The sequence below is a fragment of the Ceratotherium simum genome, chromosome 34, assembly GCF_057802395.1.
Source record: "Ceratotherium simum simum isolate JZ-2026a chromosome 34, ASM5780239v1, whole genome shotgun sequence".
In the NCBI taxonomy this organism is placed as follows: Eukaryota; Metazoa; Chordata; class Mammalia; order Perissodactyla; family Rhinocerotidae; genus Ceratotherium; species Ceratotherium simum.
In genome coordinates this window covers 10,165,238-10,235,699 of record NC_141933.1, presented here as the reverse complement: position 1 = coordinate 10,235,699, position 70,462 = coordinate 10,165,238, and the positions used below count along the sequence as shown (strand labels likewise).

General features: G+C 49.7%; 2 protein-coding genes and 1 pseudogene across 2 annotated transcripts; all 3 read right to left on the bottom strand.

Annotated features, from left to right (window-relative positions):
* The window catches only part of LOC101405005 (solute carrier family 22 member 6-like), a 19,929-nt pseudogene extending 9,499 nt beyond the window's left edge, over nt 1-10,430 (bottom strand).
* A 10,540-nt stretch (nt 10,431-20,970) lies between these two features.
* On the bottom strand, nt 20,971-27,899 carry SLC22A6 (solute carrier family 22 member 6). The gene is given in 10 exon segments (XM_087423229.1): nt 20,971-21,053; nt 21,304-21,563; nt 22,881-22,989; nt 23,117-23,331; nt 24,396-24,511; nt 24,642-24,765; nt 25,244-25,412; nt 26,657-26,811; nt 27,067-27,170; nt 27,531-27,899. Coding segments are annotated over 10 exon segments (1,704 nt in total).
* A 6,386-nt stretch (nt 27,900-34,285) lies between these two features.
* On the bottom strand, nt 34,286-52,053 carry SLC22A8 (solute carrier family 22 member 8). Its single transcript, XM_014792938.2, has 10 exons — nt 51,681-52,053; nt 40,927-41,030; nt 40,233-40,387; nt 39,516-39,684; nt 37,216-37,339; nt 36,881-36,996; nt 35,715-35,929; nt 34,887-34,995; nt 34,535-34,738; nt 34,286-34,446 (listed from the first exon to the last, which is right to left on the bottom strand). Exons 1-10 carry the CDS (start codon nt 52,011-52,013, stop codon nt 34,347-34,349), a joined length of 1,629 nt encoding a protein of 542 aa, XP_014648424.1. The 5' UTR covers nt 52,014-52,053; the 3' UTR covers nt 34,286-34,346.
* Nucleotides 52,054-70,462: the final 18,409 nt, after the last annotated feature.

Here is a 70,462-nt window from a genome sequence, read left to right as displayed (position 1 = left end):
ATTTAAAAGATTTTAAAATGCAAAAAATATTGATCATATGGGGTAACAGGTTAGTATCTTTAACGAAAAGAGAATTCTTACAAGTCAATAAAAAGGAAAAAATGGGCAAGGGGTAGGAGTAAGAAATTTTTTTAAAAGAAATTATAAATAGATAAAAATCATTTGAAAAAAATGTTCAACTTCCTCCAGCATCAAATAAATGTGAATTAAAACAACAAGATACTATTTTCTGCTTCTCAGAGCAATAGTACTCAGTGTTAATAAAGGTATCTTCTACACTTTAGTAAAATATTACTCTGCTAGAGAATAGATTGGCAATATCTGTGGAAAAATCTTACATATTTTCATAATTTTGGCCCAGTAATTGCACTTCTATGGTTTATCCCAAGGGATATCAGACAGATGCACGGGGATGCATGCATATAGATACTTATGATAGCCTTGTTTATAATTGGGAAGAGCTGGAAAGAAACTATATGTCCACAACTGGTACTGGTGAAATAAATTATGAAATTATGGAATACTGTGTAGACTTTAAAAGTGGAGTTCTGATAGGGGGTTGGGGGAAAATTTATTATAATAACATATGGAGAAACTACCAGGAAAGATAATATATACAGTAAATATTCATAAGAGATTCTTGCATGTTTGGCAATATTTTGTGTGTGATGTTTTGTTGTTGGAAAGGGAAGACATTCAGTCAGTACAATTGGATAAACATAATGATCTCTGTCAATAACAGTCATAAAAACCTGGTGAGCAGATGCTTGGAGACGTAAATAATAAAGAGGAAGAGACAATGCTTTTTAACGTGTGTGTGTCCAGAAGAGAAGAGAGAAGAGATGAGAAAGAGATGGAATTTGGAAGATGTTTTTATGGAGGACAGGAATAAAATAAAATGGTGGAGGGCTTGAGTGGTGGATAAAAGAAATATAGTTAACCTATATTGTGTGCTCCAGAACAGCTAGAGTCAGTCTGTTATTTCTACTGCTCGCATGGGAGCAACCAGCACAAATAAACCATATGCCTGTGAAGTGACCCACCTCTTCTATCTCTTAGTACCAATGCACGGAGCCCACCTGGACTGGAAACAGGTGGGTCTTCATTTTCCTGATGGCTTTCAGGAATTGGCTTGTGTCGCTAGCCTGCTGCCTTCATCGCTCTCCCAGGCCCCTGCCGCAGCCAAAGAGAGTGGATCGCACTTGGAGAAGGGGGAATCAGTGAGAAAACAGGGTCAACCGTGCAGGTCTACATTTATTGATATGGAAAGATGTTCGCGAAATATTAAGGACAAAATACTCTTGAACTATAGGAAGAGTATGATTGCATTTTTGTAACTACATGTAATATAAATTAGTGTGTGTTTCTTGTATGTGAAAACAGTAAAAAGTCTGGACAGACATGTATCAGTATGTCAGTGGTGGTTATTTCTGGAATATAGGACTAGAAAATCATTAAAATATTTTGTTTGCTTATCCCTATTGCCTATTATCACTTTATAAACATGGATTACTTATAAGTTTTCCTTCAGAGCTATAATGGAAATAACGTAAATCAAGTGAGACCGGGGCTGTACCATTGTCAGCTACAAATGACCCTATTGCCAGGGACACATTACACAATATTCAGGAAGACATTGTGGCAGATAGACTCCAGGGTACCCCCTGCTAGCAGACCTAGCTACAGCAGTCTCTAGAAGCTGAGGACAACCTCCAGCCAACAGCCAGCAAGAAGCCGGGGCCCTTGGTCCTACAACTGCAAGGAAAATAATTCAGGCAGCAACCTGAGAGAGCACAGAAGTGGTTTCTTCCCCAGTCAGGCCTCCAGATGAGAACAGAGCCCATCTAACACCTTGGTTTCAGCCTCATAAGACCATAAGCAGAAGACTAAGCTAAGCTGTGCCTGGACTTCTGACCCACAGAAACTGTGAGATAAGAAATGTGTGCAGCTAAATTTATGGTAATTTGTTACCCAGCAGTAGAAGAAGAACACAGACATCTTCAGGAAAATGTGAGGGCCTATGACACAGCTCTTAGGGCCAGAAGCTCAGACCTCCTGGCAGTGGCTGCTTCTTGTTTTCCCCAAGGTCAGTGGGGCCACTTGGCTGAACTCAGAGCTCTTGGGAGGGGAGGGAAGACCTCTGCAGTTTGAAAGACAGCTGGGCTTTCCCTAGAGAGGTGAGGAACCCTCTGAGCTTCCAGAGCACCCACGTCCTTTTCTACTTGCTGTGGGGCCTCCTTCAGCCTCTTCCCATGCAAGCCTGCCCTGTTTTCTCAGTCTGCTTATCTGTCCATCAGTTGTTTGACTCCTGCCTGAGTGGGGATGGACCTACCACAGTGGTATGAGGCAGATGAAGAGGCAGCGAACAGCAGGGAAGCGCAGCATCTGCAACATTGAGGGCTGGGCTTGGCCCATGGTCGGGTCCTTCTGTAGACTCGTCTGGAGCAGCTGCTTGGATAGATGGGGCTCAGGGCCTGAGTTCCCCTAGGGACCCTTCCCTCTACTCCTTGACCTGGGAGGCACCAGACGTCTTGGGTTCTAGGGTGAGGGTGGGGGCAGCCAGAGCCCTGATGGTGTATCACAGAAGGTCCCAGGGTTCTCACCTCCATACTCAGGTGGCACCCTCTTCTTGCTTCCCATTGATCTGGGCCACTCTCTGAAGGGCCTTCAGGGTGAGGTCCAGTCTACCCGAGGAGGAGTACCAGAGGGCAGACTCAATGAAGAACCTGTGGGTGGAGAGTAGGGGAGGGTATGACTTCAGCCTGGGTTGGCGGAGAGAGTTGTGGCTGCCTGCTAAGGGCACAGACGAGAGCAGGAAGATACCTTGGAGGGATGGAAAGAATTCTGGGCTGGGAGTTAGGAGCCCTGGGTTCTCCTCCAAGGATTGCCACTGTCTTCTTGGGATACCTGGGAGAAGTCCTGCCCCTCTCTGGGCTGTGATCTTACCCACCTATCAAACCGGGCATTGATTCTTTTTGCTTTGACCTGCTTTGATACTTGGGGGAATTAAGGGGTGTTCTAGGAGATTCTTTGTCCACCTGCGACTTATTGTGAACCCTCCACCATACTTTCAGGCCCCACGCACCTGGAGTAGATGAAGAAGACAAAGAAGGGCAAAGAGAGCAACAGCTGCATATGGCGCCATTGAGGCATGGCATAAGCCACACCAGCCAGAAAGACATGGCCCAGGCTGGGGACAAATCTGATTAGGAGGCCCAGACATGGCCGGGTATGGATGGGCAGCCACTCCAGGCCTGGAGAGAAGATTAGAGCTCAGGTCAAAGTCAGGGCTGTGTGAGTATGTGTGTATGTGGGAGGCGGTAGTCAGTTCCAGATGGACTAGGATCCTCACATCAGAGCAGAAGAGCTCCTCTCTTGAGTTCAGTCCTACTGTGCACCTCCAGGCCCCTCAGAAGGTAAGGCAAGGGTGGTTTGATCCCTGTCTTGGTTCAGTGTGTGTGTAGAACAAGGGATGGGCTGGAAGACTCTGAATTCCCAGGCATGTTCCTATTCAATGTCCTCAACCCCAACACTCTTATTTCCTCACTTCCCCCAAACCTCTTTTGACCTACCTACAGCCACACCCTCTGCATTTCCTTCAACTCATTTTAATTCAACAAACATTTAGGGTTGGCAACTCCATGTCATGCCCTTTGCTTGGCCTGGGAAATAGAGATGAGTGAGCTCTGCCCTCAGGCCATCCTGCACCACTTTCTTTTCCTCCAATGGGTCACACTTTGGCTTCTGGGTCTTGTATATTATATTCTTTTTGTCTAGAACTCTGCCCTCAAACCTTACTCCCTCTCTCTTTCTGCCTCACTTTTCACTCAGTTCTGAGCTTAGATGTCACTTCTGAGGAGATTTCCTGGCTCGCTAGGTCCTGATTGAACACCACACTTCTGGGCTCCCACATCACCCGGAATAGCCCTCATCCCAGCCTTTAGCACACCAATTTGTAACTGCTTGGCAGTCTCCTCCACTAGACTGCTAACTCTGTCTGGTGGTGGGTAGTGTCCTTGTTCACTTCCATATCTCCAGTGCAGGGGCTGACACAAACTAAGTGCCTTTTGAAATTGAGTTGAATAAATGAATGTTCAGTTAAAGGCTCACAATTTGATTGGCCTCTCTAAGCAACCCCACTCCAATCTCTGAGTCTTCACTCAGTTCATCCTTTCAGTGATCCCTGAATACCTGGGATGAATTCTAGCCCCATATGATCAGAGCCACCAAAGAGGCCATGATCTTAGTTTCCTTCTGCCCCAGGAACTGCCTACTCCAGGAGATGTCCTGACAGGCAAGGACAGGCTGGGACAGGTGGACTTAGCTTTGTACTCAGGGAAGGAGCTAAAGTCTGAATTTGTCAGGTCCCCTTGTCCACTGAACTGATTCAGGAGTCCCCATGAGCCCCCAATCCCCTCTCACTCAATGTCAGTGAGGTGGTGTTGATGGGACTCATAGCCATGCCCAAGAGAAAACAGCAAATGCAGTAGCCTGAGAAGTTGGGTGTAAAGGCAGCACAGGTCCCTGACACCGCTAACTGCAGGTAGGTCCAGATCAGCACCTTCTGGCGGCCCAGCCTATGGAAGGAGAAGAAACCTGGGTCCAGGGAATGTATTGCTTCCTCCTCTGCCCCATATCCCTGCCATCTCACCCTTGGTGCCCTGGAAAATCTAACAGATGCTTGTGAGGCTGCCCACATGTGACCATGAGTTTAGGTGCTAAGACAGGAGGTGGGGAATAATAAGATGAGGGCAGGCATCTGGGGGCCCTGGTGTCCAGAGGAGCCTTGCGTTGCTGCTGTCCAGGGTCCTGACACATCCCAGCACACCTCAGGGGAGTGGCCCAACCCCTCTCATCAGAATCATAGGGGTGTGCTGAAAACAACTCAGAAGACTGAGCCCCACTCAAGGCCTGCTGAATATCTGGAAGGTAAGCTGGAATCCTGATTCTTAACAAGCTCCCAAGGTTTGGTAACTGCTGCTCTGGGGTGTGGTTGATTCTTTGACTGTTGGTCAATGGTGACTCCTGTTAGACCACTCCCAGGAGACGGCCTTTGTGATTTTTTAAAAATTGAAGTATAATTGACATATAACATTATACTAGTTTCAGATGTACAACATAATGATTCGATATTTGTATACAGTGTGAAATGATCACCACAATAAGTCTACTTAAAATCTGTCGCCATACACAGTTACACAAAATTTTTTTTTGTGTGTGCTAAGATCTACTCTCTTAGCAACTTCCAAATATGCAATACACTATTATTAACTGTAGTCACCATGCTGTACATGACACCCTTATGACTTATTTATTTTATAACTGGAAGTTTGTACCTTTTGATCCCCTTCACTCATTTTGCCCAACCCCCATCCCATGCCTCTGGCAACAACCAATCTCTTCTTTGTGTCTATGAGCTTGGTTTATGTGATCTGTTTTTTGGAAAATCTTTGCAAAGTTTATGCTTTTGCAAAGTGGATGTGACTGTGGCTTATATTTTATGAACGATAAAGCTGATTTTGTGTACCTTTGGACCGCTATGACATTTCTAATATTTGCAAATTTTATTCTTATAAAATTATCTACCCCATTATCCACCCTATTATCCAATGCATAAGCTTTCTATGGTCTTTGGCCTGGAAAATAGTCAAGGTTAGGGTAACCAACACCGAGTTCCAGGTACTAATTTAACCCTATGGGGTTAGGATCATCACTCCCATTTTATAGACAGAAATACCAAGCCTAAGAGAGGTTGTGTAACTTTCCCATGGACACACAGTTAGTGGTAGATCTGAGACTTGTTCCTAGTTCTTACTGATTCTTAGGTCTGTGTTTGTTTCTGTGACACTCACATGTCACATACAAGGCAGAAGTGGTAGAAAGTGACTTCTTCAGGATGTCAGGAAATCTGGATTTCCACTTATTAGCTGTGTGACTGTACTTTTTTTTAAAAGAAAGTAAACATTAAATATTGACTTTTTATAATTATAAAAGTAATGAGTTATCATAAGGGTTCAAACAACATAGTAATGAAAAATGAAAAGTTCTTTTCTTTCCAATTCCACTCCTCAGGATTTTAACAACTAATAACTTTCTTGGGTTCTTTTTTTTTTTGTGAGGAAGATCAGCCCTGAGCTAACATCCATGCTATTCCTCCTCTTTTTGCTGAGGAAGACCGGCTCTGAGCTAACATCTATTGCCAATCCTCCTCCCTTTTCCCTCCACTCCCAAAGCTCCAGTAGATAGTTGTATGTCATAGTTGCACATTCTTCTAGTTGCTATATGTGGGACGTGGCCTCAGCATGCCTGGAGAAGCAGTGCGTCGGTGTGCACCCGGGATCTGAACCCGGGTCGCCAGTAGCGGAGCGCGCGCACTTAACCACTAAGCCATGGGGCCGGCCCACTTGGGTTCTTTCTAGACAGTTTGGACAAGTTATTTAACATTTTTGAACATTTACCAACCTCATTGGTAAAATGCAGGTAATAATACCACTCATGCTGGCTTCACAAGGGTATTGTGAGGAGTAATAGAAATGAAGTGAGGCTTGGAAAGTGCTGATGGACTGTTGCGTGATTCCTGCAGACTTTCCAGACATGATCAGGCTTGGGTGGATCAGTCATGTGTACCTCCCTAGATTCTCAGGGATGCTAGTCTCCCCTCTCTGTCTCGCCTAGAGGGCCCATGACTTTGCTCCTTGATCCAGCTATGTCTATCACTGACCTGTCTGCCAAGGTCCCAAACATCAAGCTTCCAACCAGCATCCCTGCCATGAAAATGGACAGACTCAGCTGAGGCAAGGTCTTGTGTGTGCACACGAGGTCCCACTGTGAGGAAAGAAGAGCTGGGGTCAAGGACAGCTGGGCTAGCCCCAGGGAAGCCCCACTCCCTCTCTCCTAGTGGGGCTGAGGCTCTTGGATCGGGACCAGCACATAAGGTGTGCCTCCCTCTCCCTGCCACACAATCTTTCTCATCACCTTCTCCTGGCTAGAATGAATCAAGTTATTTCAAAACAGGTAAAAGATGCCTTTTGGGGTGCTGCTAAGACTACTCCCCTTTCTCTGAGCACTAACCCCTCATCCTCCTTCAGGGCTCCTGAACCTGTGCCTTGGCCACAGCTGAAGAAACCTGACTCTAGAGCTGGACTGAGCTAATCAGATTCTTTTTATGATAAATTTGGAAATGTGACTCAGAAACAAGATTTGTAAGGACACCTAAAGTTGGGGTGGGAGGGCCAAGTTTGGAACAATGTAGAAGTGGAGTTGAGAAATCATGAGAGAAGGGGAGAGAGAGAGGGAGAGACAGAGAGAGAGAGAGAGAGAGAGAGAGAGAGAGAGATGGAGAGGGAAGAGGGGCAGGGAGAGAAGATTGAAGTAATCTAGTCAAAGAGAAGTGAGGGTAAGAGCTCAGTCAGCAGCAGAGAAGCAGAGATGGAGAGTCCAGCTACCTGAGTCTCCTTCAGCTACCTGATCTCAGTCCCTCATAAGGCCGGGCTCAAGTTCTTGACCCTGGGTTCTGTGAAATACCCTTGCATCCTTCTGTTAACTTTCCATAAGCAAATTTGAGAGGGTTGTGGTTATTTGCAACCCTGAAATAAACAGCAATCGGTTACCTCAACTAATAGTTTAAATTTTGTTGCTCTTTTTAATATCTATAAGAAAAAATTCACATTTTGAAATTATTTCCTCTCTAGGTGGGGTAAAACCTCTCTACAACCTGCAGAAAAATCATACTGCTGATGTATGTGCCCTTAAAATTAAGCTGAAATGATAAACAGATGTGGCATTTCCTCTACCATTAAGAGTTAATTTTTGTCTACTTTTGAGTGAATTTTTAAATGGGTGTTTCTTTTCCTAACAGAATAAAGGAAAAGGAGTTGTACTCACCAGGAAAGTTAAAGAATGCCCCCTAAGATGTGTTCATATATATCCAAATGAATTCATCTTCAAGTGTAGTTAGTTGATAATCTTGATTTGGTTGGAGAGAAATACTTATTGATGAATATAATTATTACTGGATAACTTTTAATACCCCATGGATGCCAACTCAACATGATATAAATTTGAGATGTTGGCATTGAGCACTCTCTCCAAAGAGCAATGGACTTTATTGTTGTTTTATTCAAATAACTGCAATTCTGTAATCCTATGTGTTGTCTGATATAGCTTTTACTTGAAAAAGATTATGGGACTGCGTCAGACCGGGAATTAATTTTACCAGTACTTTAATGGAAATGCATGAATGGAATCTGACTGTGGAGATGCATGTAGGCCTTTAGTGCCCATGCCCACGTGTGGTGGTGGATGACGGCCCCATCCACAGTGCCTATTGGAAGAGGCTTGGATTATACTTGGCATCTCTATACATCTCAGGGAATGGGAGAACTGGACATCTGGTCTTTTCAGTCATTGAAATAAAAAATGATGAGATTACTAGAAGTCTTCTTTTAGAAGAAAATCCAAGGTGTTCAGTTACCCAGATTCTTTGTTCTAGATGGCAAGAAATCTGAGCTTTTAGAACAAACTGCTTGCTGTTTTGAACAGAAGGGCAAGAGCTAGGTTAGTTCCTGGATTATTGTCGACCTTGGAAAGCAGAGTGTAGAGTTTTAAGGAGGGAAATGAGGAAGCAGAACTGGAAGGACTGATAACATACAAGTTAAGATGGATGGATGAGGCTGTTTCAGAACTTGGGTTAAGGCTAACAAATAATGAAGAAAGTCCTCTCCACTATGCATGGAGGGGGTGGTACATGATGCCTACATGCCTCAGAGGAAGAAGGACTAGCCATACTTAGCCACCTTCTGCTTCTGTGTCTGAGTCTATCTAGTGGGAGTATGGCTTAACTTTTTATCAGTTTCAGACAGATGCTGCATCAGGCAAGTTTGGGGACTATGCTTGACTACAGCCCTTTCTTAGGGCATCTTCTTTGCACAGCCCTGACTAACAGGCAATGCGCCACAGAATCTCACTATATTGTCCCTTAGCGTGATGATTAAATGAAATGTGGACACTGGAGCCAGTTGTGGGGTGGGGGTGGGGGCTCATCAGTGTGTTGCACTGAGTCAATCAGAGCCTTTTCTAGGAATTTGAATTAAGATACACAGAAGTGTTTGGGTTGGTGGTGGGCCCTAAATCTGAGAGGTAATGGATCAGAGCTGGGACTGGTGGTCATCTTGCAAGATGAGCTCACAGAAAAAATGTGTTGAAAAGGAGAGAGGAATGGAGTAAGTGTAGAGAGATGCCTCTGGTGCTCTAATTCCTGGTTCCAGTCTCCATGAGGCCTGGACACACTTTGTCTCCTGTCCCTGGATTCCCTGAAATCTCAGAGTCCTTGCAGTAATACCCCCTTTCCCCATGAGCTGATTTGAGAGAGCTTCTCTTCCCTGCAACCGAAAGACAAATGTTAAAAGCGTGATCAATGTGACAGCTACAAAATGCAGAATTCAGCGAGATGAACCACTTAGCAGACCAGGGTGACTCTACAATTGGGGATGTGTCTTTGGGGGGAGGAGTGTTAAATTGCTAGAGATGAAAGGACCCCCCCCCATAACCGTTTTCTCTTTCCCATCTCAGTTCCTTGGCTGCTGTCCATCTCCCGGCCCCAGCTGCTGAGAGCTATTTCTGGATGAAGTCGGGAAACTGTTTTTGTCTCTAGGACTCTGAGCTCAGAATCCCCTACTCAGGAATACCTGCTTTGCCCTCCACCACCTGCATACCTTCTTTCTCCCTTCCTCTGTACCACCTCCCCACCTCCCTACCCTGTGAAATTGTCCAACCCCACAAGGAAAACCAAAGTAGAATATTAAACTCCCACAGCAGTGTCTCTCTCTGGTAGGGGCACAAGGGCAGAGAGCAACTTTCTTCAAGAAATTCCCTGATCTCCTCTACCAGAAAGTCCTCAACTCCAACCACTGCTCTCTTACCCACATTTTGGACAAAGCTCTTCATAGCTCCAGGGTCTTCCTATATTCAGACAAACACAGATCAGGGTCACACTGTCTGCATCTGTGTGTGAGGATGGTAAGATGGAGACGCAGGTTTGGAAGGGGCATAGGGGGGCCCAGGTATCCTCACCTCAGTCACGATGGTGGAAGGGAAGGTGCCATTGTCATAGATCCAGCCATTGGTCAGGGCTCTGTGTCATTGGCCTCCGTGCCATTGGGAAAGGGCGGTCTCCTTTGTGGGAAGGTGAAGCGGAGGCACGACTCAGGCTGCCCCTGCCTGTCTGGGGGCAGCCAGGCCTCCAGCTCCCCGACCTTGCTGAGGTTGGCATCGGCAGGCGGGCAGCAGTGGTGGGTGGGAATGGCGGCAGTGAAGTTCTGCAGAGTACTGTGCAAATATATCAGGAACAGAGGGAGGACCAGCAGAGTGAACTGAATCTTCTGGAAGCGGCCCATGCCCCCCACCTGCTGAGGGAGGTCGTTGAAGGCCATGGGGCAGGACTTCACAGGAGCAGCTGGAACTGAGGCCACCTGCTCCCACAACCTGTTTCCTGTCTTTCAGTGCTCGAGGAGGAGAGGGACTTCCTTTTGTCTCCTCAGCAAATCAGTTCCTGAGCCCTAGCCTCTTAATGGTCAGCAGGAATTTTTATGACTTCTTGAAAGGCATAAGTTAAACTGTGACTTGAGAGTAGAACAATCAATTATTAAGACTCATTGGGTAAATGGTTTGCCTGAGGGGATCTAAAGGGCAGGTGAGATTGGATCAGGTGGAGGAAATTACCTTCCCGTGAAGGAGATGCCCCAGCATCTGGCAGTCTGAGTCTCCTCACCAGGCTGGAACAGGCGACCTCCTCCTTGGAGAAGAAGGAAAAGTGCTGAGGGCAGGGAGGGAGGTCTATGCTGGTGTGAGCACAGCCTGAACTGACTTCCCTTTTGTCAATGCCACTCTGAGCCAGACGGGGCTGGAGAAAGGCTCTGAAGAGCCCACACAGCAATGCTACTGTGCTGAGGGTCTCAGCATCCCCTAACCGGTGAGCATTGCCTGTGTGTGAATCCCAGAGCCTGCACCTTCAGCCCTAGGCAAGGGCTGGTTGAACCATGCCATGGTTCAACCTTCACTTAAAGAGTAAACCCTCGCCAGGGTCTTATATCATCAGAGTCTCTTTTCTCATTATAATATCCTCTACAACCCACACCCAGTTTTTCTTCTTCCCAGAATTGTAACAGCTAAAATCAAGGAAATGTCCACCCTAGTCTATCCCATTAGCTGGTTAAGCAAGCTCAAATTCTTTTTTTTTTTTAATAAACTTTATTGAGGTTTAGTATATACAATAAAATGCATCACTTTTGGGGGCACATTTTGATAAGTTTTGACAAACGTATACACCCTTATAAGCACTATATAGAACATTTCCACCATCCTCGAAAATTTCTTGGTACCATATCCCAGTCAATCTGTACCTAGCCCTAGGCAATAGATTTGTGTTTTCTAGAGTTTCAAATGAATATCATACAGTATATACTCTTTTGTGTCTGGCTTCTTTTGCTCAGCCAAATGTTTTTGAGATTCATCCACATTACAGTGTACTAATAGTTGATTCTCTTTTATTGCAATATTTTGCAATTCTGCTTTTATTGTAGTATTCCATTAAATGTATATACCAGAATTTGTTTATCCATTCACCTGTTGATGAACGTTTGGGTTGTTTCCAGTTTTTGGCTATTTACAAATAAAGCTGATATGAACATTTCTGTCTAATGTGTGGACATATGTTTTAATTTCTCTTGGGTAAATGCCTAGAAATAGAATTGCTGGGTCATATGGTCAAGTGTATGTTTAACTTTATCAGAAACTGTCAAATTGTTTCCCGCAGCGTTTCCAAATTTTGTATTTCCACCAGCAATGTATGAGAGTTCCAGTTACTTCATATTCTTTCCAACACTTGGTATGGTCCATCTTTTGAATTTGAGCCATTTGTATAGATGTATATTGATATCTCATAGTCTAATTCGCATTTTCTGGATGACTAATGATGGTGAGCATCTTTTCATTTGCTTATTGACCATTCCTTATATCTTCTGTGGTGAAGTACATGTTCAATTTTTTTGGCCCATTTTTGAATGGAGTGTTTGGCTTCTTTTTATTGAATTGCAGAGTTCTTTATATACACTGCAGATGTGGAATTCTATGTTTGCATAGCTCTTTCCTCTCCAGAAGTTTGTCCTGCAAATTCCAGCTGCCTTGGCCACTCTGAACTTCTCTTTTGTTCTCCTCAACTCAATGAGATTGTCAAGCTCTATTTGGATTACACTTCTCTACACTGCAGCCCAGAAATTGCCCCCAGGAAGAAAGCCTGGGTGATGATCTGTAAGTCTCGCATCATTTGTTTCTCTTCTCAAAGAAACTGCAGTCATGCACTGCCTGTTGCCCAATGTCTGAAAGCTATTTCTTGCATTTCCTTCAGTTTTCTATTTGTTAAAGGTGGGAGAGTTATTTTAGACCTTGGTATTTCCTCATGCCTAGAACATTTTCTTTTCCATTCTTAATGTTTTTAAAACAACAATGCTCTTTGCGTAACTGTAAGTGGATTTTTTCCCTCAATAAAGAGAGATGCCAGGTAGGGGGTGGGAGAAACGTCCATTCTTCTGACTTCTTGTTTCCTTGTGGAATAAGGAATGGGTTATCTGATTGGTGAGTTTGGGACAAAGAATAGGACATGTATAGGCTCCTTTCTTCTTCCTCTCTTTTGAGGTCTCTCTGCCTTCAGAAAGCATGTGTTTTGATTGCTTTTGACTGCATAGTAAGGTATCTGATTGCTGTGTCTAACTCTCAGTAGGTTCCAAACTTCGGTGCAGAAAAGATGGGTGTTTTGATAGTTTATTTCATCCAGATCCAAGTTCAGGATTTCTGGGTGATGTCTTCTTCTTTAATTCTATTGCCATCCTGTCTTCATGATATATATATATATTGTTTTTTATTTCTTCAGTTGTTCCTGCTTATGGAAATGTATTTGGCAAGAAGTCATGAGGACTATAATAATGTAACAGTTGTTGGGACTTCTGCTTCCAGCCCAGAATGAGTAACAGAGACTGGATTTACTCTCCTGCCTTAAACTCATAAAAAGCCTGTCAAATTATATACAACAACTGTTTTTAGACATTGGACAATAGCAGCACAGGACAGTTATCCCCTGAAAGAAGGGAAACAAACAAAATGAGCCTCATGAATCAGCTTACTGACTGGAGAAAATTTCGAGGCTCTAGAACAGTGAGGGTAGGAAGGAACCTAGAAAGCTGAAAGTGTCCCGAATTAAGGAGATGGATTTGGGAGTTTGGATATCTTGTGGGAAACCATGCAAGCCAGAAGATAATGGAGAAATATCTCCAAAGAGCTGGGAGAAAAAAACTTGTCAACCTAAAATTCAATACCCAGCGAAAATATCTTTCAAAACCGAAGACAGAATCATGACTTTTTTAGGCACACAAGAGTTGAAAGAATTCAGCAGTGGCAGACATGCACTATAAGAAATCTTAAATGAAATTAAGTTTGTACTTAAAAACTATCCTGCAAGGAACATTCCAGGCACATATGACTTCACTTGTTAATTCTGTGAAACATTTTAAAGGAAGAAATAATATCAAGTTCTACACAAACACCAGAAGTTGAAAAGTAGAAAATAGTTCATAACTCATTCTATGAGGCTGCTACAACAAAACACTATAAACTTATTGATGGTATTTATTTATGGGTGGCTTATAAACAACAGAAATTTATTGCTCACAGTTCTGGAGGCTACAAGTATGAGATCATGGTGCCAGCATGGTGGGTTCTGGTGAGGTTCTCTTCTGGGTTGTAGATGGCTAACTTCTCATTGTATCCTCACATGGCAGAAAGAGAGAGCTGGCTCTCTGGCCTCTTCTTAGAAGGGCACTAATCACATTCAGAGAGTTCCACTCTCTTTAACTGATTATCTTCCAAAGGCCCCACCTCTAAATACCATCATATTGAGAATTAGATTTCAATGTATGAATTTTGGAGGGACATAAACATTCAGTCCATAATACTCTGACACTAAAACCAGACAAAAACATTACAATAAAAGAAAACTACAGATCCGTATTCCTTATGAGCATAAATGTAAAATTCTTAATATAATTTTATCAAATTTGATATATCAAATTGATATATATATCTCAAATATATAAAAAGGATAATGCATTTTGACAAAGTGGAGTTTATCCCAGGAATGCAAGATGGATTTAACATTAAAAAATCAATTAATGTAATTCACCACATTAATAGGTTAAAAAGGAAAAACTATAGGATCATCTCAAGAAATGCAGAAAGAGCATTTGAAAAAATTCAACATCCACAACATCCATGATAAAACTTCTCAGCAAACTAGGAATAAAAGTGAACTTCTTCAAACTGATAAATGTCATCTATGGGAAAAGTATAGTTAACATCATATTTAATTGTGAAAGACTAAATGCTTTTCTCCTGAGTTCAGGAAAAAAACAAGGATATTCACTCTCAGTTATTCAACATTGTATTGGAGTGTAATAATGTAAGTAAAAGAAATGAAAGAATTCCATTAAGGAAAGAAGAAGAAAATCTGCCTTTATTTGCAGACAACATGATTGTACAGAAAATCCTAAGGAATCTACAAAAAGCTATTAGAACTAATAAGTGATTTTAGCAGGTTTGCAGGATGCCAGGTCAATATACAAAAATCAAGTGCTATTATATGTTTCTATATAATAGCAACAAACAATTGGCAATTGAAATAAAAATATCTATAATTGCATAAAAATATGAAATTCTTAGGATAAATATGATAAAATATGTGTAAGATCTGTACACTGGAAATTACAAAACATTGCTCAGAGAAACTAAAGAAGATATAAATAAATGGAGAACCGTATCATGGATTAGAACATTCAGTATTGTTAAGATGTCAATTATTCCCAAGATGATGTATAGATTCACTGTAATACAAATCAAAATCACAGTAGTTTTTTTTGGTAGAAATTTACAAGTTGATTTTAAAATCTATATGGAAATGCAAAGGATCTAGACGAGACAAAACAACTTCGAAAAAGTTAAACACAATGAAAGTATTTACACTATCTGAGTTCGAGACTAATTATAAAGTTATAGTAATCAAGACAGTGTGGTATTCATGCAAAGACAAATAAATAGATCAATGGTACAGAACAGAGAGTCCAAAATAGAGCCACACATGTAGCCATTTGATCTTTGACCAAGATGTTTAGACAACTCAGTGATGAAAAGGAAATCTTTCAACAAATGGTGCTGGAACAATTGAACATCCATATGCAAAAATCAATGAACCACAACTCTCTTACCTCACATTACAAAGATAACTCAAAACAGATCATAGACCTAAATGTAAGAGCTAAAGTATAAAATGTCTGTAAGAAAACATAAGAGAAAATTTTAATGTCCTTGGGTTTGGCAAAGATTTTTAAAATCAGACCAAAAAAAAAAAAAAAAGCATGAACTATAAAAGAAAAAAATAATTAAATTGGTCTTCATCAAAATTTTAAAACTTTTGCTATTCAAAAGTCACTGGTATAAAAATGAAAAGGCAAGCTACAAACTTGGAGAAAGTATTTGCAAAACACATATCTGGCAAAGGACTTGTTTCTAGAACAAGTTAAAAAAGGCTTTCAACTTAACCATAAGAAATCAGACAATTGAATAAAAAAGTGTGCAAAATTTCTGAACAGACACTTTACCAAAGAAGAGATCTAGATGGAAATAAGCACATGAAAAGTTGCTTAACATTATTAGTCAATAGGGAAATGTAAATTAAAACTACAATAATATACCACTACACATTCACTACAATGCTAAAATTTTTTAAAAAATTTTATTCATTTATTTTTCCCCCAAAGCCCCACTAGATAGCTGTATGTCATAGTTGCACGTCCTTCTAGTTGCTGTATGTGGGACGTGGCCTCAGCATGGCCAGAGAAGTGGTGCGTCGGTGTGCGCCCGGGATCCGAACCCAGGCTGCCAGCAGCAGAGCACACGCACTCAACTGCCAAGCCACAGGGCCCGCCCCACAATGCTAAAATTTAAAGTATCGATTACATCAAGTGTTGACAAAGATATGGAGCAACTGGAACTCTCATATACTGCTGGTGGGAATGTGAAATGTTACAGCCACTTTGGAAACTGGCTATTCTTAAAAAATTAAAGATATACCTTACATACTACCCAGCCATTCCACTCCTCGATAGTTGCTCAAGAAAAATGGAAGCCTATGTCTACACAAAGAAGGAACATGAGGAAACTTTTGGCGGTGATCGATATATTCATTGTCTTGATTGTGGTGATGGTTTCATGGGTGTATGCATCTGTCAATATTCATCAAATTGCACAGTATAAATATGAGCAACTAATTGTCTATTATATTTCAATAAAGCTGTAAAAGTATATCAGTTAAGATGTCTTTGGTTGCAAATCACAGAAAAACCAACTCACAATGGCTTAAAGGAGAAGAAGGATTTCAATTTAAATTTCCACAGTTAACAATTAGAGTAGAGAGGGGTTGCTTCAGGATTGGTTAAATCAGTGGCTCAATGACATCATCAAATCCCAGGTTAGTTCCATCTTTCCACTGTGTTACTCTCAGTTTTTGCCTTAGTTCTTGCTCTGGTTTCCGTGTTGGGTTGCAAAATGGCTGCCACAGTTCCAGACATCCCACCCAGACTCAACATTGTCTACCACCTAAATTTAAACCCTGACCAATTCAGGCCCTAACAGGCTGCTTGGTTGCTTCTATGGGTGTGGCTCACATGGAACTTGCTACTAGGTTGTGGGCTTCTCTTGGGGGAAGAGTTTAGGGTAAGCAGGAGCAGACCTCACTAGAGCTGATCAGGGAAACTGAGCCTCAAGCTCATCTAGTTTATTACTCCAGCTTTTTGCAATGGAGTCGCTACTGCTCTATGGCAACAACAAGAACCTCATGGAGCTAGTCACATTTCTGAGAACATCATTAGATGGTTTTCTTGAAAACAGAGGAACAGTGCAGCACTGTGGTCCACCCGGTGCTTTTCTTCTGCTCCCTATACTCACGACAAAAATCTTTCCTCCCATAGTTTTTAATTGTAATTTAATTAATTAATTTATTTTTCCCCCAAAGCCCCAGTAGATAGTTGCATGTCATAGCTGCACATCCTTCTAGTTGTTGTATGTGGGATGCGGCCTCAGCATGGCCGGAGAAGCGGTGTGTCGGTGCGCGCCTGGGATCCGAACCTGGGCCGCCAGCAGCAGAGTGTGCGCACTTAACCGCTAAGCCACGGGGCCGGCCCCCTCCCATAGTTTTTAAAACATATAAAGGTAAGGTGGGGGTTTAACAGAGAGGATTCTAGGAGTCCCAAGCTTAAATGCCTATAAGGGCTGTAGGCCCTTGTGAATCTGACCAGATGTAAGACTATAGGGAGTGGTGAGGCCTTTGGTGATCAGTACAACCCTGCCCACCAAAAAATAGAGCATGGGAAAATAAAACCTCTATGGGCCAGTTTGAGACCCCTGGAGGAGTCTGAGAATAAGGGATGTGCATTAGTTTCTGACTGCTATTGTAACAAATTGCCACAAATTTAGTGGCTTAAAACAGCACAAATTAATTTTCTTATAGTTCTAGAGGTCAGAAGTCTAACAGCAATGTGTTGGCAGGGCTATGTCCCTTCTGGAGGCTTCAGAGAAGAATCCATTTCCTTGCCTTTTGCAGCTTCTAGAGGCTGCTTGCTTTCCTTGTCTTGTGGTCACTTCTTGCATCATTCCAACCTCTTGCTTCTGTTGTCACATCAGCTACCCACTCTGATCTCCTGCCTTCCTCTTGTAAGGACTGTTGTGATCACATTGGGCCCACCCAGATAAGCCAGGATAATCTCCCCATCTCAAGATCCTTAACTTAATGACATCTGCAGAGTCCCTTTACCATGTAAGATAACATATTCACAGGTTCCAGAGGTTAGAATGTGGACATCTTTGGGGACCATTATTCTGCATACCACACAATATGAAAGCTTAACTGGCTGGTCATCTGTTCTCTGAGGGGCCATAGAACCTCCTGGGAAGGGGTTGAAGAGCCTAATGGAGGGGCTTGGTGTGGACTGAAGGCTGGGCCATAGAGGTGTGACCTGGGATGCAAGGTTGGAGCCTGGGAAGGTGGTGTCCTGTGAGCACTCTATCAGGGCCATGCAGTTCAGGAAAGTCCTGAGTGTGCCATCCTGGCCAGGAAGTGCTCAGAGCTGCAGGTAGAGAAACTAAAGGTGGCCACAAAGCCCTACTAACCTTGTGGTCAAAACTGGGGACAGCATCTGAAGCCACTGGAGTGAGGCATGACAGTATCAGAACTCAGGTTCAGGGCCAAGGAGAGAAGATGAGATGTGAGCCGGTATTCTGGGGATGACTCCTTGGGGAGATAGGTTAGAAGTCACCTACTGGTCACTTAAAAGTGGGAGGAAGGTAGGGTTCCACTTGGTGGAGGGCATGGGATGAATGTAGGAAGTCCCAGTCCCGGAGCTGGAGAAACGGATTCTGTGTAATGGTGTGAGCTGTCTGAGTCAGCACCAGAGCTTGTACCAGTTGAGGGGGGTGGGTGGTGTGCATCTGGGGAAGGCCAGGGGCTGGCTCTAGTTGAGGCAGATGCAGATACCAGGTGATCTAAGCACAGACATGAGACACCCACAGGAGTCAGAGCATGTCAGAGTTGCTGGTAGGGTTCTGAGGCAGGGGTAGGGCAAGACACTGGTCCCAAGACCCCCAGATCTGCAGAAGCAGGGCTAGATCCAGGTGTCCTGCCTGCCACTCCCAGTCCTGCCTGCCTGCTCAAGGCTGGTGAAGAAGCTATCCCAGGAGCCCATCGTCAGCCATGATGGCGGCGCTGCCTGACAAATAGCAGCAGACATGGGACTGGTGGCCCTTGGGCATGTTACTGGGTCCTACGATGGGGAACATGGGCAGTTTCAGCACCATGGGGGGACACCAAGGCTCCATATGTTCCGGGAGGTGGGGTGGGCCATGGTGATTTTGGCCCTGCCCAATTTGTCCTGGTAGTCCGGCTGTCCGAGCTGCCGTGAGCTGTCCCAGGGCTTTGTGGCTTTTTCAGGGGAGCTCCAGGCCACCTCCCCTCTCCAGGCTGCCCTGACTCAGCTCGAGCCCTAGGGTCCCGTCTGGAAGGCAATGTGTACAGATGTCGCAATGAGAGGTGTGGACTTTCCTCAAGGGATAAAGGGCTGGGGGGCCGGGTCGCTGCAGGGGAAAGAGTAAGAGGCAGTGTGCCAGGAGACAAGCATGACGGAGCAAGCACATTTATGGGACGTCACCGCTGGCCGCTCACTCCTGCCACCCGTGAGTGCAAATAGGGCTGCCTTTTCCACGCAGCCCATGCTTCTCCGAAGTGAGCTCCTTTGCTGACGCCAGTGATCGGATATCCCTGTCTTTTCCTGACTGTGACTCCTCAACTGCCTTCCATCCCTCCTTTCACGTGGTTCTTACCAGGATCCCTTCTCTCCTCCCCCTTACTCTTCTCTCCCTCTTTTCAGCCCAAGAGGGAGGAGAGGAAGCCAAAGTCTGGGTGCCTCACAGCTCTGAGCAGTGAAGGGGCCAGGCACACACATTCCTGAGCGGCATTGTCTGCATTCTAATCCTGACTGTAATTTACTAGCTGTGTGAGCTTGGGCAAGTGACTTAACCACTCTGTGCCTCAATTTCCTTATCTGTAAAATGGGGGATAATAATAGTACCTATCTGGGCCGGCCTGTGGCTTAGCGGTTAAGTGCGCGTGCTCCGCTACTGGCGGCCCGGGGTTCGGATCCCTGGCGTGCACCGACGCATGGCTTCTCCGGCCATGCTGAGGCCGCGTCCCACATACAGCAACTAGAAGGATGTGCACCTATGACGTACAACTATCTACTGGGGCTTTGGGGGAAAAAAAAAAAAAGGAGGAGGATTGGCAATAGATGTTAGCTCAGAGCCGGGCTTCCTCAGCAAAAAAAAAACGCGGAGGATTAGCACGGATGTTAGCTCAGGGCTGATCTTCCTCGCAAAAAAAAAAAAAAAAAACTGTTAAAAAAAATAGTTAAAAAAAATAGTACCTATCTCTAGAAAGTTACTGGGAGGATTAAATGAGTTAATATATGCAAAGTGCTTAAGACCGTGCCTGGCACCAAATTAGCACTCAGTGCTGGCTCTCTCTGGCTGGGTTCTACCCTCCCCTTTCTCTCCTCTCTCCCCGACACCAGCCCAGGGCCCTCAGGAGGCAGAGCAGCAAAGAAAGCCCAGGACGAGTGGCGGGAAGGATTAGGGTAGCTGGCGGGCTGAACCTCCAGCCGCGGAGCTGGAAGTTGCAAACTGGTTTCCAGTCTGGATCCTGCTGGAATCTGGAGGAGCAGGGCCCAGCACCTGAAGTCACAGCCGCTGGCGTCCTTTTTCTCCCCACTTGCGGCCAGAGGTTCTCACCCGCCCTCCCAGAGGGGGAGGAGCCCGAAACAAAGCTTCTGATTGGCTGCTTACATTTTGGTCCCTTGTCAATTTTCAGTCTGAAGGGGAAGGGGAGGGGCGCAAGGTATTTTAAACTAGCAGAAATATTTGAATAGGTTAGGGAAGAAGGGAGGGAAGCGGGAGGAGAGGAGGGGCAGTGGCCGCGGCCGAGGTAAGGAATTCTTCTCCAATTGCCTGGGATGGTTCGTAAAGTCCTGGGGGTTGAGGGGTGGGAACGACTGTATACCCTTTTGGGCTGGAAGTTGGCTGATGCGGAGAGGCTGTTACATTTGCGACAAGAGAGACAAAGGGAGATGCTGCACACAGACAAACCTTTTAATGATGTGGTCTCAGTGGAGTCTCTTCAGAGAGAGGGGCCCCGGGGGGAGGTGCTTCCCTGAACCACAGCCCTGACACTGGGCTGCCATTCCCCCTTCCCCCTCCTCATGTGGGTGGCCCAGGACCTGTGGGACCCTCACTCCCTTTAGGGTTCTGTGAGGCCCCTTCTGGTGCTCAGAGTCCATTCTTCTCCCCTGCTGAGGCCTGGAGTGGGACCATCTGCTTCTGCTGCTCTTGCTGCTGTCGCTTCCGATTCCCTTTCCTCCTGGGGGAAGGAGAGTGGTGTCTTGGGTATGCAGCCTCCAAGCCAGGGCTGAGAGCTGGGGGCTCCTGGGGGCTCTCCACTCAGCTGTGCCCAGCTGCTAGCTCTCTGCCCCCAAACATCTACTGCTCCCTGGAGCTGGGAGGCCCAGAAAGGCCTCTAGGAGACTCTCACCCGATTGGAGGAAATAGGGACAAAGAGCCCTGGCCGGGAAGAGGAGGCCTGGGTTTGAGTCTCAATGCCACCCCAGCCTGGATATGTGACTTGGGGTCAGTCGCTGCCCCTCTGGATGGGGGCTCACCTGTTTTCCACGTCCTGCACAGTGTCCGGCAGTGGCTGGCCCAGGGTCTCCGGCAGGAGGGCAATGGCAGCGCTGGCAGCCATGGGGACAGCGCCGTAGATAAAGAGAGGCACGGAGTGGTAGAGCTCGGCGGTCATGCTCACCAGTGGGCTCACGATGCTGCCCACTCGGGCCATGGTGCTGCCCATTCCCATGCCTGTCTGCCTGCGGGGCCCCAGAGGGGAGTGTCAGTTAGTGTACTGGCATGAAGGCCCAGATGCCCAGGCACCCCTCGTGCCTCCTCTGTTCCCCATTTGATTAGCAAACCAATTTGGCATTTGTTTTAGAGATTAAAAAAACAAAATAAAACAAAACAGGTTGGGAAGGGCTCTGGCCAGAGAATCAGGAGATTGCATTTTGCCTCTGCCCTTAACTTGCTATGTGACCTTGGCCATGTCCTTTTTCCTTTCTGGGCCTCAGTTTCCTTGGCAGTCAAATTAGACAGTAGACAGTTGAGTTAGGCCATTCGTTCTCAGATCACCTGGGAGATTTTTGAGTTATGGTTGCCCCAGCCCCACACAGACCTATTAGATTAGAATCCCCAGGGGAAGGGACCTGGAGTGACATGTTAAGAACATTCTCCGTGAGAGCAGAGGTTAAAAACATTGACTCAGAAGACAAACTGCTTGGGTTCAAATCCAAGTTTCCTCACTTATGAGCTATGTGACCTTTGACAAGTCGCTTAACCTCTCTGTGGCTCAGTTTTCTCATTTGTAAAACGGGAATAATCATAGTACCTACCACAGAGGCTTATTATGAGGATTAAGTGAGTTGATATTTGTAAAAAATTTAAGACAGTGCCTGGCACGTAGGAAGTGCTTTATACTATTGTTCTGTCCCCTGAAATTCCATGAGGGCACAAGAAGTAACCATGACCCCTCAAGGTTCTCATTCCAAGAAGCTTAGGGAAGCCTGACATGTCTTTGACATCTCCTGTGAATTTTGTGTCCCTCTCTTAAAACAGACATGTGTTTCTTGTTTCTTAATGCAAAAGTACTCCCTCCCCCCAGTCTTGGCCTGGAAAGAGCAGTGCTGCGTTTCTCTATACAGCTGGCAAACTATCAAGTACCACCATTATGAAGTGTGGCTCCTGTGATAGGAAATGATTTTTATGTTTGTGGTCTTTGTTTTCAGATGTACCACTTGGTTTATAGCTGAAATTTAGATTTGGTGGCAGATTCTAACACGTGCTTTGAAGATCAAGGGGGGACGTCAATTTGTTGCCTCTGAGGTGTGTCTTCTTGGCTGCCTTCCCTACTTCCCTGCCCCAACTGGTGGCTTCTTTTGAGATCTTCTTCTGGAGTCAGATAAGGGCTTAGTGGGGGCCACACCTGTGTTAGCCAGGCCATGAAGTGTGTATTGAGTGGCTGCTATATATCTTGCACAGATGGGTGCTGGGGCATAGTGGACTGTGTTCTGGGGTCTGACCTGTGTGCAGGGGAATGTTTTGCTCCAAGACACACCCATTGGATTCTCACTCACCGGACCATCGTGGGGTACAGCTCCCCAGTATACAGGAAGATGCAGTTGAAGGAGGAAGCCAGGCAGCCCTTCCCCAGCACAGCAAAGAAGGTTCTGACAATGGACTGATCTAGGGAGAGAGAAGGGGGGCCAGCGGGAGCTCGGGAGTTGGGGCTGGGAGGAATTAGCCCCCCTCCCTTCTGAGAAACTGGATCATGTCTGGGGATGGGCCAAAGATGAGGGACCTAGGTGCTCACCCTGGGGTACCACCGCATTCACCAGGATGCAGACGCCCGCCAGGAACAGTGAGGCCATCTGGGCAGGCCGGCGGCCCAGGAAGTTGATGACAAGGAAGCCCACAAGCTTGGCAGGCAGATCCACAGCACCAAAGATCACCTGGATTAGGTAGATGCTGACCCCAAAGCCCTGTAGGTCCATGACCAGCCCATAGTAGGCAAAGCTAGTGGCAAACCTAGGGGGGAGGGATGAGGGGTATGGAGTTTGATAGGAAGCCTTAAAGGAGGGAGGGGTGCTCATTGAAAATAGGGATGAGCCGCATTGAGTACCCTGCTTAAGAAGCTGGAATCTGCCTTGGCTAATATTTCCTCAGACATTTAGTATGCAGTTTAAATATTGGGGTGGTCCTCCCATACCCCAAATTTCTCAATCTTCTGGTAACTAGTGTCCCCAGTGTATTAGCGAATTTTCACTTAGCTGCTATGTGGGATTTACATAGTTTTAGTCTTTATCTTATCTATTGCTACTGGACTGAGGGAGGGCAAGTGGCTATCCATATCTTCAAGGCCAAGATGTTGGGAGATGCCAGAGCCTTCCAGGACCTGTCCACGGTCCTGGAATGGGTGTTGTGCTTTTTAAGATATCAAGAGCCCACAACATGAAACTCGGGTGACTGGATAGAACCCACAACCTGGAGTAAATCCCAAATTGGAAGCAAAGGATTCATTGATAAGATTGTTCCTTCTGATCATGCTTCTCTTAATTGTCATGGGATTGCTATGGTGGTGGGATTGGGAGGGTGGCACAAAGGAAGGGTAATGGGGATGTTGCAACAGGAAAGGAAGATTTTTGGCTGATAGAAGCCCGGGCCAAATTGTATTTTTGGAGATGAGCTTTAGGCATCTCACTGCCTGGGCCTGTATTTCTGGCAGGCACCACAAGGCCAGTCAAGTGTCCCAATGTTTTGCAAGCCAGACTGGTCTCTGCCTTCATGATGTAATACTATTAACTCTAGGCCACCAGTCCTGATGAGGTGTTTCCATATTGGAACAGAGTTGGTAAAAAGAGAAGAAGATGGAGACACTGTTGCCCACTGTGGGGACTGGAACTGAACTGAGGCTGGAGCTCATCTGATTCTTCAAGACTCTCCCTGGTGGAGGGTTACTGCCCCTCATAGCAGGTCCGCTGACTTTTCCTCCCTCTTGTCTAGCTTCATCCACCCATTGCATCCACTCTCTCCCAAGTCAGCTGTTTTGTCTTCTGGTCTATTTGTCTGTCAGTCTGTCTGTCTCGGCCTACCATAGCAAGGAGAGACAGAGGAAGAGGCGGCGAAGGGTGGGGCAGCGCAGCAGCTCCATGGCCGAGGCCTGGCCTTTGCCCATGGTCAGCTCCTTCTGCAGACTGGCCCGGATCACCTGCCAGGATGGGCAGGGCTCAGGGCCTGGACTCCTCCAGGAGCGCCTCCCAGCCTAACCCCTTACTCAGGGAAGCCCTCTTGGGGGTGGAGTCCTGGTGGGGTGTCATGGGAGATGTCTGGGGTCTCACCTCTATACTTAGCTTGGCTCCCTCTTCCTGCTTCCCATTGATCCAGGCCACTCTTTGTAGCGACCTCAGGGTGAGGTCTAGCCTCCCGGAGGAAACTTGCCAGCGGGCAGACTCGATGAAGAACCTGGGAGCGGGGGGTGGGGGTGGGTGTTGGTATGGCTTCAGTTCCAGTTGGCTGGGCTGGGGGCAGGGGGTAGGCTTTCCAGGGGCCTGCAGTGGGATTTTATTTAAGGCTGGGAACCCGGGGGCTTTGTCAAATCTCTTTCTCTAGGACCACAAAGCAGTGCCCAGCTTGGTGACGATTCATTCCCCAATGAATGAAGCTCAGCTCTTGGGTGCTGGGCAAAGGGAGCAGTACAGACAGGCTGGAAACTGGAGGAAGCTGGGGGAAGCTGCAGAATGGATACCCTGGACCAAATCTCTCCTCCCACAGCCTCAGTTTCCCCATCTGTCACACTGAGTCATTGACCTGGGTTTGACCTTCTGCCTTTGACCTTCTCTATTCTATGGGGTGGAGTGTGCAGCAAGATCTGGGGGATATCTTGTCCTTTGCAGCCATCTGTGCTCCTGTGGCACCCCCACCCTCTCTGGGCCCCATGTACCAGGAGTAGATAAAGAAGGCGAAAAAAGGTGCAGAGACGAGCAGCTGCAGGTGGCGCCAGTGGGGCACGGCATAGGCCACACCTGCCAGGAGAAACTGGCCCAGGCTGTAGGTGTAGCCCATCAGGGTGCCCACATAGGCCCGCGTGTGGATGGGCATCCACTCCACATCTGGAAAAAGGGTTAGAACAGAATGGTGCAACTTCCCAGGCTACCAGGTGGAGACCCCTGGGGCAGGCAAAGACCCCTCTCTCCATCCAAACCTTGGTCTGCCCCAAGGCTTAGTGGAAGATACATCAAATGAGGTTGGATACCATGGTAGAGGAAGTGGGGTACTTTCAGGGGAGATGGGGATGGGGAGGTGGTTTTGGAATCCCCAGGAATTGTCCCCTTCCATTCCCCTGCTGTGTGTTTGCTCCCCCCCAACCTACTGTCCTGGCTAGGGGCCCCTTTCCATTCACTGTGTCTCTGACCACTCAGTCCATCCTCAGCAGCAGCCACTCCTCTGGTCTTCCTCAGACTGGGCTGGATTCCAGCCTCAGTGGACAGAGCAGCTCGGAGGAGGCAGTGGTGTTCCTCCATCCTGGAGATTTGAGGTGGGAGTGGGACCACCTCTCTGCTGCAATCTAAAGACCCAGCTCTGTTACTTGTGAGCTCCTGATTTGGCTGCTGGGCCAGCCGCTTGGAAACTTAGACTGGGCTTTGAGGCTGGATTCTAGGTGTCCTGCCCTGGCCCCAGCCCAGCCTGATTAATTTCTTTAGTCTAGAGAATCCTAAATCCTTAGATTCCCTTCTGGGCTTGAGGGATGACCTTGGGTAAATCCTTTCCCTTCTCTGTCTCAGGTTCTTCATCTGAGAAACAGGGGGAAGGGAGGTCATCTATCAGAGGATGCATATTGATGACTCATGGACAGGCCATGCTCAGTCCATAAATGTATTCGGTCTACATGATGCTGGCTTGCCCTATGTTAAAAATATTAGAATTAATTGCCAACATTAAAAAATTGGGATATTTTACATCAATAAAAGCAAGAGGGGGAGATGTGACAGCCCTGAGACCTCCTGGCTGGAGCAGCTGAATGGCTGTGGCCCCTCTGGATGGGTGTGACTCTCCTTTGGATACAGTCCTCACTGCTCCCTAATGTCTCTTGTATCCGGTCTCCTTCAGTGATTTAGAGGAACTGCCTGGCCCTAACAATGGAGTTTGCAATCCTGTATCTAAAAGAGGGATCAGGATGGCGTAAGCCTGAGAAAAGGGCTGTTATGTTGGCTGGAAGGGCAGACCTAAAGGACAGGCCAAGGGCAGCAGAGCTCAGGAGGGGTGGGCGAGGAGAGGAGGCTGGGAAGGGGCTGCTGGACTGGATGGTCAGAGGGGAGTGGGTAGGGACCAGCCTGGGCCTCCCAGCATCCCTCACTCAGTGTCATGCAGTTGAGGGCGATGCCAGCCAGTGACATGCCCGAGAGGAGCCGGAAGACACAGTAGACGGAGAAGTTGGGAGCGAAGGCTGTACAGGTTCCTGACACGGCTGTCTGCAGGTAGTTCAAGATCAGCACCTTCCGGCGGCCCAGCCTGTGGGGGAGGGAAGACCTGCAGCAGGGGTCCTGAGGACCAGCGGAGACTAGGCTGGGCAGGGAAAAGAGTGCTTGCCCTGGTGAGGCCCTGGGGTGGGGGTCTTTTGAGGACCTGTGCAGAATCATGAGGCTGGCGCTATAGGTCTTCAAACCAGCCCCAGCTGGGAATGCCAACCTCCCACCTAGGCCCCCCTGAGCCCAGCCAAGGAGCCCCCAATCCCAGCCCGGCCCCGAGGCCCCACCCAGGACTGACCTGTCTGATAGGGACCCGAACACCATGGCTCCGAAAAGCACCCCTACCATGTACAAGGACTGACCCAGCTGGCGTAAGGCCCTGTGAGAGCACACGAGGTCCCACTGTGGGGAGAGGGGGACAGGCGTCAGGCAGAGACGAGCCTGGGCTGCAGGGCAGCCCTTACCCTCCTTCAGGCTGCCCTCTGAGGTCTGTGGCCCCTTCTTCTCCTGACAGTTCTCTTTGCTGTTTGTCTCCCTGGTCCCAGGGGCTGAGAGACTTTTCTTGACTCTGTGACTCTCACGTCTGCCTTTCCTACAAAGGGCCCCATCTTGAACTCCTTTCTCCATCTTCCCATCTTGGCCTCTGGAGAATTTGAGACAGCCTGTGCGTGTGTGTATGTGTGTGTTTGTCTGTCTGTCTGTCTCAGAGAGGAAGGCACAGTCTGGACGGCGCATGGAGGGTATCCTCCCAGGTATCCTCACCTCAGTCACGATGGTGGAAGGGAAGGTGCTCTTGTCGTAGATCCAGCCATCAGTGCAGGGCTCTGTGGCCCCTGTGCTGTTGGCCCCGGTGCCATTGGACGAAGGTGGTCCCTGTTGCGGGGAGGTGAAGCGGAGGCAGGATTCAGGCCGCCCCTGCCTGTCCCGGGGCAGCCAGGCCTCCAGCTCCCTGTCCTTGCTGAGGTTGGCATCGGCAGGTGGGCGGCAGTGGTGGGTGGGGATGGCGGCGGTGAAGTTCTGCAGGGTGTTTTGGGAGGCCATCAGGAGCAGGGGGAGGACCACTAGAGTGACCTGGATCTTCTGGAAGCGGCCGACGCCCCCCACTTGCTTCAGGAGGTCATTGAAGGCCATGGGGCCAGGCCCGGCTGAGCTGCCGGGCTAAGGACTTCCAGTCCTGGCACCACCGTCTGTGTGTCTGTCTGCGGGCTGTCCTTCACCGAGGAGAAGGGCTGCCGTTGCTTCCGCAGCTGAGTTGCTCCTAGAGCTGAATCTGAGCCGGCTCTGTGGGGGAACAGCAGCCTGGCCGGGCTGCCCCTCCTTCCTTCTCTCTCTCCTTGTTCTGTCCCTCCCTTTCTCTTGCTGCCTCTCCTCACTTGGGGGCAGGGGTCTCAGCTTTCAGGGTCTGCTGTAACCCTGGCCCCTACATGGGCAGTATTTAATCCTTGGCCTGGAGGGAATGAGTTAAAGTGTGACTTGGTATCAGAAGGATTAACCCTCCAAGTATCCTTGTGTCAGTGGAATTTCTCCAAGTGGGTATAAAGGGCGGGAGAGGGTGGACTGAAGTGGGGGTGGTGGGAGGGCATGTCCTGGGAGGGCCATCTGGGCATCCGGGGGCAGAAGGAGCAGGCTGGGACCTTTCTGTCTTCCTTTTAGTGAGAAGACTGGCCTCTGCAGAGTGTGGTGGCCTCTTAAGGGGCTTGTGTCCTTTTTACGTGGACAGGATCCAAATAGTCTGTTTTCGGGAGGAGTTGCCAGAGAAAATACAGGACACCCAGCTAATTTGAATTTCAGATCAACAAATAATTGTTTCTTTTAGTGTAAGTATGTCCCTAATATTAGATGGTGCATACTTATACTAAAAAATTATTCATTGATCTGAAATTTCAATTTAACTGGTCATCTTGTATTTTTTTTTTTTTTGGTAGAAGATTGGCCCTGAGCTAACATCTGTTGCCAATCTTCCTTCTTTTTTTCCTTCCCAAAGCCCCAGTAAATAGTGGTGTGCCATAGTTGCCCTTCTAGTCGCTCTATGTGGGAGGCCGCCTCAGCATGGCTTGATGAGTGGTGTGTAGGTCTGCACCCAGGATCTGAACTGGCGAACCCCAGGCCACCGAAGCAGAGCGTGGGGACTTAACTGCTATGCCACCGGGCTGTCCCCTGTATTCTTATTTGCTAAAATTGGCAACCCCGGACTTTGGTCTTCTGGGGACAGCTCACATCTTATAAGACCACAGTTTTGTTCAACTGGAAGAAACAATGGAGATCAGAGGCTGCTTTTGAAGGAGTAGGACCCAAGACTAACATCACACGTGATGTAGAATGATTCTTCCAGTGTCTCAGCTCTCGCCTTCTTGCTTTTCCCCATTCAAATTTGTTGTCTTCTGTCCATAGGTTTTTTTTTTTTTTTTTTTGCAATGAGCTTGAACTCATTTTATTTTTAGCTACAACTCTAAGACAGTCACTTGATTTCCACCAACAGTTTGGTTCCCTAGTCCTGGTCACTCATGATCTGGCAGTGCCGAGCTCTGATTGGATGGGTTTCTATGAGATCTGATGGGTTGGATCATGGGTTGGAGGGTGCCAAGAGAGCAGGTTGCAGCAGCTTGCTGTTAATTTGCATAATGCATATTATATAAAACATGGATCTGGAGTCAGTCTACTTGGATCCAAATCCTCATTCCACACTTACTGGCTGTAGAGCTGGGTTGAGTTGCTAAACCCCTCTATACCTCAACGTCCTTATTTGCAAGATGTGGGTAATAGTTGTGTCTGTGTCATTGGGTTGTCGGAAGGTTAAATGAGAGAACACAGGCAAAGATCTTAAAGTAGCCCTTGCCCTGTAGCTCAGAGATTACGAGCTGTTCTTATGATCTGTTTCTGGTACAAGGGTGAGACTCTCACGTTGATTTTAGAGAGAAAATATATGTAGGCACGTCTTTGCCCTAAGAACAATGATTCTCCATTGGGGGCGATTTTGCCCCTGAGGGGACATTTGGCAATGTCTGGAGACATTTTTGGTTGTCACCACTGGGGGCGATGGTGCTACTGGCTTCTAGTGGGTAGATGCCAGAAATGCTGCTGAATGTCCTACAATGCACAGGACAACCCCCAACAACCAAGGATTATCTAGACCCCAAATGTCAATAATGCTAAGGTTGAGAAACCCTACCCTGAAAGATGTCTCAAACTTATTTTGTATGGTGATCAATCCCACACCTATTTGGCAAAAGGTATTAAAGTCAAACAGATGACTTCTACCAAAATATTTCTAAGAAACTCCACACTCTTGTTTGAGGGGGAACACTTTTGCAAGGTGAGGAAGAGAACTCCTTCTCCTCCATGTTGTGCTTGAGGACGGTAGGGCTCCAAAGTGTCACAGCTCTTTCCCTGCCCAGGCTTACCATTCAGTTTTGCCACTGGAGTGGCTGAATCTGGACCCCGATCTTTCTGTGTCCAGCCTGACACTCTTCTCCACCATGTTTTAACTCCGCTGTTTGGTTTGGGTTACCATGCTAGACTCTTCTTTCCCCTTTGTGGTGTGTTTCCATTTGGGGTCTCTGGCTATCCCTCTCTGCATCTTATTGACTATCCCTCCACCCCACTTCATCAGATATATTGGCATATGTCTGAACACAATGGATAATTAGGGTTCTGTAGTTTTACAGGAGGTGCCACAGGCCCTGAATCATTAGCTGCTAGAAAGGGCCATGAAGGAAAGGAGCATTTCTTGATTATTCTGGGCGCAAATCTCCAAGTCTTGTTGAGATGAAGCAGGTTGATTTCTGACTTCTCTTGTAAGGAGTCAAGATGCCCTGTTATTGTTGTGCAGTTTACACAAACTGCATTTTTGTGTATTAAGTTGGGAGGGTGTTTACTGTCTTTTGAGGCCCTGGGTGGGATATGTGAGGTCTTAGACTGGTTCAAACCTATTCTGTATAACTTCAAAGCCAAGTTCTTAACTGCTGCTGTAGAGGTGTGGACTGCTAAAGAGGTCTTAGAGATCATCTGGTCTCAAATGTACAGAAGAGAATAGGGGAGGCCCAGAGAGGGATGTGACCAGCCCAGCCTCCCTCCTCTCACCCAGTGTTGGCTCTGGGTTGGGACCCAGTGGGTGTCCAGATGCCTGACAACATTCTCCAGGCCAAGGTATATAAGAGCCTTGTGGCCTGGGGATGTGAGGACAGCTGGACAAACAACTTGGGGGCTCTGGGTTCAGTCTCCCGCCAGGACCCTCATGGGGGAGTGGGTGGAGTTCTGAGGGTAGCGGGGGGCGGGGGAGATGGTGGGCCCCTACAAGCACCCTCCCTCTCTGAGCCTGTGCCCAACCCCACATGGGAGAAGAGCTCCATCCCTAGTGCCTGACCAGCTCCAAACAAAAGACTCGGTTGGAGAGTCCAGGGATTGAATTGTGATCAGCAATTGGGGTCATCTGGTTAATAAAGAGATTCTCCACCAGCTAGCTCATGGAGAGTTTCTGGATGGAAATGCTGCTGTGGCAAATGATTTGTAGAGCCAGAAACTATCCTGTAGGGATATTCTGGGTCATTAAATACTCAGATTTGGACTCCCCTGTGCTGGCTGGAATGTGGACTTAAGTTCTGGCCGTGCCCACTGAGAAAGGGTCAAATCTGGAGACCTCCAACTGACGAAGAGCCGTAGAACCACACGCCATCAGAGACGAATGCCATGACACAGGTGAAACTTCTCATTGTGCAGATAAGGAGACCAAGGCCCAGAGCAGGCAAGGGATTTGTCCATGATCACACAGCAAGCAAATCTAGAAGGAGGCCCTCTTGATTCCATTGCTCTTTCTACCACACTAGCAGCCATCACATATCCCAGATTTTCTGACACATCCAGATTTTGTATAATTTTATTCTGGTAAATAAGTGGGATTTAAGGTGTGTGACTACATGTGATTTTGATTTTTATTATTTTGTGAGACTTTTCAAATTAATAACTTACAGATCAAAAAACAACAACAAAAAAAAAAACAAAAAAACCCACTCTTGCTCAAATCACATGCCCTAAGTGTGAGTTTGAAATGACTGACCTGGAGAGAAGTCTGGTTCCAAGTGCCTGCCAGGCCCATAGCAACATTCTGAGCAAGGAGCCAGATTGTGAACTCTGTGCTTTGTGGCCTGGCTATCCTGGCCAATGGGCGGTACAGAAATTAGAAATTCATCCAAAGACTGCCATTTAAAGGCTGGGCCTGAGTCCAGTAACCAATGAGGTGGCTCAGCATGAGGACTCTGCCCAAGAGAGGTGTTCCATATTGATGGAAATTCACCGAGCCAGTTGGAGGCCCAGCTCAGGGACAGAGAGAAGGAAGGAGGGAAAGCAGGAGGAGCTGGAGTAGTAGAGGAAGAAGCAGAGATGGAGAGAGGGTGGACTCCAGAATGGGGATTTGGGAAAAGCAAGAGGAATGGATCATTTGAGGGGGCAGTACCTCCTGACCACCATCCCAGTTCACCAGGACTCCTGACCATGTGATTAAGAAGTGCTTTCCTGGGTGTCTTCCCTTCCCTTTCTGTGTGTCTTTGCAATAAACACCTTGAAACAGCACAGGAATGGTCATGGCCAGGACATCCTGGGAGCCTCCCTGAATTCTGGGCAACTGAAAGATGCGGGTGGGGTGAGGGGGCTAGTGTTCCTCCCTGAGCCCAATTCTTCTCCCTCCAGGTTGAGACCCAGTCAAGCCAAGGGTGGGTATTTGTGGCCCCACTGTCAGCTGACCCTAAGGCAAGTGCAGTGAGGTTGGGGTGGGGAGAAGTCAAGTGCTGGGCATGTATGAAGGGCAGGGGTAAGAGAAGGCTGGTGCAGCCTAGGAACTGAAAGAAACAGAATGAGGCTGGATTTCAGGGTGCAAGGTGGAGGGTGTTAAAACCTGAAACAATTGAAGCAGGTTGGGGCCTGATCATGATGGGCCTTGTGAAAAGAGTTTAGACTTCATCCCAATGGAAAGTCACTGAGAAGTCGAAGCAGGGGTGCAATATGATCTAGTTCATGTTTATTAAGCTCTCTCTCAAATATGTAAATACAGATTTGAGAGTAATTAGCTCTGTGGCTGATAATTGAAGCCCTGGAGTGTGTCTGGGTTTTCCAATATGGTAGCCATTGGCCACTACTGAGTGCTTGAACTGAGCTAGTCCAAACCGAGACTAGCTGTTAGGGTACATACACACAGATTTTGAAGACTTAGTATGAATTAAAGGCTGGTGTTGGGAAGGAGCCAGGAGAGAGGGAATGGGCAGAGACCCAAGGGGGAAAGGGGCTGGCTGCTGGCAGGAGAGGCTGGATGCCAAGCCCCAGTGGGAGGACTGGACGTTCTGCTGTGAATAGAGGGAACTTGGAAACATGGTAGCAGACATTGATAGCGTTCAGCTATGGCTACAATTTTCTCAGTTAAGTAGGAGACAACGCTGTCCGGTGGGTGTGGGGCTGGGGCACAGATCAGAAACTTGGGGTGGGCAGGGGAGGGGGATCAGGATTGGAGGAGCCTGGCTTCTGTCTCAGCCACTCTGGGCTTGTCCAGTCATCTGCTCACAGGCACACTGGGACGTGTAGATACCCATGTAGTATTTCCAAGCACAGGCCTTGCTGTGGACTGCATTGTGTCCCTGCCCAAATTCATGTTGAAGCCTTAACTTCCAAAGTGGTGGTGATTGGAGATGGGGTCTTTGGGAGGTAATTAGGGTTAGATGAGGTCACGAGAGTGGGCCTTCATGATGGGATTAGTGTCTTTATAAGAAGAGACACCAGAAAGCTTGCTTCCTTTTGCTCTTTCTACAACATGAAGACACAGTGAGAAGGCAGCCACTTGCAAGCCAGAAAGAGGGTCCCCCAGGAACTGAGTCTGCCAGCACCTTGATCTTGGACTTCCCAGCCTCCAGAGCTGTAAGGAAGAAATGTTTGTTGTTTGAGTGACCCAGTCTGTGGCAACATGCTATAGCAGCCTGAGCAGACTAATACAGGCTTGGTGTATACCTGATACCTCAGTGTATCACACATGCACGCACATGTTCCCATCAGCCCAGCTTGCATGTACCTGTGTGCTCATCCCTGCATCTACATGCAAGTACGGATGGATGGATGTACAGCTCACACGTCCACCTGGTGGCCTGCCCCCTTCTCCACCCCCATTCCTGAGAAGCATGGCTTGAGTTCTTCATTGTTGTTTATTGAGACTTCTCATTGAAGAAAGGGGTAGGGGGCAAGAAGGGGAAGCTGTCTTTGCTAGGATTGAGCCAGGGGACCCAGGGGCCCTCAAGGCGAGGGGGCTGGAACAAATGCGGGAAGGTGGCCAGCAGGGAAGGGCTTGGGCTGCACGGAAGATGAGGGCAAGGGGGGGTTGTGAGCAGGCCGGTAGCTGAATCTTTGATCTGACCAGGGCTGGGCTGGGGGCTCTGGCGGTGGTGGTGGACCTACCTTCACCAAGCTCTCAGAAGACTTTGTCCTAGGAGCGTGGACCCACCCAGACCCCACCTCACCCCATAAGGTACCCAAGGAGCCTAGAGGCAGGCAGGGACCTGGCTGAGATTAGTCTCTGGAGAGCAGGGAAAGGGGGTTCTGTTGCCCTCAACTGGGGCCCAGGTCCGGTCCACAAGGCTTCAGGGGGATCATCTGGGATGCTTTTTCTGCTTCCAGCTCCTGCTTTGGGTCCTTTGCTGGCAGGGACCTAGGGAAAGAGGACTCAGGAAAAGCCCTGGGCCTAGACCTGCTTCCCCAAGGAGGAGCACTGATGGGGCCAGAGGCAGGAGACTGACCAGCTTTCCAAGTCTTCGATGGTATCTGGCAAGGGCCGATTGAGGGTCTCCGGTAGGAAGAGGGCGGCACTGCCTCCCAGAAGGGCGGTGGTCCCGAAGATGACATTGGGGATGAAGGGCTGCACCTCCCCTGTGATTTTCACCAGTGGGGCCGTCATGCTTCCCACGCGGGTCCACATGTTACTTACGCCCATGCCTGTTTGCCTGGGAGAGTTCAGAGCAGGGATTGGCAGCCTGTGTGTGGGGTTCTTAAAGGACAGCTCCAGGACCTCTAGACAGGGAGCAGGAGGATGCCACATTCCCACCTGACCTGATGCCCTTTGGCTAGACCAGCCACAGGCCCAGCACCTACCGGATGACGGTGGGATATAGCTCGCTTGTGTAGAGGAAGAGGCAGCTGAAGGAGCTGGACAGGCATCCCTTCCCAAACACAGCCAGTACTGTCCTCAGGGTCCCCAAGTCTGCAGAGGGAAGAAAATGCAGTGAGCCTTGGGGCTCAGGAGCACCTGAGTGTTCTTACTCTTTAGCAGACCCTGTCTCCCTTTTTGCTCTGGCTGCTGGGAAGCTCAAATCCAAACTTAAATCCGAGTAATAGACCCTCCACTATTCCTAGTGCTTTGCAGGCTTGTGTCCTGCTGCATTTGTGTTTTTCCCTGGCTCTGATTCCCTATTCTCATTTATGTTTTGTTGTATATGTTCTTGTCCTAAAATATCTCAAGTTCCTTTGGAAGAGTATAGGTGCATCAACACACAAACATTTATATAAAATATAAGTGGCTTTTCCAAGGTTGTGATGGAGTGGGCTGTGGGGTCTTCCTTGAGCGCTGGGCTCTGTTGTTTCCCCATCTCAGCTCATCTTCTGCGGTGATGTCACCCAGGCCACGCCCATTCCTTGGGCAATTCCTCATACCGTCCAGACACCACCATACTTTGCCCGGTACGAGTCAGATCTGGAAAAGTGCTTTGATATCATTTAGCCCAACTGAGTTGTTTTCTGGATGAGAGACCTGAGTCCCAGAGAGTGCAAGGACCTGCTCAAGGTAACAGAGTGAATTACAGGCAGAGTCAGCAGACCTGGAGTCCCTGACACGCCACTTCCCAGCCTGTGATGCCTGTGGACATGTTGACCTTCAGGGGTCATCCTCTTTCAGAGGGTTGTGGGGTAGCCCCAGCTTCTCACCCAAGGGCACAAAGAGGAGAGCCAGAATGGACCCTCCCGCCAGGAGCAGAGTAATGGACTGGGTGTAGTGCCGGCCCAGATAGCTTAGGGAGGCCAAGGTGATGAGCTTGGCTGGGATGTCGACCCCACCAAAGATGAGCTGGAGGACGTAGAGGTTGACTCCAAAATCTTCCACACCCATAGCCAAACTGTAGTAGGCAAAACCGGTGGCAAACCTGAGGGGCAGAGAGGGATTGCTTAGACCCACGACCAGGCTGGGTCCTCTCCCCCGACTGGTCATAGGTCACCAGGATGAAGGATAGTTTCATTTCTTGTCCCAAACAGCAACTGATTGGTAGCTGCTGCTTGAATGCCATTTTGAGGTCTCTGAGATTGTGTCTGGGCTCAGTGAGAAAGTGCTGAGATTGATTGGTTAGGTCTGACACAGGTGTGGTCTAGGGTGTGGTGGCAAAGATGCCACATAATTGACTCCAGAGAATATCAGGACTGGAGGGACTCTTGGAGACCAAAGGAGGCAGTAAATGATCTCTCTTGGTTGGGTAATAGTTTAATATCCAGAATGGGGGAGGTGAAAGTTGAGCTGTGCACATGGGTCAGATGCCTCGCCTTCCCTGCTCAGAATTGTGGAATCCCTTTTGAAGAGTTCCTGGACAAATTGGATCCTATTCACATGGGGCTGGCCAGGATGGAGAAGAGCCTCAGAACCAGGTCACAGAAAGGGCTTTGAAGGAGGTATGGAATGTCAGACAGAAGACAAGACTCAGGAGAAACGTGATTTCTGTCTTCAAGTCTGAAGCTCTGAGGGCCAGCATGGCTCTGTGGGGTCCCAGAGGTCAGAGCTGGACAAGGCAGGGGGCAGTGACAGAGAGGCACAGCATGGGGAAACTGCTGTGACAGAGATGTGAGCTGGTGAAGGGGTTTGGAGCATTTGCCCTGTGGGTGGGATGGGTGTGACCCAGAGGGAAGCAGACCCTTATGGCTGGACCTGGGTGGGGAGCAGGGATGTAGGAGATTTCTGGGGTTGGGGCGGCCCAGGGGAGAGTATCCCTTGACTCCTCTTGCAGCTGCCCTCGGCCTTGCTTTCTGGTGAGCCTGCCGGAGCTTTGTTCATCACCCCTGCCTTGGCGGATGTGCTGGGGTGTGGGCAGGGAAGGGTGGTGGGTTACCAGGCCAGGGAGAGACAGAAGGTCACACGGCGCAGGATGGGAGTCCGGAAGAGGACAACTTTGCTGTACTTGACCTTGGCCAAGGCGATCTCCTTCTGCATGTTGAGTTCGAGCTCCTTGGGGGTAGACGAAGGGGAGGGATGCCGTTAGTGACCAGCTAGTGGGCAGGAGGCAGAAGGGAGGGAGGTGCAGGCCTGGTGCCTCTAGAGGAGGTTGCTTAGGGCACCAGATGTGATGTCGGCTTGTGAGCAGGGGAAACAGAGGCAAGAAGAGGGGGCAGCCCAAGAGCAAAGCTCAGTTTCCTGTCCCAGACTATAATCCCTCTCAGCTCCTACCTCCACGCTGAGTTTTTCTCCTTCCTCCTTCCTGCCATTGAAGGTAGCCACCTGCCGGAGTACCTTCAGGGCCTTTGAGGACTTTCCAGACAGGATCATCCAGCGTAAGGACTCTGGTACCCACCTGGGGGCCAGAATCAAGTCACAGTGGCTCCCCCCATGCCCAAAGCCCTTTTGAGAGCCTGGGAGAATGTCAACAGCTAGGGCCAATGGGTAGGAGGCCCGGAAACCTGAGCTGCCTTACTGCAGATTTCATGGAATTTAAACTTGGCCAAGCTTTGCACCTGGGCAGTCTGCAGCCAGCACAAATTCCGGCATTCTCTTCGTCCCGTTCCAGAAGAGCCTTTCCTCTGCCCCCCACCTAGGCCACTTATTATTGGGCGTCTTCCTTAGCTAGGAGGCTTGGGCCCTAGGCAAAGTCAGGTGGGGACTGGGGAAGGGACGACACGTTCAAGAGCGGGCAGCTGGAAGGTCCTGCATGTCTACCTCTCCAGTCTTCCTTGGGCTGCATTCCAGGTCCTGGGTGAAGAAGGGCAGGGCTACAGTCCCAGGGCAGCTTGGGAAGAAGGCTAAGGTTAGGGTTGTGGCCTAGAGAATAAGTTTGAGGACCCTTTACTCTCCCTGCAAAGGACCAAGTCTGCTGGGGTGCGAGCACAGCGTGGGGTCTTGGGATTGGCAAGTGGGCAGCCAACCTCACTCTCCCCCACTCCTGGGCTATACTTTTGGGGTAGGTTTGCCCTGAGCAGTCCCTGAGGGTCACTAGGAGAGGAGGAATGGAGGAAGCAGAGGTGTGGGGAGAAAGGAGTGAGGTTTGGAAGAGTCCGGTCCGAGGTGAGGTCAGCTCTGGCTGTGGCCGTCACAGGTACCCAGGACCTGGATGGAGCAAGGCCCTTAGAGGAGTGGACATTGGTCACTTGGCCTCAGACCATTGACCCAGCTGATAGTGGTGACCTCCTGTGCCCATTGCTACCCACCCGTCTGGTCTTGTTTCTGCCCTAACAGTTTTCCCAGCCTGCTCTCGCCAAGATTATCAGTGACTTCCTCCCAATAGCCACAGCCAGGACCTGCACTCCACCCTCCTTTCGCTGAGAACAGTGACAACAACGGCTTCCAATTAGTGAGCCTTTCTGTGGTCCAAGCACATGTAACTCTGGGTGACAGGCATTATTAGCTCCATTCTGCCTAGAAAAATCTTGAGGCTCAGAGTGGGTGAGGCTTGTCTCAAGTCACACAATGAAGTGGCCTGAGCTCTCGACTGTACCCTGCTGACCATCCACCCTTATTTTGCCTCCCGAGTCTCTGCTCCTTCTTTGCTCCTATCCTAGGCTGTGGACATTCCCCAGCTCTGTCCTAGACCCTCTGACCATCTCTCTCACCATGAGATTGCCCATCCCCTCTAGGATCTTCTATTCTCATTTCCAAATGGAGGTCCTATCCCAGTTCTGCATCATTTTGTATAAGCTTGGGGGATTGCTTCACTTCTCTGAGCCTCAGTTTCCTTACTTATAAAATGGGAATAATAATGCCCCCTTCACACAGAGATGCCCTGAGGATCAGGATGATGTAGGTGGATGCTCAGAACGGCCTTGCACATAGTTAAGTGCTCCAAGACTTCATTTCTTTCCTGAGCTCATTCATTATTTCCTATTCTTTGGCTCCAACTACCTTCTGGAGACTCTTTTCCTGTCTTAAATGTGTCCTCAGGTTTGATGTGCTGATATTGAGCTCTCGACCCACTTGGGGCCTCTGACCCAGATACCTCGATTCTCCCAGATTCTCAGGTTTGACCTTTTCTTTCCTTTAGAACTCAAATCCAGAAGTCTCCAAACTCTGTGGATTTTTCCTTCAAAATGCCTCTCAGACTTGTCTCCCGGACTCCTCCTGCTCACATAGTCACCTCCCTTCTGTCTCTCGTCCCCACCCAGGTGGCTCTGTCCTTCTGTGCTCTCATGTCACCAAGGGAGGCTTGGTCAGGCCTTTCAGCACCACAGACGCCTTCAGAGGCCTTCCCTGTCCCTCCACGTGAAGCTGAGGCCTCCCTGGCTTTCTGTGCTCTCCACAGCCTGGCCCCATCCCGTTCATCCCAACTTACCCCTTCTTCTGCTGCAGGCAGCCCCTGAATGCCCCCCAGACACCTACCCCCTCCTGCAGTGTGCCTTTGTGTATGTCATTCCTCCTCCCTGCCTCTGGGACAGGGGTGTCCTGGGACAGACAGAGTCAGCCAGCCTGGTCAGGCATGGGCTCCCCCTGTTTGGCCCTGGCCTAAGAAGGGAGGTGAAGAGGAGGAGAGGGCCACCTACCAGGACATCAGGAAGAAGGCGAAGAAGGGAATGGATACGGTTAACTGTAGCCAGCGCCAGCGGGGGATGGCGTAGGCCAGACCGGGCAGAATGAACTGGCCAATGGTGTAGAAGTAACCAAGTGTAGTCGATGTGATGGCCCGCAGCTGGGTGGACATCCACTCAACACCTGCAGGAGGAGCCCAAGGACGAGATTAGGATCCTGTTGGGCCCTGGGCACCTCTCAGCGAAAGGGCACCAGCTCCTGTTCCCCATTGGCTACTTGATCTGACCCTGAGCCTAAGGGCTCATCATCTATTTTACAGATGCTGCAACTGAGGCTCAAGAAGCAGGACTCAAACTTAGGTCTTCCTGACTTCCAAGCCCGTACTCTTGACTGCTTCTCCAGTGGCAAGTGACCTCTCTTGTTTTGCCTCACTTTCCTCATCTGTATAATGGGGGTGATACTATTGTCTACTTGTGTGTGTGGACTGAATGAGATCTTGTACCTAGCAGAGTGCCAGGCCCAGGGTGAGTCCTCAATATTGAGAGCTGCTATTACGCTTATGGTTGTTGTTATGTTTAGAGGGGGCCTCCCAGGTCCTGAGAGGGGCAGCACCTTGCTTGACCAAGGTCATAGGGAGCCTGTGGTTGAGCCAGGCCCAGACCCCACTCTTTCGGCTTCAGGCTGGTGCTCCCCAAACTCCTGCTCCCCGGCCCCCTCCCCTTGTGGCTCACTCAAGATCACGGTGCTCAGGGTAATGCCTGAGATGCTGAAGCCGCATAGGAAGCGGAAGACCATGTAGGAGGTGAAGGTGGGGCTGAAGGCTGCACCAGAGCCACTGGCTGCCAGCAGCAGGTAGCAGCAGGTCAGGATGGGCTTGCGGCCAAATCTGCAGCTCAGAGGAGAAGAAGGGTGGGTTAGCCACCGAGCCAGCCAAGGCGAATGACTCTGCAGGCCTCGGGGCAAAGGGCTGGACCTCCCACCTCCCAAAGGGCCAGGTGGGGCATGTAACTCCCTCCCCAGACAGAGCCTTCCTGGTAGTTGCTATTTTTTTTGACAAGTTTGCAATTAGATGTTTGAGTTAATGAGTGATCTCCTCCACCCCCCAGCTTGGCTGCCTGAGGAGGGGTCAAAGGACCATCGTCTCTAAACAATCCATCCACCCCACCTCCACTGCCACACAGCCACTACGCTGAGTCCGAAAACCTTGAGGCTTCCCCACCCTGGGTCTGGGGAGGCTGGAAGACTCAAGCTGCAAGGGCTTGGGGCAGAGAGAAGACTGTGGCCCAGAAAGGGATTGGGACTTGCCCAAGGCCACAGAGCAAGGACCATCCTTCCCTCCTCCCCCAGCTCTTTACTTCTTTGGAACACAGTGGGCTGGGTGTCTCCACAGGTTTTACCTCCCCTTGGGAGGCCCCAGTGTCTCACCTGTCAGACAGGTCTCCCAGCAAGATTCCCCCGATCAGTATGCCCGCCATGAAGACAGACTGGGCCATCTCCTTCAGTTTGTTGGAGTTGCACACCAAGTCCCACTGCACAAGAGAAAGGTAGCACCAGCCTGGTTCAGTCCAAACCAGCCCTCTTAGCCACGCTGAGCCTGCGCCCTCACATGTGCTCACTCATTCTCCCAGCACCCTCATTTGACTTCCCTGAGCCTGGGCCCTAGTCCCAAGCACCATTTCCCCTTGCAATCTGGCCTGGGGCTCCTTGGGTCTGCTGGTGGCTCTTTGGGTTCCTGACCCTGTTGTTGTGCAATGACAACATCCCTCCAGTGTATGTGGCCTGTTCTACGGCTTACAAAGTCTGCTAAGCTGTCACATCCAGGTCTGTCCTCAACCTCCTCCCCCACCCCCTCCAAGCTTGCCTGTACATGTGGCTCCCTGCTTGTCTCCTACCCACCTCACATGTCCAAGGTCAATCCCTCTGCCCACACCCTCTCTCCTCCACAGGGACATTACTCTACTGTTGCCATTCCCTCCAACCCAAGTCTTCAAACTCTGTCTCTGTCTCTCACTCTCTCCTAACCCCTCCCCATCAGCATTTGTGTGCGCTCAAATCTTCCTGTCTTAGAACCTCTTTCCCCTCCACATTGGCTCCATTTCTCCCTTCTCTTCAAAGCCAAATCTCTTGAATGAGTAGCTACACTTGCTATCATCCTGTCCTCATCTCCCACTCATTTCTCACTTCTGTCCCCCCACCCCCCACCACTCCACTGAGACTGTGCTCACCAAAGCCACCGATGACATCTTTTTCACTAAGCCCAGTGGAACCTTTGGTAGCTTGACCTGACTTGACCTTTGGCAGCCCTCGACACTGCCGACCTCTCCCTCTAACTGGTCTTCCTCCCTCTCTTCGCCACTCCTCTTTTTCCTCCATGGGCTCCTTTCTCTCTATCCCCTAAAGTTTCCCTAGGGCTGTTGTTGGATCTTCCTTGCTTTTTACGCACTTTTCCCAGGAAATGCCATCTGCTCCTAAGGCTCCAATTACTCTTTTATAATGAAGACTCCAAATCCATGTCTCCAGCCCAACCTCTCTTCTGGACTTGAGACCAGTAGGCTCAGCTGCCTACTTGAAAACTCCACCTGGATGATGTCACATGGACATCTCAGGGTCCACGAGACTTGTCACCCCAATCCCTGTAAGGTCTTAATCTCAGTGACTGGTAATTCTTTTTTGACTCCTCCCTTCCCACTTCACAATCACTCGATCCTCCAGTGTCTAACTTTTTCATATTTCTTGAATCTGGATTCTTCTATTTCCACTGCTTAGTGCAGGCCTCACTGTCTTGCATTTGGATTAAGAAGAACAGCTGATATTTATTGAGGGCTCACTGTGCACCAGGCTCTATTCTAAGTAAGCACTTTCCATATCTTAACTTCTTCAATCCTTGCAACAACCTTAAGATGGAACACTACTATCATCTGTATTTGACAGATGAGGAAACTGAGGCCCACAGAGGATTACTGCAACAATCTTCTGACTGGTCTTCCTTCCAGTCTTTGGTCTCATTCTCTCCTATCCATTCTTTCCCTGATAACCTGAGTAGCTTTCTACAACACTGCTCAAATCAGGTTCCTGTCTTGCCTAAAGCACTCTCTGGCTTCTTCTTGCCCTTTAGGTAAACATAAAGCTCTGTTAACACAGATTTATAAAGCCCTCATGCTCTGGCCTCTGCCTACCTGTCTGGCCTAATCTCCTGCTAATCCCCTACATGCACCCTTTGTCCAACTATCCTGAATTACTTGTGTAATGAAGTGGAGAATTTTATTCACCAGAAATGCCTCTCAAGAATGTTTTGGAAGTAAAGCAGCGTGGGGGAAGAACCACACATCCCAGGGAGATTTTTCCACTTTCCTCTGTTGGAAGTGTTGGGGGGAAGGGGGTGGAGGAAGACTCTGGGTCTCTGAGTGGCCCAGCATGGCCCGTAAACCCAGTGGGCTCTTCTGGCCAAGACGGGAGTCTGCGTGATATGTGTGTGGAGGCAGGGGGAGGGAAAAGGGAAAAGGAGGAAGTGTGGGGATTAAGCAGGACTATGCCAGTGGGTGTCTAGAGAAATTTCTGGTACTTTGTGGCATGCTGTAGAAAGCCCCTTTAGAAAAATCTAAGGTAAAGACATACTGTCCACCTAAATTAATTTGCCCCTCCTTCCATAGTAAACAGCACATTTCCCAGGTGACCCTGTAGCAGAGTGGGGCCATATATTTCTTGACAATGGAATGTGAGTGGAAGAAGTGTATGCTACTTCCTCCTCATTTGATTTAGATGGAATCCCTGGCCTGAACTTGCATGTTTTCTCCCTTCTGTTGGTAGGAATGGTGACAACCAGAGCAGCTCTGGAAGCCATGTGTTGACGATGGCAGAGCTGCTGGCAGTATGGGTCCCTGAATAACGCTACGGAACAGAGTCCCATCAGCCTGAAATGCCCACCTTGGAACTATTGTGTGAGAAAGAGAACCACTTCTATATCCTTTAATTCATTGAATTATTGTTGACTCTTTTTGTCATGGCAACCTAGCCTATCCTGATACATTCCATCAGAAGTTGCAAAGGGAAATCTGATTTGTTTTCCCCAACCTCCATGGTATTTAGTGCCTTAAGAAATCAATCTGTTTGGATCATGAGAGGGTCAGTGTTAGATCGACTTGGATTAGTTTGAAGTTGTTGTCCTGCTCCACTGTCCCAGCTTGGTTTCTACCATAGTACTTGTGATGACATAGGCTTTAGAATAATGGTCACAAGCCAGCTTCTACCAGAAAATTATCTTTTCCATGAGAACTTCCTTGACCACTCTATTTAAAATTATAATCCCAAACATGATGTAATCTATGCAGAAATAGAAGTATAATGATGTACAATGTTATACAATGTTATAAACCAATGTTCCCGCAGTAAAAAAAAAAATAAATAAAATTATGATCCCAGTAGTCTTTATCCCTCTACCCTACTTTATTTTCTCTCTAGCACTTATACCGTCAGACATATTGCATGTTTTTCTATTTTTTTTTTCATTTCTCTCCCAAGAATGTCATCTTGATGAGAGCAAGGTTTTTAGTCTGTTTTATTCACTACTTCCATTGCCTAGCACAATGCCTGGCACATAGTAGACATTCAGTAAGTAATTGTGGAATTGATGAGTGAACATTGCACAGGAAGAACAGAGAGATGGAGAGCCTTAGAGGTTAGAGATATGCGGATGTCTAAATCAGAGGTCTTAGGGTCCACACTCCAAATGCTGTGTGCCAGAATGAGTGTATGTCAGGATGGAGAGTATCTAGTATATATATCCAATCCATAACCACATATTAGGGAGAAGGAAAGAAGTGCTATTCCTTCGCCATCCGACTGGGTAAACTTCTATGGCCAATTGTCTACTAGGGGAGGGTAAAATGAGGTTTTGAATCTCAGAAGGAGGAGTGCTTTGTGGTTAGATATTAAAAAAATCTTGGCTGTCAATTGCACTCTAAGTTGCTCCTAGAAATTAATGAAGCTCATCAGAGTCGATGATAAAAATGTGGCCATGGTTGCCCTGCAGATCAGCACAAATCTGGGGAGCTCAGATCTGGGATGTGCCACTGTTATGGGCTGAACTATGTCCCCCCAAAAGATAGGTTGAAGTCCTAACTCCCAGTATCTTAGAATGTGACCTTATGTGAAAATAGGGTTGTTGCATTAGTTAAGATGAGGTCATACTGGGGTAGGTGTGGGTCCTTAATCCAATATGACTGGTGAACTTATAAGAAGAGAAGAGAGGGACACACGGGGAGAATACCACGTGACAATGGAGGCAGAGGCTGGAGGGATGCATCCATAAACCAAGGAACGCCAAGGATTGTGGGCAACCACCAGAAACTGGAAGGGGCAAGAGAGGAGTCTTCCCCAGAGTCTTGGGAGAGAGCCTGCCTGCACCTTGATTCTGGACTTCTAGCCTCCAGAACTGTGAGACAATGTATTTCTCTTGTTTAAAGCTGGCCGGTTTGTGGTACTTGGTTACAGAAGCCCTAGGAAATGAATTCCTGTATGTTGGAAGCACCTGCTGGCTTGGTAGGTGGTGATGGGAAACGGATGGGGAACCGAAGAGCATGGCAATGAGGGAACCAGAGGGAAGGCTCAGTACATGGGAGCTGTTGCTGTGAGCTGCTGTAAGACACGTCGCCCAGGATGGGCTGGAATTGTGGTCGAGGAGGCAGCCTGGACCAGTGCCAGGTGGGCTGATCTGATATCAGGTCCAAAGGGTGAGGGACAGGCTTAGAAGCTGGAGCAGCAGCAGGGTCATAGGCCGGGAGGCCCCTCAGAGGGTAAAGCAGGAGATGGGTCCTAAAAGGTCAGTATAGGCCACACGTGGTCAAGACCATAATCAGCAGAATGGGGGCCCTGCTGTGTGTGTCGGGGGGGATGACTCTGCCAGGGGACCCCACACACGGTCTGAACTCCCCAGAGCAAGGACAAGAGAGACAACCTTTCCTGGCTTGGGGGTCTTTTAGAAGCAGGTCAGACCTTGCTGCAGCCTGTGCATACTCTTGGGACCCTGATGGAACTTGTGCTGGGGCACAAGGGCCAGAGAGGATGAGGCAGGGACCTGGGGAGATTCAGAAAAGTCTCCAGCTCTGCCACTGAGTAGCTGTGTGTTCCTGGGTCAGTTACTTAACCTCTCTGTGGCTCAGCCTCTTCATCTGTAGTGTGGGGTAATACTAGTACCTGCTTCTCAGGATTGTAAATAGCATAAGGAATGAAAAGCACCCAGCACTATACCTGGAAAACAATCGACACTCAATACAGTCATGTGCCGAATAACGTTTTGGTCAATGACGGACCATATATAGGACAGTGGTCCCGTAAGATTAGTACCATACAGTATAGGTGTGTAGTAGGCTACACCATCTAGGTTTGTGTAAGTGCACTCTCTGATGTTCGCACGATGGCGAAATTGCCTGACAATGCATTTCTCAGAACGTGTCCCTGTCGTTATGACGCATGACTGCACACGGTAGCTGTTTCATTATTACTGTCACATGCGTCATGGGGCCTGTGCTCACAAGGCCACGTGATGCAGTAGAAAGGGCATGGATTCTGGAGTCAGTACCCCTTGTCCCACCCCCTATAAAATCTTGACCTCACTGGGCCTGGCCCCATGGCCAAGTGGTTAAAGTTCTGCGCGCTCCGCTTCGGTGGCCCGAGTTCACGGGTTCGGATCCCAGGCGCGGACCTACTTCACTCACCAGCCATGCCATGGCGGTGTCCCACGTACAAAGTAGAAGAAGACTGGCACAGATGTTAGCTCAGGGCTAATCTTCCTCAAAGGAAAAAGAGGAGGATTGGCAGTGGATGTTAGCTCAGGGCGAATCTTCCTCAGCAAAAAAAAAAGAGAAAAAAAAAAGCTTGACCTGACTGTCATGGCTGGGAGGGGAACCTTCTGGATCTGAGCCCACCGTATTCCTTTGTAAAACAGGGGCGATATTTGCAGTGCTTGATTAGCAGGATCATGAAAGAAGGAATGCAAAGCACCAGGCCAGGGCCCTGCACACAGTAGGTGCTCACTGAATGAGTTCCTGATCCTGGAGGACACACAGGACGGCCCCAGGACCCTCCTGTGCACATCTTCAGGGCTTTCTAGGTGAGGGCTGTCACTGGGGGTCAGGCTGGGCTGGAAGCGTGGCTGGGGTAGGGGCTCCCTGGTCCTTACCCAGGAGTCAGAGTGGAAGCCAGGAGAGGGGAGACAAGGAGGGGTGCCCAGGGCAGGGCGGAGGGTGAGCAAGTGGAGATGTGGAGCAAGAATAGAGTTGGAGACAAGAGATGGACAGGTGGCCTGGGAGGTGGGCAGCCTGAGGATTTGTGGATGGGGGTGGAGGAAGGCCAGAGACCCGGCAGGGGAACCTCTCCAGGGTGGAGACCTGCTTCCAGAAGGATCCACCGGCTCTGCTTTTGCAGCAGCTGACCTGGGGCCACCAGAGACCCGTGTCGGGGGGACAGGATCCTTGTGGTCCTGGAGACAGGACAGGAAGTCTCAAAGCCCAGAGAGGAATCATAGGGGCCTTCAAGGGAAGGGCCTGCCCACCCCGGGCCAGGCTCAGGCCTCCAAGGGCCACGGGGTTCGGTTTCAGCTGGGTACCCACAGGGCTGAGGTTCTGTGGTATGGGAACTATGGGCTGTGGCTCCTCTCCAGGGAACCCAGAGCCCACAATCCATGCTCCCCGCACTTTCCAGACTTAAAAGAAAGGCCTTTGTTTCCTCTTAAAGCTCCTTCTGAAAAATTCCAACCTCGTCTCTGCTGAACCCAGAGAAAGGAATGTGTGGTCACCTCTGCCAGGAGAGCTTAGGGAGTCAGAAGGGGGAGGGAAGCTCCCTGTGCTGCAGGCTGGACCCTGTGCTGTGCTCACTCACACATCAGTGCGGTCCTCCCACACTCTCCCTTCCGGGAGGGAAGTTCCTCCTTATCCCACTCTATAGATGAGGGGACTGAAGTGGAGGCGGGGGTGACTCGCCAGGTCACCGGCTGTGGGGGTTGAGCTGGGACCCGCGCTCTGGCCAGTGCTGTTTCCACCAGAGGAGGGCCAGGTGGGGCCTAGGTGGGCTGGGAGAAGCTGTGACAGCTGAGTCTAATTTTAATGAGGGTCCCCCGACTCTTCTGGTGGAGACTAATCCCCTTAGTTCTCGGGACATCTCTATTAACAATACCAGTAACAACAACAACAGTGGCAGCCAGCATTCGTCCAATGCTCTGTGGGTGCCAGGCCCTGCGCCAACGCTGTCCTCGCGTGATCTCCTTTCCTGTTCACACTTGTTCTTACTCCATTTCACAGATGAGGAAACCGAGACTTCTGGGGTCGTGACATCCCTTGTAAATGGCAGAGTCAGGATGTGAACTCTGCTACTTGACCCTGGCTCACCATCCCACGTGGAGGATGGCCTTTGCCTCTACTAACCAGGGTCACCTGGACCGAGCCGGTTGCCAGATGCTGCCGCGCTCCTTACCACCCTCCCCACCAGGGCCGGTGCACCCACTGCCCTGCCTCTGCCCTAGAGACCTACCCCTAGCTAAGGCCCAGCCACTGCTCCACCTGCAGCACATGGGGGACTGGAACCCCACTCCACCCCACCCCGAGCAGACGGAGCAAGGATTTGCCACGGACTGAACCATAAACAGAAAAATCAGAGGGGTTCGCCCCTGCTGTGCTGGTACCAGCGTCCGTCTGGGCCAGGCCACTGACACATCCCTGGCTGGGCAGAGACCCCTCCTATGGGCTGTCACGGCTGAGAGTCCTCAGGGACCCAGACCTGCACCAGACGCGACCCGGAGAAGAGTGCAGTCCCCCGAGGCTGGGATGCAGAATCACACAGCCCTGACTGCTGGAATGGTGACGGGGAGCTTGGTTGGCACAGATGTGAACTAATGCTTGACCGGGTACAAGACCTGCAAACTCTGCTCTTGGCCAGACTTCCCGGATCCCGAGGTGTACCCTGCAGGGGAAGCCACTTCCCAGCAGTCAGCAATGTCCCCAGCCCCCCATGCCCGACTCTGAGGGGGCATGGCCTTCATTCCACATTAACTGAGCACTCACTATGCGCCTGGCCCTGAGATGATAGAGATGGGTGGGAGAGACACCTTCCCTGCCCTGGAGGAGCCGCCATCAGGCGGGGAGGCAGATCCAAGAACAATAGCCTCCTTGGGGCTGCAGCGTGCACAGTCAGTCTCAGGGTGCACAGTCAGTCTCACGGATCGTGGGTCGGGGGCCCAGGTTTGACTCCCAATTCCACCACCTATGAAATGTGGTGCCTTGGGCCAGTGACCTGTCCCTCAGTCTCCTCATCTGTAAAAATGGGATAATAAAGGTGCTAACCTCAGAGGGTTGTTCTGAGGATTAAATGAGTTAATATGGGCAAAGTGCTTAGAACCATCTGGCACAGGGTGAGCATGCAGTGAGTGGTAGTGACGATTATTATTTAATCGCTCCCTGTAGGATATTTGTTTCTTCAACTAGCTTCTGTGTTTTTGGAGGATGTTGTGGTAGATTTCACTGCTCCTTTCTGTCTTCCCAGGGACCAGATTACATCAAGTCACCCATACATTTGGAAACTTATTTACAGTTATTGAGGCATCTTCGATTCCCTCCCTGTCCCTCACTCCCCCACGTCCACTCAGGTCCCTAGTCCCGTAGATTCTGACTCCCTAACCTCTCTGGCACCTATTCCAACTGCCATTTCTGTCTGTCATCCTTGTCCTGTGGCAACCTGCTAACTGGTGTCCCTGCCGCAGGACGAAAACTCCCCACAAGCCACTCTCCACCCTGCAGTCACAGTGACCATCCTTAGAAGGTGCCCTGAGCATGCCACTCTGCTGCTTAGCAATGGCTCCCTGTCGCCCTCGGGACAGAGGCCACACCTTTGCCTTAGCATCCAAGCTAAGGTTGTCCCCTCCAGCCCCACGTCTGGCAGCCTCCATACCCCACTGTTCACCCCTCCAGCCTTCCTCTCTTTCTTGCGACCCTGACTGTCTTGCTCTCTTCATACTTCTGTGCATTTGACTCCACACACACTGTTCCTTTTGCCTGGGGCTCACTTGCCCTCTTCAGCCTGCTCGCTGACTCTCCCCTCCTTCACACCCAGTGCAGGCATTGCCGACTCCAAAAGGCCCTCCTGGGTCGCCCCTCCAGGCTGGTTAGCTGCCCCTCCTCTGGGATCCCAGAGTGCTCTGAGTTTATAAAGCTCATATCCATTCATTCCACAAATATTTATTTCACAGAGCACCTCCTCTGTGCCAGGCACTGTTCTAACAGCTGGGGATACAGCAAAACGGCTGAAAATCCCACCACCCTGCCCGTAATCCTGGGGGATGGGTCTGTCTCCTCACCAGAGGTGAGCTCTGGAGGGCTGGCAGGGCTCACGCGTCCTTCGACTCTGCGTCCTCAATACTATGCACGCAGCTGTCAATAAACGTTTGTTGGATACTGCATGCATTTCAGGCACTGTGCTGGTGCTGGGGAGAAAAAGCACATACGACAGGGAGGAAATACAATCTAGCAAATGTAATGGTGAGGAGCAGGGCTCTGGGGCCAGATGCCTGTGTTCAGATCCTGAATCTGCCTCTTATTAGCGCTGTGACCTTGATCAAACTCCTTAACATCTCTGTGCTTCAGTTTCCCATTTGAAAAAATGGGCTTATAATACTAACTACCTTACAGTGTTGTCAGCAAGGTAAAAGTGTTAGTATTTATAAAGCACTTAGAACAGTGCCTGGCACATAGTAAGCACTTATGAAATAAATATTCATTAAACAAATGAATAACAATCACATAGCATCTGAACATAGATATCCTGGATTCAAAGTCTACCTCTGCCAGGTCCTAACTGTATGTCATCCTGGGAAAGTCATAGAACCAGGCTGAGCCTTAGTTTTCTCTTCTGTGAACTGGAGATACTAATAATACTTCCTTTGCTGAGATGCCATCTCCTGGGATTCCAGGAGCCCACGCACATAGTATGCCCAGTGCAGGACTGGCACCAGGTAAAGAGTTTGAACTGCAGCTCTTTTAATGAGGCAAAAGCAAGCTCCTGCCCTTGAGGGGCTCATGGTCCCCGAGGGGAGAATGAAAACATTGCCTCTGCTCACTACTCAGATGCCACCACCTCCAGGAAGCCTCCCTAGCATCCTATGGTTCCTCCCTCTCTTGAACTGCCGTAAACACTTGTCCCCTGTGCCTCTTATGGGCTTTAGCTTTAAATTCCAGTTCTGAAACTGACCAGCTGTGTGGTGGCACTGGGCCTTCACTTCCATTCTCTGAGTCTTAGTTTTTTTGATCTGTAAGAGGAGATAAAATCGCTTTCAACAGAATATCACTGTGGGAATCAAATTGTGGGAGACAACGTCTACAAAACACCAAAATGTGCCTGGCCGTTTGTAAGTCCTCAGTAAACGCCAATCCCCATTTCCACCTCTCCAATCCACTGTGATCTCCTGACTGGCCTGTCATTCATTCAAGAGTCTGATTTAACTCTGTAATTCCCAGAGACAGCAGGTGGACGAGTCAGTGAATCAATGAAGGCATGAACGAACGGGAGGGGAGCCCCCGAGCGACCGCAGGAGTGCATGAGATGTTTTCTGGTCTGCTCAGGTGTGTTTCAACCCTCCACTCTGTCCAGTCCCTCCACCCACCCTTCCACCTTTGCACAAGATGGAATTTTCCTCCTTTCCATCATTGCCCAGCTAACTCTTGCTGCACATTCTTATCTCAGCTCCCGGGTCACTTCCTTAGGGAAGCTTCCTCCAGGGCCTGCCCCCTTGCCTCCACACCCTGTCCAGGGGTGGGCCATAGGCTAAAGTCCCAGCCCTAAGTACTTTGAAGTTGTAATTTTGCATTTCTTTGTGTGGTACTTTCATTAATTGATGTTACCCCCACTAGGTGGTAGGCTCCGTGGGAGCGGGGATGGAGCATTTGTGTCCCCAGAGCTTAGCACTGTGCCTGTCCCAGATGGGCTGCTTGATGAAGACATGTTTGCACTCCGAGTGTGAAGAAACCACACCCTTGGTGGGTATGCATCTGCACCCAGCTGCTTCCTCTCTGCCTGCCCAGCGCCCCATCGCCGGGACCTAGGGAGACCAGGCCCCAGCCCACTCTCCTGTCTGCGAGTGCTGCAGGGTGAGGCCTGCCTGCTGTAAGTGGAGGCAGAGGGGTTGCCTCTGGGCGTACCTCAGTCACAATGGAGTCCCTGGTGCTGACGTAGGCCCAGCCATCCAGGCAGGGCTCGGTGGCCCCTTGGGTGTCGTTGGGCAGGCTGGCGTTGGGTGGATACACGAAACGGAGGCAGGTCTCAGGCTTCCCATTCAGGCCCATGGGGAGCACCCAGGGCCCTGCGGAGGAGTTGGGAGGTGGGCGACAGTGGTGTTGGGGGGTGGAAGCCGTGAAGATCTGCAGCAGGTTGTGGTTGGCTATGCCGAAGACGGGGAGGCCTAGCAGGACCACGTTCAGGAACTGGAAGGGGCCCTTGTTGCCCACGCGGTCGATAAGCTCGGAGAAGGTCATGGTGCCAGGCAAGATGAGCCAGACCTGCAGGCGAGGCACCAGGCTGGAGAGAAGTATGTGTGCACGTGTGATGTGTGAGCATGTGGATAGGTGTGAAGCAAGCATGTGGAACAGTGCATGTATAAATGTGTAAGGACGTGGGGCTCAGGTCTGTGTATTGACAGATTTACTTGTGGGTGCCTGAGGATGTACCCAGCTGCATGTAGAGATGTGGGGTCACAGGTGTGGTGTGTGGGTGGGCGTTTACAGGGGTGCGTGTATTTAGGCTGGAGTGTAAGGGCACAGCTGTGTGAGCTTGGGCGTGTCGCTGTGTGTGTGTGGACTTGTAGGCATGAGTATGTGTGTGCTCAGCAGGCTGGTCACACCTGCTGCGTGCATGGGGCAGTGCAGGCCACACGGCTGGGACAAGGGGCCTGGTCTTGGATGATGGCCACGCAAGACGGATGGTGGGGGTAGGTGGAAGAGGTCCCTGGTAACCCCAAGCAGGCACACAGGGTTAGCAGAACCCAGGTGGCCTGCTGGGAAGGTCTCCCCAAGCCCAGAGCCTCTAGGCTTTTGGCTGCCCCCCTGGGGCTGGACCCACCAGACTGAGGCAGCAGAAAGGGCCCAAGCAAGTTCCAGAGGGCATAAGGGCCTTGGCGAGTCACAGTGTGGAAGCGGGGCCTGGCCTTGGGGACTTCCCAGGGGTCCCTGGGGGCCGGGGCCTGGGGGGGCTTCCATCCTTCCTCACCTGGTAGCTGGGCCTGGCTCCCTCCGGTGGGGCTGGTGGTCGATGTGGCTGAAGCCCTCGCTCTGTCCCAGGGTCCGGCAGCTGCTGTACTTGGGCAGCTGAGCTCCAACAAGCTGTGTTTGTACCTTCCCCAGGGGGGCTTATATAAGGCATAAGCTGTTTCCTGGGTTAATGTTTGACTCTGTTTTGAGGATTAATGGCACTGACAGGGAGGGTGCTGTGGACCCACCAAGCCCATCTTTCCTCGAAGGGCTGTCTCAGCAAAGGCTGGGGTGGTGGTGTGGCTGAGCCTAGCGGGGCTGCTGGCTGGACAGATGAATGAGGGGTCTGGGTAGGCTTGCCCAAGGAGGAGTCTGGGAGAGGTCTGCTCTGAGTCCTGAGGGCCCAGGGTCGTTTCTTAAGCCGATGGTCTGAGGACTTGGAGCTGAGAATAGTCAACGTGACAGGTGCTGCTGTGTGAGCAGGACACCTTCTCCGGGGCACCAACTTCCCCTGCCCGGTGCCTCCTGAGACCGGGCCTGGAGACTTGCTTCCTGGGAAATGGTAGGGCACGACCAGGCAGAAAATGTCACCTGCATCAGTCCCTGAGGGCTCAGGGATGTCACCTCTTGGGCCCCTGGGGGCAGCCAGGTCTCCCCTGTCTGAGCCTCGGACCCAAGGGAACACCCCTTCCAGCCCCACTCTTGATGGACAGGCTCCTCTTCTGACTGGCCACTTCCCTTTGGGGCCAAATCCTGGTGCCTATTGCTTTGTTTTTTTCTCTATTATTTTAATTATATAATAATGTGTTTCTTGCATAGGAAATACAAACCAGCCAAACAAAACAAAACATCGAGCCTCACCTGAGAGCCAATCCTGGGAGTATTCTGACGTACGTCCTTCCAGCCCTTTCCTCTTCAGACACGGGAGTCTAAGCCTCCATTTTCTCACAGCCAACATGAGGCTAGTTTAACCCTCACAGAAGCCCTGTTACTACTCTAGCATTATAAATTAGGAAACTGAGGCACAGAGAGGTTTAGTAACTTGCCCACGGTCCCCCAGCCAGGAAGTGTGGTTCTAAGCCCACTTCCATCCCTTGGAGCCAACATTTTCTGCAAAGTCTAGGGGGTACAGTACTATCCTGCCTCTCCCTTAGCGAGGTCACCTAGCCTGGCCTTCAGCATCACTTCTGCCTGCCTTTAACTCTCTGGTTCTACCTCCGGGACCCCTGGGAACTGCCCCATCTCACCTGCTCTGGGGCTACAGACGGGGCCCATCTAGGGCTCCCCATTCTCCTCCTTGGCCCCCTCCTCCACCCAGGCAGCATCCAGCTCCCCAGGCTCCTGCTGGGCTCCTCCCCCTGAAGTCTCCTCCCACTCTCTCCCCCAACCCAGGACAGGGTCAACTGGTCACCCAGGTCCAGCCCCTCCTCTCTGCTCCACCACCTGGGCCCAGCAGTAATTGATGTTCTTAGAGTGGCCTGAGGCAGGGTGAGATCCGGAGTCATCAAAGGCAGATTAAATTATGCTCTGAAGCAGCCAAGGGATTGTTTTAGGAAGGTTTTCGACTGTGAGGCTTGCAGAGAGCTGGGCCGCCGCCCTGAGCTCCCCTGTTCTGGGTCTTCGCCCTCTGTGTGATTTTCTGGTTCCTAATTGGGCCTGGGTTATTGTCTGTTTCTGTCCTAGCGGAATGTTGTTTAGAGGAGCCTGGTGACTTCCCACAGAGGCTGCTGGAGGTGAGCCAGAGTGGAGACATCCAAGCTGCCCAGTCAGGGTCAGCGTCCCCCAGCCCCCAATGGATGTGCTTGGATTCATGGGATCTGAATTAAGGAGGGCTATTAGCCAGGCTCATGGGGATTGTTTCGATGCACCTGTTGTGTGACCTTGGGCAAGTCACCTCCCTTTGGGCCTCTTGTTTCCCTTCATTAGTTAAGTGGCTTTAAAGGAAAAAAACACACCAGAAATCTTTTATTCAAACAATATATTGGGTTCATAAGAGCAATATATTAAGCATATACTGGAGGAGGTAGTCTGGCTAAAGTGGGGAACGGGATGGGTGGAGACAAAGTGGCCAGAAGAGCCGCCCTCCACACCCCGACCCTCCCCCAGCCCATCCTTCCCTTAGGCATCTTCTGCCTCAGGCCACCCCTGCCTGAGGCAGCTCCACGATATTAGAGGATCCATCACTTCTTACAGCCTGTGATCCTAAATTCATTATGTTGAAATTAACTTTTTAAAAATAAATGATACATTTGGGAAATCTTACATGCTAAATGCATTTTTAATTTGGGACATGGAAATTTGATTTTGTTTCTTCCTCTCTCCCTCCTCCCTCTCTTCCTCTCTCCCTTCCTTCCTTCCTCCCTTTCCCCCTCCTTTTTTTTTTTTCCTCTTCCTTCCTTTCATCTTTGGTCTAAACTCTTTGAATCTCCTTTAAGCTGAACCGGGTCCAGTCAGTCTCCCCTGTTCTCTGCTGGGTCCCAGCACAGACGCGTGTTTTGAGCTGGAAGGGCCCAAGGACTCAGCTAATCCAATGTCCTCATCATATATGGGGAGACTGAGGTCCAGTGAAAGAAGGAACACAGATCTGACTCCCAGCTTCCCTTGCATCTCCACACGGTACAGTCTTTCCAAATCTTAAATTCATTGGGGCATGAGAGGATCTCTGACAAGTGAAACAGAGGAATCTTATTACCCAGGAGCAGTGGGGCAGTCTGGGCATTCTGGTCAATTACAGGGGCCTCAGTGAACTTTCTGTGGGCCAGACATTCTCCTACCCATTCATTTGCTCATCTGTTCAACTGTTCATCTCCTCATCCATCCACCTCCCCATCCATCCATCCATCCATCCATCCATCCATCCATCCATCCATCCATTCCTCCCTCCTTCCTTTCATCCTTCCATTCATGCAGTATGCCCCATGCCTTGTATGTATGAGGCTCCATGCTAGGAGCTGTGGTGTCTGCCCCACCTTCCATCTGCTTGTCAGAGGAGACAGCAGCCCAGAAAGGATTACAGCACAAAGGAGAGTGACCTCAATGCCACAGGAGAGGTCCATACAGTTCCAGTGGTCCCAGGAGAGGGAGAGAATGACCAGGTTTGAGAGATTGGATCAGGGTGGGTTACCCAGAGAGGGTGGTATTTACACTGGGCTTTGATTGGAAGGGGGTCAACAGGTGGAAGTGGGGAAAGACTTGTGACTCAGGGGTGTGAGTGCAGGGATGTTGGGGAAATGGGAGGTAAACTGGATGAAATAGTGTGGGTGGAACCTCTCTTCCCACCCAGTGTGGTGGCCTTGGTCTCAGGTGCTGGGATGTGGCTGTGATAGTCTCAGAGGGGCTGAAGATGCCCTGGGCTCCTCAGTTCCCCTGGAGGTGGGAATGGGGAACCTCCAAGGCTTCAACCGCCAACTGTGTCATGTTCAGTGGTGCCTGAACTCACTTTGTGCAGAGTCTTGGTCTCTTGCTCCTCATAAAGGTCCATCCAGCTGAGTGGGCTATTTGAGCCATTCTGGTGTCTCTGCTCCTGGTACTGGCTGCTGCCTGCTTGCCTGCTCACCACCCCCTCAGATTCAAGGCAGAAGCTGTAGTATGTGTGGGGCCCTGTCCTGCTGCTCAGACTGTGGCTGTAGGCGGGCATGGTGAGGTGTTCAATAAACTCGCAAGGGCCCAGAGGTATTCCTCCCTGGTGGCCACGCTGAAGCCCTAAGCTTTCATCATCAGCCTGATTCAGCCCCTGTCCACGGGCAGCTCCAACAGAATAGGTGGCCTGTGTGGGGTGACTCGAGCACAAAGCTTGTCCTCTGTCCTCAAACCCCAACCTCTCTTCCCCCTCCAGGGGCCAATTCTAAAATGTCTTCATGAGGGGCGGGCCCCGTGGCTTAGTGGTTAAGTGCGTGTGCTCCGCTGCTGGCGGCCTGGGTTCGGATCCCGGGCACGCACCGACGCACTGCTTCTCCGGCCATGCTGAGGCTGCGTCCCACATACACAACTAGAAGGATGTGCAACTATGACATACAACTATCTACCGGAGCTTTGGGGAAAAAAAAAGGAGGAGGATTGGCAATAGATGTTAACTCAGAGCCAGTCTTCTTCAGCAAAAAGAGGAGGATTAGCATGGATGTTAGCTCAGGGCTGATCTTCCTCACAAAAAAAAAAAAAGTCTTCATGGGAACAAAGGCAGTCCAGGGAAGGGAGGTTCCACAGGCCTAGATCTGAATCTTTTTTTTTTTTTTTTGTGAGGGAGATCAGCCCTGAGCTAACATCCGTGCTAATCCTCCTCTTTTTGCTGAAGAAGACTGGCTCTGAGTTAACATCTATTGCCAATCCTCCTCCTTTTTTTTTTTTTTCCCCAAGCCCCAGTAGATAGTTGTACGTCATGGTTGCACATCCTGCTAGTTGCTGCATGTGGGACGCGGCCTCAGCATGACCTGAGAAGTGGTGCGTTGGTGCTCGCCTGGGATCCGAACCCGCGCTGCCAGCAGCAGAGCGCGCGCACTTAACCGCTAAGCCACGGGGCTGGCCCTAGATCTGAATCTTGACTCCACCACTTGCTGGTTGCGTGGCCTTGGGCAGGTGATGTCACCTGTTTAAGCCTCAGTTTCCCCATTTGTAAAATGGGGATTAATACCCACCTTATAGGATTGTTGGGATTTTAAAGTATATAAAGCCCTGAACACAGTGCCAAGCACATGGTACCTAATTTGAGGGTCAGCCCTGAGGGAGCTGGCCTCAGGAAGGCGGAGCAGTCCCTGAAGAGGAGGAGGAAGAGAAGGTTGCTGGGAGAAAGGAGGACAGGAGGGGTGCCCTTCGGCCCCCCAGTCATAGGCTGGAAGGGCTTCCAGGTGTGTTGGTGGGTGTCCCGGCTCAGCCAATCACTGCCGAGCTCATCATGTTGCCAGGCAGGCTGGACCTCAGCTGTCATCCCAAGTGGGAAAGGGCAAGGACTCAGGACGACTGAGGGGCCGTGGTCCCGGAGCCGGGCAGCCCGGGGCAAGGCCGGCAATGGCGCTGCCGGCAGCTCTGAAGGAACGGAAGGGGAGAGTCTCCCCCTGCTGGTGCACACAGGAAACTGCACCTCTCGCCTCAGGATGAAGTGGCCGAGTTTTGGAGGTCCTCCCCGTCCACACGCCTGCGCACTGGACCACTGTCCTAAGAACTTGAGGGAAGGGACCTCAATCTGACTCTCCTGAGCTGCAGGATGATGGGACAGATGCCATGGTCCCCACATCCCCAGGCAAGGCTTTCTTGCTCATCAAATGTCTGAGCCCAGGTTTGGCTGACTCAAATGCCCACGGGGCTAGGTGATGTGAACGAGTGAGGTGGGCCAGGTGTGGGCAATAGCGAATGCCCGTGTCTGCAGAGAAGTGCAGAGCGCATGTCCAGTCTCATGGGGGCAGGGGCTGTTTGGCACCAGCTGGTGTTGCCATGGGGATCTGCAGGCTCGGGGTTGCCAGATCTTCAGATATTTTAAAAATAGCTTGAAATCTGGACTTCTGTGTGAAATTTTCCAATTGTGTAGGCGACCCCTCCTCCCACCTTCTGGAATCCCTTTGTCTTTTCTGCTTCCTCCACCTAGAGGAGCCATAGGCTACATTAACTGATTCCTTGTAGAATAAGGTAGAGTTTCCTTGGGTCTGTCCTCACACTTCCTCCTTGCTGGACCTCGGTATTTGGTGAGCAATCCTTCAGGAATTTGCTCATTGGGGAAACAGTTATCCAGCACCTGGCCTGGCCTTTGGGCAGAAAGGTGTTGAAGATGGGAGGAAATGAAGAAGACACAGAGCATTGCTTTGGGGGGAGGAGGGTCACAGACCCCAGGAAGGAGAGTAGAGGGGACAGTCATCCATGGAGCCTCTGCAAGGTGTCAGGCACCTGAGGCACCGTCCCACATGCTTCCCCAATGAGGCCTCATGTCAGAGCCTATGTTGCCTCTCTGTAATCATCCATGATGCGGGTGGAGGCATTTGGTACCATGCTGCACTCACTCTCTTTCAGCATCTTTCCACTCACTGTTCCCAAGGCCAGCTCCTTCTTGGCTCCTCAGATGTCACCTCCTCAGAGAGGCCTTCCCGGACCATGCTAGCTAGAGTAATGCCCCAACTCTGGTAACGCCTTCTCTACCTGGTTTTATGCTCTTAATGCCTGAAATTATGTACTTGCTTATTATCTATCTCCCCTGCCCCCGCCTATGAGGCCATGAAGGCAGGGCCTGGCTCTGAAATATTTGCTGCCGACTGGGCTTATGGTAAGAGCTTGGTGAGTTCATGTTCAGCAGATGCACTGTGTCCACAAGACCACTTTTCAGGAAGCAGTCTTAGCAGAGGTGGTGCTCAGCCCTGGACCCCACTTGCCAGGCCTTAGTTTCCTCCCTTGCAAAATGGGCATGATGATAATAGATCCAACCCTATAGGGTTGTGAGGAGAGTGGGTGCATGTGGTCTTGTGAGGTTGGTAAGCCCTAACCCTGTCATGGGTCTGGTGTCCTTGGGTCCTGGCTGGGAGCTTGGAGCCTATCTTACACCCTCCTCCCCGCACCGAGCAGTGCATTTATTCTTCTTGCCTTGTTTCCTGCCCACAGCCCTTGCACAGGCCTGCTTTGCATTTGGTCTCCCTCAGCTTGGCAGAAGAGCTGAGTGAAAAAGATGGGCTGAGCCTCCGGGAGCAGACGGTGCAGGAGAGAAGAAGCCACAGATGCAAGGCGGCATGCTGGGAGCCTGAGAAAGCCCAACTCAGATGCCCTCTCCTGGTCTTTGGACTTCGAGTCTCCCTCCTGGGGAGGGACATTGGCAGAAGAAGTTACCATGTTGCAGGCAAGGGACGAGCACAGCCAGGCTCCTGCGTGTAGAGGACTTGGCAGTGGGGACCGATTTGCAAAGATGCCAATAGCCGGATACATAGCTGCCTGGACAGCGGAGTGAGCCTGGGGCTGGGGGTGGGGGTGAGAGAACGGTCAGGTGGTTTACTGTCAGGTGCATTTGAACCTGCTGAACCCACAAGGTGCAGAATCATAGACAGCTTTCCATCTGGGGTAGGGGGCATTGGTGGCCCACCCCAGGCTCTGACCTCATCTTTGTTTCATCAGTGCTGTTGATGAAATTCAGAGATAAAGTTTACCAGGTTTGCAGAGAATCAAAGCTGGGATAGAGGATAGCTAAGTAGGAGGAGAGAATCAGAGTCCAAAGTGATTGGAAAGTTGAATGCTGAGCCTGCCACTTCAGCCAAGTCACATAATTTTAGAACCTTGGTCTCCCCATCTGCAAAATGGAGCAATGTTACCTACACTGCAGTGCTGAGAGGGTTAACGGGACGACCTACATGCTGTGCCCAGCATGGGTGCTAACTGATGGCTGCGACTCTGATTAACGATGGTGTGAGCTCTGTAAGGGCAGGGGACAAGTCTTTTGGTGCTGTATCCCCAGTGCCTGGTACGGCGTGGGCACCGAACAAATGTTTGTCACATGAATGAACAAGATGAAATTTGACAGGGATAAATGTCAGTTCCGGGACTCGGATCCAAAGACCCAGCTGCACAGGGATTCAGTGTGGGGGGGAAATGGCTTAGCAACAGACAGCACGTGTGAGAAAAGTCGAGGGATTGAAGCTGATGGAAGTTTTGGTCAACAGGAGGTGGCTGCCAACACCAGCCAGGGCAAACTCGGGTGGCATTATTAGAGGCCCAGTGCTCAGAAGGAGGGAGGCCACGTGGTTAAACCAGCCACAAGAGCCACATACCCTTCTTCATTACCCCAGTGGAATGCCTGTCAACAAGATGAGGGGGGAATGAGGCCTGAAGACCACTCATCCTGAGGTAAGGTTGAAGAAATCAGGGCTCTGAGCTGGGAGAAGAGAAGTTCCCAAGGGCCACGTGGCAGCGTTCAGATCTTGCCTCTTCCGCTAGCTCTGGACCATCCTCAGTTTCCTCATCTATAAAATGTGCAAGCTGCAGGCTGGAGCTCACTTAGCTGCTGGAGAAGGGCAGGAATGGGAGCCTGAGCGTCGCTGGGTTCAGTCCCCCTCCTGCCCCACTGAGCTCTCCGCTCCGGACTTGTTCACGCTGGAGGACATCTGGCAGGGAAGCTGTAGGTGGCGGTGTCTGTCTCCTGTGTGGCGTTGGACCAGGATTACAGAGGCGGCCCCTCCCACCCTGACCTCGCCCTTTCCTCCATTTGAGGCTGATCCTATAGATCAGTTGCTTGCCCCGCAGCCAGCTTCCCTCTCATCTGCATGTTTTGGGTGTACAATTGTGTGTGCAAAAGAATGGGCGCCAGGTGCCTCTTCCTCCCACAAACCACCCTGCGCCTGCAGCGCGCCCCCCTCGGGTTCCCTGTGCGCCCTCTGGTGGCGGCAGGGGGCCACTGCGCTGGGCTCCGTGGAAGGTCTTGGAGCAGAGCCAACCAGAATAGGGTTGGAATCAGACATCTTATTAAAAACGTGGGCCTCCATCAACAGATGAATGGATAAACACAGTGTGATATACACAGACAATGGAATATTATTCATCCTTAAAAAGGAATGAAATTCTGACACATGCTACAACATGGATGAACCTTGAAAACATGCTTAGTGAAGCCAGACGCAAAACAACATATATTATATGATTCCACTTAGAGGAAGTACTTAGAATAGGCAAATTTATATATACAGACAGTAGAATAGAGACTACAGGTTACCAGCGGCCGAGGGGGACCGGGAGTGGGGAGCTATTGTTTGGGTAGAGTTTCTGTTTGAAACAGAGTTTCTGTTTGAGACAATGAAAAAGTTCTGAAAATGGATAGTGGTGATGGTTGCACAACATTGTGAATGTACTTAATGCCACTGAATTGTACACTTAACCAAGGTTAAAATGGTTAATTTTATGTATACTTTACCACAATTAAAAAAGTACCAAAAAAAAAAAAAAATCCCAGACCTGCCACTTAAAGGCTGTGTGACTTTGGTCAAGTCACACTTAACTTTGGTCAACTTAACTTCTCTGAGCCTCGGTTTCCTCATCTGTGAAATGGAGGGCAATAATGCCTTTCTCACTGCCATCATCCTAGTCCAAGCCCCCATCCTCCCTCCCCTGGAGGATTGCAAACAGCCTCTTCAGTGGTTTCCAGGCTTCCCTTCTTGTCCTCCCGCCCAAATCTTTTTCAATGAAGCAGCCAGAGTATCTAAAACCAGAAGTCAGATCAAGTCACTCTCTTGCTTAAAATGTTCTCCAAACTCCTACCCTTAGCTGCCAAGATCTGGCCCCTGACCACTTCTCCTCTCTCAGGACGTCCATCGTCCCTTCTCCCCAAGCCATCACTCTGAGCTCCTTTCTAAAGGTTTATTTATTTATTTATTTTTCTGCAAAGCCCCAGCAGATAGCCGTATGTCATAGTTGCACATCCTTCTAGTTGCTGTATGTGGGACTTAGACTCAGCATGGCCGGAGAAGCGGTGCGTTGGTGCGCGCCTAGGGTCCGAACCCGGGCAGCCAGTAGCGGAGTGCGAGCACTTAACCGCTAAGTCGCGGGGCCGGCCCGATTTTTTTTTTTTTTAAAGGTTTATTTATTTATCTGAGCTCCTTTCTGCCTCCAGGCCTTTGGCTTTGCTGGCTCCTCTGCCCTGAACGCCGTTCTCCCCATTGTCTTGTATGCCAGCTTCTCGTCATTCAGGTCTCAGCTCAAACGTCACTTCACTCCAGGCCACCTGCTCCAATGTTGCCTTGCCGCCTAGTCTTATCTTGTCACCTCTCTCCTTTTTTATTTTCTTTTCTTGCTGAGGAAGATTGGCCCTGAGCTAATATCTCTGCCAATCTTCCTCTATTTTGTATGTGGGTCACCGCCACAGCATGGTCACTGATGAGTGGTGTAGGTCTGTACCGGGCCGCCGATGTGGAGTGTGCTGAACTTAACCACTAGGCCACGGGGCTGCCCTCTGTTTTATTTTCTTTCTTCATAACACCTGTCATTATCTGAAATTGTTTTATATTCTTTATGAAACTGGTTTATTCAACTGGCTGGACTTTTCAGGGTGCAAGCAGGAAATAGTTTAATTTTTTTCCCACCACCGTTGTGGCATTTGCTCTGTTGCTTCTCTCTTCTTGAAAATCTTTCAGTTGTGTATAGCTTTACCAGTTTCTTTCAGGTATTAGAATAATTTCAATTTCAGGCATTAAAAAGTCTGGTTCTTGGGGGCTGGCCCCATGGCATAGTGGTTGAGTTTGCACGCTCTGCTTTGGCGGCCCGGGGTTCGCGGGTTCGGATCCTGAGTGGGGACCTACGCACCACTCATCGAGCCATGCAGTGGCGGCGTCCCATATACAAAATAGAGGAGGATGGGCACAGATGTTAGCTTAGGACTAATCTTCCTCAGCAAAAAAAAAAAAAAAAGTCTAATTCTTTTAGGTGATGTACATTGAAGGATTTAGGAGTGAAGTGCCCTGATGTCTGAAGCTTGCTTTCAAATGGTTCAGCCAAACCATGTACACACACACACACACACATACACCACAATGTCAACAATTTTTGAATCTAGGTAATGAGTATAAGGGTGTTTATTGCACTATTCTTTCAACTTTTCTGTGTGTTTGAAAATTCTTATTAAAAGTTGGGCAAAAAAGAAACTGTTCTGCTAAGATGAAAAAGAAGCCTAGTCCTATCTAAATAAAAATATTTATCTCCCATCCAATATAAGCTTCTGTTCAAGCTGACCAGGATTTCTGCAGTGGGGAGTGTGGGGGCGGTGGATGTGTGGTCGTGGTCTGTGTCTTCACCCTCTGATTTACATCTTTTCCCACGGCTAGCAGCTGCTTTCTGGCTCCTTCAGGGTCCAGAGGGGAGGAGGGATGAAAAGAGAAGGGTGAGGGCTCCTTGGTTATGCTGTTGTCACGGGTGGGTTTGTCCCTTCAGGAACTCTGCTTGCACCATCCCCTACACTCAGGCACCCAGAGTGTCCCTGAGAGTCAGAGGCTCAGCCAGCACCCAGGGCAGTGAGGGTGGGGACGAGGTGCCAGGGTCCCCTCTGGCAACACCCGCCCTTCACAGTAGTGCTCCTGAGTCCCCCTCACCTGGCTTGAGGAGTGGTTTTTTTTGGGGTGTGTGTAAACACCACTCCTTTCCTCCTCTTGGGATGACAACTATCTAGGAAGAAATTCTCACTCAGAACAGTCTCTTCTGAATTTCTCAACCTCTTTTACAGAGACTGGGGGTGGTGATGGGCTAGGGGTCAAGGGCTTGGTGGTGTTACCTCACAGTAAGTCCAGTAGAAGTAGCTCTCAGCTCTGGGCCCTCAGCAGAGAGCCCTGAGGGCAGACAAGGTCCTATTCGAGGTCCCGCCCACTCCGTTTACTTGTTGCAGCCTCTGCAGAAAGCCGGCACAGATCACGGTACTGTTATCACTGTGGTCTGTTGGTGGAAGGTGAAGCCAGACAGCGGCCAGGGCTCCAGTAGGGCAGGAGGCAGGATGCACGAATCAAGAGTTCACGGTGTTAGCGGTTAAGTGCACGCGCTCTGCTGCTGGCGGCCCGGGTTCGGACCCTGGGCGCGCACCCAGGGCGTGCACCGACGCACCGCTTCTCCGGCCATGCTGGGGCCGCGTCCCACGTCCAGCAACTAGAAGGATGTACAACTATGACATACAACTATCTACTGGGGCTTTGGGGGAAAAATAAACAAATAAATAAATAAATTAAAAAAAAAAGAGTTCACGGTGCAGAAGCAGGTGGGCCCAGATCCCTGGTCCTGTCCAGGCTCAGCCTCACCCCTGCTCCTCCGACCCCCGCAGAACCAGCCAGCCTCAGTCTTAACTTTTGCTGGGTTGAGTCAGCTCAACCTGGAGGGTTAACCTGGAAAAGAAAATAGTCCAGAAAGCAAAGGATAAGCAGAGAGTGGGTGAGAGCACGTGTGCACAGAGGTTTGTGTACATGTGCAAATGCATATGTGCCTGTGTGTGCATAAGCATTTGTGTGTGCCCATGTGTGCACGTGTGTATGATGGCTAGCTCGCAGGGTCTGTGCCGGGGCGGGCAGAGGTGGTGGATTTGCCGGGTAATGAGTGTTTGCCTCGGGTGGGTAAGGGCAAAGACAAATTAAAAATAAGAGGAAAAACCTTGACGGAAAAAAAGAGAAGAGACTCCCCATCCTCTTTTTAGAGCATTTAGTTTAGAAACCTTGAAATTGTAAGTTCTGCCTCTTTGAAATGTATGTAAATCTTTTCAAAGGCTAAAGGAGTCTCTTACCAGCTTTGCATCCCAGGAATGTTTCCTCTGGGACCTGGAAGCCATCTCTTTGCCGGGGAAGAAAGTGCCCTGCCTCCCACTTTCTGTGGGAGAATAGCAGCCTATCTTCAGCTGGGGCCTGGCTCCAAGTTGCAAACCTACCTCCTGTCATAAAGACACGAGAAAGGTATTTTTCCTCTGCATACAAGCAATTAGCAAACACAGGTAGCCACCACAATTACCAGGTAAATTTCGCACGAACGATGTGTGACAAATGGTGCCGTTAAGTCCTCTTGCTGGAGCACTAGTCATCGTTTATCTCGAGAACACGTATGTAACAGGTTGTTATCTGCCTGGCTGTATAAAAGGGTGAGAGTCCTTTCTTTGCAGTCTCTGCGGATTGCCTGTGATGCACAGCACATTCTGGTTGAACGCTTACTCAATAATAAAACTGTTTTCTTTCCCTTGCACTTGAGCTGAGAGGTTTTCTGGGTTGGCAGGAGATTTCGTCTTTAATTTGTGTTTCCACAGCAGGTGTCTGTGGAAACGCCCTCCAGAGATTTTTTTTTGTGTTTGTGTGCATGCGTGTGCATCCTTTCTAGAGAGATGTGGCAGCACGTCTCGCAGTTGGCCTGGGCCCCCTGGACCACGGAGGCCTCCTTGGGCCAGCCATCCTGGAGTCAGCCTCTCTCAGAAGGGGGTGAGGGGGCTCCTCGCCCAGGGAAAGAGGGCACACCCTGGGGGTGGTTCGGGGTCCACGAGGCGGGAGATCCCGCCTCAGATCCCGCTGGGGCCCTGGACAGCATCCGTGTGGAGTCGTGGCAGCTGGGTGGTGAGAGCCGCAGCCTGGGGGCCCAAAGTGGGGTTCTGGGGAGGGCGCGCCGCCCGAGGGCTGGCTCGACAGCGACGCCGTGTGGCCGCAAGAGGAGACAGCGGCGGGACAGCTGCTTCTCTCCCTGCCCGCGCCAGGAAGCCAGACTGCTGCCCTCTGGAAAGCATCAGCCTCTGGGGGAAAAGAAGGATAATAAGGCAGCTGGGGGCTTGATCAACCAATTGGAAAAAATTGGAGCTATCATCTAACATTTCCTAAACACCAATGAGTTATAATGCAACGGGCATCCCTGATCCCTCCTTCTGCCTGATCCCCACCTGGGCACCAAAGCAGAAATGGCTGCGTGGCAAGGTCAGGCACTCATGGGGCCGCCGGGCATTATTCCTGGTGTGCTCCAGGGAGCACCTTTCACATGGAGAGTCAGGGAGGTGGTATTCCTGACTGTGCCATGGGGTGGACCCTGCGAACGCAGGCAAGGGAGGGCTGGACCCACCCAAGGGAGCGAGTTGTCTGACATGTCCAGAGGCTCCGGCTCCAGGGCACAGGGTTGGTACATGGATGATTCCTTGTGTACCACTTCCTGTCGACTACCATATATTGGGAAGGATTCCATGACTGTGCCTGGGTTCAGTCGGAAAGAGTGGCTGATTGACTACTGTATGCGTTTCCTATGGCTCCTGTAAAAAATTACCATAAACTTGGTGGCTTAAAGCAACGCAAACTCATTATCTTACAGTTCTGGAGGTCAGAAGTCCAAAATGGAGTTCACTGGGCTTAAATCAAGGAGTCAGCAGAGCTGATTCCTTCTGGAGGCTCTAGAGGAGAATCTGTTTCCTAGTCTTTTCCAGCTTCTAGAGGCTGCCCACATTCCTTGGCTTGTGGCTCTCTTCCAGCAATCACCTGACTCTGACATCTGCTTCCTCCACCATCGCATCTTCTCTAACTCAACTGCCTCCCTCTCGTAAGGACAATCGAGATTACATTGGGCCCACCCAGATAATCCAGGATAATCTCCCCATCTCAAGATTGGCAAAATCCCTCTTGCCATGTAAGGTAACATATTCATAGGTTTTAGGGATTAGGGTGTGGACACCATTTGAGGCGACATTATTCCGTCCAGCACAGTTACCAATGTCTGTATCCTAGTTTGGGTTCCTCCATCAGCATATCGATCCTGGGACGAAGGTTTAAGTGCAAGTGGTTTATTTAGGAGGTGATCTCAGGACACACAGTAGGGCACTGGGGACCGGGGACAGAGAAGGGAGGGGACCAGTAAAGGGTGTGTCATCAAGCCAGATACCCCTGTGGGTAATTGGCACTGAACCTTGCTGGGGAACTGCAGGAGACAGCACGGAGCACACGCCTCTGGGTTATCCCTGCACGCGGGCCGGGGGATCTGGGGTGTTTTTACATGAACTCTGGTCAGCCATGGGTCGAGGGCTGTTGTGTGCGTAGTTCATGTCCCTGTACTTTTAGCCTGCCGAGCTTGGGCAGAGCAGGCTCCGGTGGCCAGAGAAAGCCTGTTGGCAAAGAGATGCAGGTCCTGGCAACAAGAATTCAGGCCATCAATCACTAAAATGGTCAAGGCCAACAGGATGCGGTCAGGGTGTTGACAGTCTCTGCCAGTCTGCCACGGGTATGGGAGGAGGGTGTGGTGGCAGGATAGTGAGTTCCTGTCCGTCTCTGTATCCACAGGACTTCTGAAGGGGCATGTGGCCAGGGCCATCAGTCAGTCAATCCACCTGCTTTGCTCAACAGGTGGGAGGGTAGACAAGGGTAGGCCACCATCCCCTCCCTCAGCCTGTTCAGAACCACCATCTCATCTGACCTCCCATCTCTGAAATAGAGATCCTGGATATGGCTTTTGCTCACTTGGAAGTCAGGGTGGGGATGCTTCCCTTCTAGGACCCAGGGGAGAAGTGGGGGAGTGGGAGACATTGTGGAGGGAAGTATAAAGAGGCCATATTACCTGGCAAATGAATGGGCATTTACTGAGTGCCTACGACTGCTATGAAGCCCTCTGTCTGCATTTATCTATTTCCTCAGCGACTCTTCATCTTTTCATTCTCCTCCTCCTCTTCCTTCTTCTCTATTTTTGTTTTTCAGAATGGCCATTTTTTTGTCACTTTGAAATTAAAACACATATCAGACACACGCACAAACACCAGCTCTGACTTGTACCATCATTTACTAAAACCTTTGCTTATGGATAGAGTCAAACGCACACTAAGATCCCTCAGTTTCAACATTTATCAACATTTTGCAAATCTTGTTTCACCTATATCCTCCCCAATTTATTATCACTTTTTAAAAGGACAATTTAACATTACAAACATAAGAAGGATATGATCTGAAAATGAAGAACAGTTCTTTAAACCGAGGAATTTTAGATTAAATAGGAATTTTTAGTGTCCTATTCTTTCTCATTTTACTGCACCCAGGTGCAAACTTTGCCATGAATCAGTGTTTGAGAATGACTATCAAATCCATTGTTTTAATTGTATAGATGAGAGAACCAAGACCCAGAGAGAGAGGGACATGGCCAAGGTCGTCCAGAGAGGAACAGTGGGGCAGACCGAAAGTCCTCTTGGAGCATAGGTCCATCTGAAGCAAGTCCATGAAAATTCATTTTTCCCTCCAGAGTTTAGGAGAAATCAGGAAGTGGCCCAGGCTATTATCTCCTCACTGAACTCGGAGCTTGAGCCTCTGTGGATATCAACATTTACTATGTAACAGAGATGACCTTGAGGAACTATATCAGTTGTCTATTGATATGTAACAAACGACCCCCAAAAATGTAGTGGTTTAAATCAACAGTCATTTATTTGGCTCATGAATTTGTGGGTCCTTCTGGTCTGGGCCAGCTCAGCCGATCTCTGTCAGGCTTGCTCACGTGTATATGGTCAGCTGGTGGGTCAGTTGACAGGCTGGTTGGTCTGGTGGGAGGCCCCTCAGCTGGTCTGGCTCATTTCTGCTCCAGTATTCTCTCATTCTCACAGGAAGCAAGCTAGCCTGGGCTGCCAAACAGCAGCAAGAGAGGAAAGCCCTGTGAGCAGGTACTTTTCAAGCTTCTGCTTGTATGGTGATGGGTAATGTCTCCTTGGCCAAAGCAAGTCACACAGCCAAGGGGTGGAGCCATAGAGTCCCCCTTTTTTTTGTGTACCAGAATACCGGTTTATTACAAAAGATATTAAAGGATATGAATCAATAGCCAGAAGGAGAGATACATAGGACGAGCTTCTGAATAAAGAGACTTCTGTCCTCGTGGAGTTTGGGGCTTGGTACTGTGGCATGTGGAAGTGTTCTGGTTCTCCAACCTGGAAGCCAGACTCCACTTCTTGATGGGACGATCGTATCTTATTACAAAGGTATAGATGCAAAGGGCGGGGACAAGGATTTGTGGCCATTTCCACTGTGTACCACAGTGTCCTGGTCTGCTTGGACTGCTGTAACAAAATACCATAGACTGGGTGGTTTAAACAACAGAAATTTATTTCTCACAGTTCTGGAGGCTGGGAAGTCCAAGATCAAGGTGCTGGCAGATTCAGTGTCTGGTGAGGACCCACTTCCTGGCGTGTAGACAGCTGCCTTCTCGCTGTAGGCTCACCCGGCCTTTCCTCCGTGTGTGTAGAGAGAGGGAGATCTCACTGTCTTCCTCTCATTGTAAGGGTGATAATTCCATCATTAGGGTCTCACCCTTATGACGTAATCGAAACATAATTATCTCCCAAACCTAATTATCTCTCCAAATACCACCGCAGTGGGGGTTAGGGCTTCAACATATGATTTTAGGAGGACACAAACTTTCAGCTTGTAACATACAGGAACCAAAGAGGATGTCCGTGCATGGAAATAGAATGGTGTATTAGTTTCCTGAGGCTGCTATAACAAATTACCACAAACTGTGTGGCTTAAAACAACAGAAGTTTATTCTCTTACAGTTTGGAAGGCCAGAAGTCTGAAATCAAGGTGTTGGCAGGGCCACACCACCTCCAGAGGCTCTCAGGGGGAATCAGTTTTTTGATTTTTCCACCAGCACCTGGTGGCTCCTGGCATTCCTTCACTTATGGCCGCATCACTCCAGTCTCTGCCTCCATGGTCCCATTGCCTCCTTCTCTTCTCTCAGTGGAATTTCCCTGTCTCACTCTTAAAAGGACACTTGTCATTGAATTTCGGGCCCACTTGGATAATCCAGATAAGCCTGTCCTCTCAAAATCCTTAACTTAATCACATCTTTTAGCATATAAGGTAATATTCACTCTTTTACCTTATAAGGCACTATTCACAGGTTTTGAGGGTGAGGCTGTAGATGTATCTTTCTGGGAGCCACCATGCAGTCCTCTACAAGTGGATTTTGGAAAACTGGATTTACCTAGCTCAATTTTGTAAAGGTGGAAAGAGAGAGGATGGGTGAGTGAGTGAGCAGGCACTAGGAGAGTTCAGGAGGGAGTAGGCTTGTTATGAAGCCACTGGATGGCTGTCATGAATGTGATCTGGGAGCCTTCCTTAATGGAGGCAAGCACGCAGCCTCAAAAGGCATGCTTCATCATGTGGCTGAAATTGGCCCTGCTGCTCAGTCCACTCCCTTAAATTTTTTTTTTTTTTCTGGTGAGGAAGATCAGCCCTGAGCTAACATCCATGCTAATCCTCCTCTTTTTGCTGAGGAAGACCAGCTCTCAGCTAATATCTATTGCCAATCCTCCTCCTTTTCTCCCCAAAGCCCCG

What these genes read in the sequence shown, in the direction of transcription:
- SLC22A8 (XM_014792938.2), bottom strand. Translation starts at nt 52,013, where the DNA reads ATGACCTTCTCCGAGCTTATCGACCGCGTGGGCAACAAGGGCCCCTTC. An exon ending in GGGACTCCATTGTGACTGAG is followed by an intron (nt 41,031 to 51,680) that starts GTACGCCCAGAG and finishes TCTCTTGTGCAG; the next exon opens with TGGGACTTGGTGTGCAACTC. An exon ending in CCTGAGCACCGTGATCTTGA is followed by an intron (nt 39,685 to 40,232) that starts GTGAGCCACAAG and finishes CTCCTCCTGCAG; the next exon opens with GTGTTGAGTGGATGTCCACC.